The sequence below is a fragment of the Lissotriton vulgaris genome, chromosome 10 (assembly GCF_964263255.1).
Source record: "Lissotriton vulgaris chromosome 10, aLisVul1.2, whole genome shotgun sequence".
NCBI lineage: Eukaryota > Metazoa > Chordata > Amphibia > Caudata > Salamandridae > Lissotriton > Lissotriton vulgaris.
Genome location: NC_141698.1, coordinates 265376456 through 265437403, shown reverse-complemented (window position 1 = coordinate 265437403; position 60948 = coordinate 265376456). Strand labels below are relative to the sequence as shown.

General features: G+C 45.7%; 1 protein-coding gene across 2 annotated transcripts; it reads right to left on the bottom strand.

Annotated features, from left to right (window-relative positions):
• Window positions 1-221: 221 nt before the first annotated feature.
• RARRES2 (retinoic acid receptor responder 2) lies at window positions 222-58483 on the bottom strand. Of its 2 annotated transcripts, XM_086940965.1 has the most exons (5): window positions 58043-58483; window positions 27434-27538; window positions 5922-6020; window positions 3296-3418; window positions 222-454 (listed from the first exon to the last, which is right to left on the bottom strand). In XM_086940965.1, the coding sequence occupies exons 1-4, from the start codon at window positions 58226-58228 to the stop codon at window positions 3314-3316; spliced, it is 495 nt and encodes a 164-aa protein (XP_086797091.1). In that variant the 5' UTR covers window positions 58229-58483; the 3' UTR covers window positions 222-454; window positions 3296-3313. The 2 variants fall into 2 exon arrangements, with proteins under 2 accessions (XP_086797091.1, XP_086797092.1); XM_086940966.1 differs by lacking the exon at window positions 27434-27538 and having other exon boundaries at window positions 58043-58478.
• Window positions 58484-60948: the final 2465 nt, after the last annotated feature.

Here is a 60948-nt window from a genome sequence, read left to right as displayed (position 1 = left end):
ACCAGTGGAATTTAGGGCTAGAAATTGTTCAAATCCCAATCCTATGAGTGAAGCTTTGGGAATACCACCCATAAACTCAATTTTTTAGGACTATAGGTTAGCACTGCCCTCAAACGAGTCCTGTGACTCTATGCCTCAAATGCTCATTGCATCGGTCAGTCCTCCAGTAATGTTCCCCTCACACATTCTTCCGTCTGAAGGAACAGGCTCTGACTCACAAACAGGGTGATTCTTCGGGTTTATTCAAGAGAAGAAAAATGAAGAAAGCTGTGCTGAGCACTGGGCAGGAAGCTTATTTCTTAAGTTATGCATTTAACACTAGGAGAGCTTTGGAAGCAGGAAGTAAGGGTTGGACAAGGACAACATGAGACGTTCCAAGACTTTGCTGATCTTAATGGGATTTCAGCGGCCATGCTTCATGGGGCTGGTTCCCACTTTGCCAAGCTGGAATGGCCTAAAGGAAAGAAAATGCAGAAATAGTTGTTATAGTATTGACCATTTATAAAGTGTAATGGGTATATATTCCAGTACCTAGTTTACTAGCAACAGTAGGTTAAAAGGTTCAATCAGTCAGGCTTAGGTTATAATGTGTACTCTGTGGGGTTGTCACCGATCCCTGGAGCTGATGCATTAATCCACTGTGCTATCTTTTTCAGGTTGAGACCTGTGGCCTGAATGTGACACAGTGATCTGTGCAAAAGGCTGAATTGCACCCAAACTATCTCACTGGCTCAATCGACCAACAGGAACAACGAGGCAAATTCATGTTTAAATTTTACTCACACAGCGGGGATGGTACCAGATCAAAGCATAGTTTATTAAATGTAATGCGTCATGCCATTGTGTAAATTCAGAACTCACAAAGCGAATATTCATGCACTCTTTCTCACACAATAGTTTTATTTACTTTTCATTCAGTTTTTATTTCCTTTCTGATCAGACCAAAATCTTTGACAATATCAAAATGCCATTCTGCAACTCCCTCCTCTTACCTCGATCCTGTCCTGCCATCTCTGTCATCAAATCTAGTAAGTGTCCTTCTTTCTCTGAAATCTTGTTACTTCTTCCTCCTACTCTCCGTTTTGTTCGTGATATATTCTCCCCCATTGTCTAACATTCAATCTCTCAACTTCCTCCCTCTCCTACAACTCTCCTCTTCTTAAAATCTCAAAAGTCTCCTCCTATAATCTCTCTTCCTCCGCCTCCTTATTCAATGATCTCCTCACTCTCTTTTCTCTTTCAGCGTCCTTTTCCTCCTGTAACTTCTCTTTCGCCTCTATTACAGCAATGTTTTGTCCATTATGCTTTTGAACTTTATATGATCTTCTACTCACTACTGCAGCAATTCTCTTTTCGCCCAGATCTTTATTTTCACTTATTCTTTCTTCCATGCACTTCCCTTTCTCATCCTTAATCTCCTCTTTCTCTTTCAATGATCGATTCACCCTCCCTTGTAGTCCCCTCCACCTTCTCATATATTCTCTTCTCCCCTTTCAGTTGTACTTTTACCCCTTCCTCGTTATTTAGTAGGTTCTCTGGCATTCACACTGATCTTGTGTTCCTTCCTGTTATAGTCCTCTTGTCTTTTCTGACAATATCTTCTTTTTCTCTTCCTATTTTCCCCTTATTTCCCCCAGTACAATGTCCCCTCATTTCCTAAACCGTCTAATTTTTCGCCTTCATTTTTCACTTCACGTTTTCATTTTGAAATCTGTCTGTTCTTCAGCTCTGTTACCCTCCCATAGCTGCTCGAATTCCTTCCCATATAGCTCCTTCTTTTTTTGTTACCTGTCCCCTCATAATGGAATGTCGCAAATACCCATTTTCATGCGTTTCCCTTTAAATATTTTTTTCATGTGAATTCTTATCTCCCTTCACACATCCTATAACAAATACCCTACTGGGATCAACCTTCTTTTAATCAGAAATTTCAGGTCCCAGGAGACACTCAAGATGGAGCCGGTTTGCGCTGTCCTGTGGGGTCTAAGCATCTATGACCTCTCCCTTTCATCAAACCAGTATTGTCCGGTTTTAACTTTTATTTGACATCATTCGTAAAGTCCATAACTTTGCTGGACATGGGGGTTGTATGACATTACAACGCATGCCACTACCCCACTTGCCGTTACAACGCAAATCTTTACCCCGACTTGCTGTCGGGGGTGCGCTGGAAGTTGGAATAGTATAATTTACAGTTCCAACTCCAGTGTGTGCAACAGTAGGAAAGGTGTTGTAGTTAAATCCAACACCTTCTACCCCTGCAACAAGCCATTTGCGATGTAACGAAATGCGGGGTAATGACACATTTTGTAACGCATGCGTTGTAACGGTTGTTTCCCTTTGAATTCTCTTCTACATTCAGTAATGCCTACAAACTCTTATATTCTCTATTTCGTTCTTTGAGTTATCTTTGAAGTGCTATAATTTGTCTTTCTACCCATATCACTAATATGTTCCATCCTTCATATTCCTTTATCTCTTATTTATGAGGCCTTGCGTCAATTTTGCGCCACCGGTGCGTCACTTTTTGTGACGCACCAGTGGCGTAAAAAATGCGCCTTGTTGCGCCATATTTAAAAAGTGACGCATCTAGGTAGATGCGTCACTTTGTAAACCCCTGCGCCACATTATACCTGCGTCAGGTATAATGTATGCATAGGGGGCGTTCCCCCGCAAAAAGCCTCGTAACAGTGACAGTGAAATCTATGAGATTTCACTGCGTCACTTTTAGGATGATGTTGCATCAAAATCTTGCGCCTGCCTCACAGCAGGCGTAAAACTGACGCAAGCCCTTTCACATGGGGCTTTCCCCATGTGAAAGGACGCATTGCTGGAGTTGCGTCACTTTTGTGACACACTCCAACAATGCGTCACTTTTGCGCTTACAGATACGTCAGAAATACTGACGTATCTGTAAGTCCTTACGACATGATGCGTCATACACTAAATATGATGCATCATTGGTGTCGCAAGGAGTGCGCAGTGAAAAGTGACGCATCGCTGTTTTCATGCAACGATGCGTCACTTTTCATAAATGAGGCCCTTGGACTTTCAAGTTAACCCTTCAAAATGATCTCTTGAGCTGTGGGGTCCAACCCGTCCCAATTTCCGTCTGCATTTTCAGCAAAGGTTTCTTCATGGTACCTTTAACTGCCCATTGCCTAGTCGAGATCTATATGAACACTATGTTTTCTCAGCACCTTTCTTTCTGGTTTGACCTCCCTGTTGCCCCACCCCACAATGCCGCCCTTTTCCTCTGAGATCTGGCTACCGCTTCAAATGCTGTTAGCAGTACCTGTGTCCCAGAAGAGGCTCAAGCGTAGGACTTTGAGAAGCTGAAGACTCCTGGAAAACCCAGTCCACTCTCGTATTTCTGCTCTATCTGTTTGCAGGCCTTTTCTCTCAAACCTTCTCTCTCCTGTTCAATAAAAAAACAATAAAAACACATAGTCCATTATTGACAAATCGTAGGAAACTTAAAGCCTGATTTATGGTTTGGCGGACTGAGTACGGTCCGTCAAGGTAGGGGAGGACATTTCGAGACCCGTGGTCATCTCGGTTCATCGAAAGGAACGGCTGTCAAGGCAGTTCCTTACAAGTGTACAAACAGTTTGATAGATGGCCGTCATCTGTCCTGACTGCCGTTCATCAAACTTTTCAAAAGTTTTTGTTTTTCAGAAACAAACTCCCAAAGCATGAGTTTATTTGCGAGTAACAAAAAAACTTATCCCCACTCAGTTTTCCCCGAAGGGTGCGAAAGTCATTAACTTTTTTTATGTCCCACACCATCAGGTTTTCCTATGGTGACAGATGGGGGGAAAAGCACATTACACCGTCCCCCTTATAGAGTATATGTTGTGTAATGTTCCTTCTCTGATGGCACTTTGTCGGGACTTCGGAGGAAGTATTTCCATTGAGACCTGCCTGGCTCGAACTGAGGTGAGCAGACTGAGGGCTAGGTAGACAGGGTACTCCATCAACTTTTAGACCGAATACCGTGTCAACCATACTGTAAATCAAGCACATTGTATTTATATCATAAATTGAATCATACTGGCATTGGTAGAATTTAAGCCATGAAGTACAGTTAGGCACCAGAAAATTTCATTCCTATCATTAATAAAGGTCTGATTTCCTAAACTAACAAAATAGAAAGGGATCCTCATCCAATTAGATTTAGATGTTGTACACATTATTGTATCCCGGTGAACAGCAATAAGGAGGCGCACTAGGACCAGAGGTTGGAGAGCCAGCTAGAGTCCAGGAGTCAGCTACAAAACATAAAGGCGCTCATTATGATGGCGGAGAGACAGCCACCACCAGCCGTGCGGTGGTGGGCCCTCCGCCATCTGCAGCAATTTACCTCTGCCAGATTATGGTGGCGGAGCGAATCCACAGGCAAGCATGGCAGACGCAAAGACCATCCACCACGATTCTACAAGGCGGTCCTTTTCCGCCAGCCTTGCAGAACTAAACTATGGGCCAACATTGCGGCAGTGCCTAGGATATCCTGTCTTTTCGCTGCGGTCATCCCACCACGAAAAGACAGGCGGAAACAGATTTAGGGGCCGTAGCGGCCCCCCTTGTTTTGGGGGGAGATAGCTGTGCACTGAGGGGGGTACCCATGGTACCCCCTGTATTTCCCTGCACTGTGTGGCAGCACAGCATGGTGCCTGCAACGTTGTGCAGGGAAATGCACAGCATGGCATTTTGGCATTGCATATGGTGCTGCAGCCAGCAGCACCGTCCGCAACGATAGATGCCCTGAATGTGCCCGCCAGTATGGTGGGCGCATCCTAATTGCAGTGGTGGGACCGCCACATGTCTGGCCGTCCCAAACACCACTACAATGGCGGGCAAACTCAGGTCTGCCCGCCATCGTAATGAGCCCCTTAATCTCTATAGATTCAGTGTGTTATTGAAACTTGAACTGCAACTGTTGGCAAAATGTCAGACTGGAAAAGATTTGGAAATGAATATATTTTGCAGGAAATGACAAGGAATGTTTCATAGAGCAGCTTTGGGATATTTTATGCAGCAAGGTACTTCTTTCGATATATAATATCCCAATAAACTTCCTAAAATCAACCCATGTGCAAAAAAGTACTTAGGGTATGATTTCTACTTTGCGGGTATTTAATCTGTCCGTCAGGCTGGTGGAGGACACTCCACCCTGTTAGACAGAGGACATATTTAGAAATACCTTCAATGGGGATCTCTGTACCTTCAGCAGAATCGCTGTCGCAAATATTCCTCTGTAGGTACAAATGCTTGGTGGATGGGTGTCACTTTGATTCTGTTTATGCTTGTTCTGGATAATGAGATTGTTTAAATCATCTGCACTGGTCCCCAGTCCTGGGGCAAAATGTCATTCTATGGGACTTCTGCTTGGACCAGCAACAGGTGGAATGCTTGATCTACCCTTGGGTCTTTATTACGAGTGCTTTGTAATTTTGCGAACCCCTGTGCAAACATGTTTGCTTAGGGATCACAATTGCAAGATGTGCAGTTTACCACTCCCAGTAATTAACCAGTCGCCATACATTTCAGCTGGTCACCTGACAAAATGTATGGTAGGAAAACGACCTGGTACATGCCAGGATTTACAGATTTTTGCTGTGGAAAGGATCAAAAGCTGCATTTTATGCACCTTTTTAGGATAAAACTAATAGTAAGTATGAATTATTGCATCCAATGAATAAGGGACACCCCGGTGTCGAATTTTCTTTTGGAGTGCGATAATTATACAGCAGAACTCCAGGAACTTTGAGTCCTCAATGGTGACTGAAGGATGCAAACATACAAATCCTTCTCCTGGAACAGGATGCTGCCATTAACTAGCCCTTTGGTGACCAACTGCTGGTGTGTGGCAGGGTGGTATCGATGATGGTAGGGCAACAGATCAGCTCGTGCACGCATACCTTCCGCAGCTGGTGCACCGGCAAACAGTCCACAAATGGGTTGGAGACCATTTCATCGTATGTCTCAAACTTGAAGCAGGCGATGCAGTTCATTTCCCTCTGAGAAAGGAAGACAAACACAGTGAGTGGACACTGAAACTAACAACAGGAACCACAGGGGAGAGAGGGTTAGCAGCATTTTCAATATGGGTTTGAGAGACTATGAAAGATGGGGGCAATGTGGTTGAATAAAAGAGAGCCAGAGAGATAACGCAAAAGTAGGAGCAGCTTGCAGAAAAAAGAGTCACTTATGGAGATGAAAAGAAAACAATTTGGAGCAGGTTTAGAAGGAGCAAAGGAGACAAAACTGGAGGACATATAGGAGAAAACAACATATATAATTGTATATGGGTAAGTCTCACCAAAGAAGGGCTGTCAGTGACATCTCGGATCCAAATTTGATTTGTCTATGAAGCTCAGTCTCCCCCCAGGTTCTTGTAGTATTTACACAATAAAACTGTGTGTGGTACAACCTTGTCTCATCCCCTTAAAACCCAATTGGGGGCAGCCAACTGGACGCAGGTGCCCCCTGGGCAGATTGGGAAGGTGGGGCAGTCCAGAGGACTGCCATATTGAGTTTAGTTTGGACTGCATCCGTGTAGCCCAATATAACCCAAGGGCTAATTAGGGTTGTGGTCTTGGGCTCCCTGCCACGATTTTAGGTTTGGTGACCTGGTGGCTGGTAGCAGGGAGTAGTTATTTTGAATTATGATAGTTGGTTAGCATTACACGAGCAAGAGTTCCAGTTTGTAAGAGTTCAGGCAGACATTAGTGAGGCTTACCATTCAGACGCCAGGGTTCTGGAAGCAATGCTCCTCTTGAAAGAGCCTGGCCACATGGACCTCGTGGTGGCGGAGGCCACGGGGTCTGTGTGCCCAATGCGGCAGGCAGCGGCGGGGGTGGCCGCAGCGATAGCAGCGTGCTCCCCACCAATTAAATGGAGGGCTGTGGCTGCGAGTGTAGAGGCAGGGGTGTGGCCGAGCCCTTGTCCTCCGTGGGTGAGGCCACAGGTACCTTCGCGGCAGCAAGTGAGGAGAGCGCAGCCCCAGTACACGTTGTTTGCATCTAAGGGCCCCGCGAGAGAGGCGGCGCTCATGCAGAGTGGCATCAGCTATAACGCTGACCCCCTCAGAAACAAGGAGTGTGCGGTGCCAGGCCCAACGGGCTGCCTCATGTGAGGAGCTCACTAGGGCAGCATTAAATGAACGATTGGAGGAATACGAGGTGGTAGGGGGAGTGGAGGAGAATATGAATGGGACAGTGGTGTTTGGACTACCTCAGGAGGCAGACGGCACCATGGATGGGGATGCAAGAGAAGGGGAGGGTTGGGGGCTGGAATAGGAGGGTGAAGAGGATGTGGGTCCCGAGGTGTATAGGATGCAGGAGGGAGGTGTCTACGGAGAGGTAGAAGGACAAGAGTGGGAGGAGGGGGAGGTGGATGAGGTGACTGAAGAACGTGATCAGGGTTGGGACCCCAGGGCTTGGAAGGGCCTTGATATCTTTATGTCATGGGGGGAGGAGGTTAGACGTGGCAGGGATGCCCTAGCTGGACGCCTATTTAGCAAAACAGGGATCCCTGCAGTGGTACAAGGGTTCTCTGTAACTGAGGGGACAGTAGGATGGTTTCCTGGGTCAAGGTCAGCACAAATATCTAAGTGAGCCAGCAGCATTGGTTCAGGGGTCTGCGGTCATCACAGCAATGTTGGAATGGAGCAGGGAGGAGGAAGGAGATCAGCTGATGGAGGTAGTTAAGCAAGGTTCAGGTAGGCGACGAGATGGTGGGAGGGGTAGGAAGGGGATGGTGGAGAGATCGGGTATGAGGCAGGGAACCAGTACACCAGTCAAGCCATTTTTATTGCAAGGTGATGAACGGTGCACGGAGACTGACTCAGCAGAACTAGGAGCGGGTCACTGTGTCGAAGAGAGGGCTGGGCCCAGAATGGCATGACCGATATCAGTGGGGGAGCCTGTTTTGGGCAGCACAAATAGGCCCAGAATGTTCTTGCTGTACCCAGTATCTGGCTGGAACTGCACGACTTCCAGAGAGAGATTGATGGCCAGTCGGTGGGTAGCAGTGCTGGAGTGGCAAGGAAGAGTTCCGTCAGCCCCCTGGACACCGGACGCAGGGTTAAGAATGTACTGATTAAAGGGGTCACCACTGCTAAGTGTATGCACAGGACTAGGATGGCCGCAGGCAGAGGAGTTGCATAGCACTGAGGTGCTGCCTTGCAGGAGGCACGCTAAGGGAGGTAGATGAAGAGGACGGGGGAACTCCAATGCTGTGCCTAATGTGTTGCAGGGCTGTGCGGAGAGAACAGCAAGGGCCTCATGGCCTGCAGTGAGACCAGCAACAGCGCTGGAGGAATCGAGGCCCCTGGCGAGATGGACTGCATCTCTATTGGCACAGTCCTTGGAGCCAGGGTAGTCCTGGTGCATGACCGGAAAGCCTGAGATGGTTTCCATTGATGTGGACGCTGGGGAGCTGCAGGGGGGTCGCTCATAGAAGGGGGTATATGTATTGGACTTGAGGGTAGGCATCCACGAGGTGGAGGGCTCAGGGTAGGCAGAGAAGAAGGTTCAGGGGAGGAGGCTAATAATGGGGATAAGATGGAGGGCCCAGAGAACAATGACTTAAAATTTGAGAAGTTACCTTATATGGGGGTGACCTAACCTTTGGGGGTGCACATTATGCTGTCCACGAAGGAGCTCATATAGAAAGGGGAGTATGTAGAGATGCTCAAATTATTTCATTAAGAGGTGAGGTCCCAAGAAGGGTCCAAGAAGGAAGAGTATGAGCTGCCCAAAAGGCCAAACGTTCCCCTTACAATTGAAAATTGGACAGCAGCCTTCCTTATTTACGCATGCATATATTGCTAAAAGTACCCAGAGTGTTGCGTCGCTATGTTTAAATACATGGACGTCATCTGTAAGGCACAAATACTGGGGGTACAATATGCGTGGGCCCAATACAATGAAGAATTCAAGTCATGATTGGCATGGGACCCTGAGACAAAATGGGGGGAACTAGACAGTGACCTGTAGCAACACACGATGGGGCAGTGAAAGCTGGTAAAATGATATTCACTGCCACCGGATTGCTCATAGTCTACCTTCCCTTTCAAGGGCGCCCCATCTGGGAATGGGTGGGTATCGTGAGGAAGAGTCAATAGGGGGATGGAGGAAATTGCTGGGACTCCAATAAAGGGCTTTGCAATATTTCCGCCACAAGTGCTCAAATGCGGGGGCAGCACCCCCTGTTTACTGTTTTGGGACAGGGGTGGATACCACCAGACAGGAAACCACTGGCAGAAGCCCTTGCCCCAGCATCTGAGGTACGTAGGCAATGCCGAATGTAACAATTGGTGGTAGGGTCAATTGCGGAATCCACGCAAGCTACGTATGTCTTGACTTGGAATGAGTTTTTGTGCTCCGGGGCACAGCGGTGGGACAAAATGTGGTTGCGGGCGGAGGATGTCATACCGTATATCCTAGACCTGATTGAGAGAGGTCTTTCAAGAGTGACCATTGCCAAGAAATTGGCGGGGATTGCATTTATGGATGAATCAATGTGGGGCGATGCTGCATCAGCGGGTGAACTGGGGCGTAGGATGCGGGAAGGTTGGGAGCGGGAGCATGGCCCTTTGGGGCAGGCTAGGAAGCCAATAACGTGGCAGCTATTGTGCAGAGTACTAGCAGCGTTACCTGAAGTGTTCAGGGATGAAGAGAAAGAATTTATTTTTTCTATAATGATGGTTTGGATGTTTTTTGGGGCATTTCGGGTGTCAGAATTGCTGGGGAGGAAGGGATCTGGGGTGTGCTGGGAGGACGTGGTCAAGCTGGAGGGTGGGCTGGAGATATGGCTGAGTGGATCAAAAACAGATCAGCAGGGCCAGGGTAGATGGGTGATATTACAGGTAGTGGAGGCACAAGGCCCCTACCCCGTTTGGTGGGCATCACAAATGTCACGCCATTGCTGAGCGGCAATGAGGGTCGTCTTTGGGCACAGGGCAGGCGACTGTGTTACAGCATATCAGCTATTACCGCTTCTCGGGAAGTCTCTGTGGTGCTTAAGGGTGGCGGAGGCAGATTATGGTACCCACTCTTTTCGTATCGGCGTCAGAGGCAGGAAGCAGGGGTTGGCCGCAGGATGAAATCATGTGGCTGGGCCGTTGTTCTTCACAATGTTACAGGTGCTCTGTGTGGGATTGGAGGAGGATATGTGCACAGTGGAGGGTCCTATGTGAAATTTACTGCCTTTTTGTTTCTTTCAGGTTTGGTGTCCGGCCCAGCGCCGGAGGAAATGGCCACATGGGTGGTGGGACACTCGTTTGTTAAATGGACACAAGTGAAGGCACTGCAGAGTTATTTTGTCCATAATCTAGGATTTAATGAACGCCTTTATAAGATCACATTGAAGGGAAAAGGGGGCATGTGTTAGAGAAAACTGATTCTCTGTTTGAATAGTATGTTGGTGGGTGGTAGGTGCCCAGATGTATTGGTATTGCATTTAGGGGAGAACGATTTGTGTAAAGAGAAAGGGGTGGTGTTGATGCAGAGTATGAAGAGGGATTTAGCACTCATAAAAAAGTAGTGGTCAGGGTGTTTCGTCCTGTGGCAGAGTGTGTGCCCAGGAGGCTTGGAGAGGTGTGTTAAAGCCAGGGACAATAGATAGAGCATGGAGAAAGGGGAATAGCGAGATGGCTTGTTTTTGTAGGGGGATTGGTTTTGGCAGGATCTGTCATTCATATACGGATTGACACGGTTGAGTTTTTTGGGGTGATGGGGTCCATTTGTTCAGATTTGGTATGGATCTTTAACTGTTGGAGATTAGGGAAGTGTTGGCCAGACGTTAAATCTGCACTTGTAGATTTTGGGAGGAACAGGTACCAGACTAGTTGTGGGGGGGTGGGGGGAATACAAAGGTTTTGTGCAACCCCCTTTTTCTGGGTGGCGGGCGCATGTAAAGTTTGCCAGGAGTTGACAGAAGTTTGGTTGACGTTGACAGTTAGTGAACCATGTGGTAGGAAAGGGTAGGCAGGTAGGTCAAGGTTCAGTTTCGGACGTTAGACTATTTACAATTTTATACTTCAGGCATAGGATGTAGGGTTAATAGAAGTTGGAAATGTTGAAATGCAATACTTTGTAATGTTTGTAATGTGTTATTGGCAGGGTGGGGCATGTTGGGGGATTGTAGGGGTGGGGTCAGGTGGTAGTCTAACAGATGTATAGTAAGGTTTTAGTTTTGTAAGGCAGTTGCCAGGTTATTCTGTAGTGATGTGCATCTGTTTCAATAAAGCAACCTTTTTTACATATATTAAGTGGTCTGTGTTTTGGCTGCACCCCTCTCTCCCAATACCCAGCTGCCACATGTACAAGCAAACTAAGGGGTGAGAAAAGGTACATAAAGCATACAGCGGAAGCTGTGAAATGACTGGAATGGGTGCTGTGTTGTCAATGTCGTGATGTCATGGCCTTGACTAGGAGAAGGCATTCGACAGCTGTCAGAAATGCCTGTAAATGGCTTCCAAGGGCATCCAAGGGCTATTGGAGTTGATAGGAGTAAGGAGAAGTGGAAGCCAAGACAAAGGTAAGTAAGGCTTAGAAAAGAGGAAGATATATTGGTCGATATAACTCAGAGAAAAGAAAGGCATGACGGGAGAGGAAGAGAGTAGAAAAGAAGATGGAAAAGTGAAGAGTAACAAATTGCTTTGGGAAAGGAACACATTCTTGGAGTGGCTTTAGCCCAGAAGGATTATTTCCCAGTGTAGGGGCGCCACAGTTGTATGACAATGAGGCTAGACAATGCAACCACATTGGCAGACAGATGTTAATTGTATGTCAGGACATGTAGGCGACGATTAGGATTGGGCATTTCTTCTTAAATTCAAACAAGCAGCCACCTTAAAGGAATAAGAATCAACAAAGAACGTCATACCCCTGGAATCCTAAGAAAAATCATCAAGTTCAAACAACGATGTCCGTACAATCAGGAGACTCCTCATTAACTGGTATTGACCCTCGAAGGATTCCCTCGCTACTGCAGCCAGTGTCAGTTAAGTGGAGAAACATTCTCTTGTTTTTTCTCTTCAGCATATTGGTTTTGGTTTCATGAAATAAGCGAGTGTTATGCAAATGTGTAACAAAGTCTCTGCTTCGCTCTGGAATCCACGGGAACGCTTCATCGCACCCTACTTGTACTTGCTATCCATAATGATGGAGTAGAAGTGGCAGCCAATTTTCAGGAAGGAATGCGTGACATCAGTCTCTGGATGTCTCGCAACTGCCTGAAACTAAACTCTGATAAAACGGAGGTAATGACCTTTGGCAATTTAGTCCCAAGCTGGTCCCCAACCTGGTGGCCAACCTAAATGGGACCTCCCCCACTCCCTGTAACAAAGGTTAGGAATCTGGGAGTGATGTTCGATGATAGACTCTTGTTTATACATCATGCTAATACTCTGCTGTCTTCATCTTTTTTCACTCTCCAAATGATCAGAAAACTCCTTCCTTTTCTCCCACCGAGTGCAGGAAAAAATCTGATGTGCACTTTCATCTTATCTGAGATTGACTATTGTAATGGTCTTTTTTTAAATTCTCAGGAAAAAGTACTGAATAAATTGCAGCTAATTCAAAATTCAGCAGCAAGAAATCTATCTGGCACACCGAAATTTTAATCGATTTCTCCAATAATACGCCAGCTTCACTGGTTGCCAGTTAAGAATCGAAATAAATTCAAAGCTCTCTGTATAGCATACAGAGCGGTTAATAATTCAGGACCTAAGTTCCCAAGAAGGTCACTGGGGCGTTACTCCCACAGAAGACTACTGCTCTCCTCCTCAGCTTGCCTTTTAACTGTCCCTCGTACAAACAAATCATCATGGGGAGACAGATGCTTCTCAATTGCCACACCGAAACTATGGAACACCCTACACCCTCACATCAGGGCTAGCCCCTCTCTCCTCACCTTTAGGAAGTCAGTAAACAATATCTCTATCTGCTCTGTACTACTGTTTTTCAGCGCTGAGACACCTCCGGGTATTTGTGCGCTATACAAATTGCATAAATAAATAAATAAATCGCTCCTACGCAGCTGTGAGTTAATCTCCTTCGAAGCCAGAGTGCGCAGTTGTCTTCCAGCCTTCAGAGGGCGCGCCTCCACTGTCCTTGTGGGGACATTTGTCTTTGGGCTAAGGCGGAGTGGAGAGTGCATCAGTTTTGGCCATTGCTGAGCTCCTCCACCCACATTAGTCAGTTTCTTAGGTTTCACCCTGGCCAGCATGATGAGCCCAGGCTCTCAGTTCATCTTGCCCATACATGTAAAGGGCGTCTTTCTGCTCCTGTGGATTAGACCAATTAACCCCGCAGTGACTGTGCAGGGCACTTGGGCTGCCTCTCAAAAGGCCTGTGAGTAAGTGTTCGCTCTCTCTCCCCATTAATCAGTTTTCCCTCCTAGGGGAGATTGGGCCACATTATCAAGAAAGGGCGATACATTATCGCAGCTTTTATCGGCAGGAAACTGCAGCTAAATCAGCGATAATGGGCTTGATAATATGCCCTTGTGAATTCCCATAGAAGCCCAGGTTAACACCAGAACCTGGGCTTCTATGGGAATTCACAAGGGCATATCATCAAGCCCATTATCATTGCTTTAGCAGCAGTTTCCTGACGATAAATGCGGCGATAATGTATCGCCCTTTCTTGATAATATGGCCCTGTGATCTTTGAGCCCCATCCCAAATGGGAAATTCCCTCTTCCGTGGTGGGTTCCCCCCTTATACTTACCTCTACCCCTCAAAGCCTCCTGGGATACATAACTCATGGAGGGTTTTGATGACTACTATGAGGAAGAGGAGGACATGCAATATTTCCCAGTCACAGATTCTGTGGCGTGGTGGATGCCTCCATTGTCAGGGCGGTCTTGGAAGCAGTGGCCCCTCCGGAGAAGAGATTAATGGATCGGGCACAATGATGCCTGCAACCCCTCACACCAAGGGAGAAACTTTCTGGGCCCTCGCCCCCTAAAACTCCAGAGCAGGTCCCCTACCAGAAACCAGTGTAAACCCCCTACCCCGAGCAGGTGGACCTGGATGCCCTTGACAGGTTGAAGCAGGTGTTCTTGGGGACCTGGCCCTCTCCCCCACCGGGGGAGACTCCGCGGGCCTTTCCACCCCCAGGTGAACCCGGCTTGGCTACCTCTCCTCAGCCCTCTGACGAATCCTCGACGGGTCCGATGGCTACTCAGACCATGACCTGTCCTGGCGTCCTTCTCCCTCTCTGCCACTGGAGTCCGTCAAGGCAGCTGAGGCCACACGGGATGCCCAATGGACCTCTTGGAGCCCAAGGGAACTCCTACATCCCTGGTACTCAGAGTGGATCCCCTGTGAGAAGGAAGAAAAGTATGTGGCCAGTCGGCTACGTAAACTGCTGGACAAGGAGGTTTGTTCCCATGTAGGGCGGAGTGCCCCGGTCCTTCACTGGATCATAAGGTAGCGGTCACTCCAGAGATAAACGCTCAGATGGGGACTTTCTTGACCAAATATATCAAGGACCCAAAGAAGGGCATAGACCGGTTTTGGCGGGCCTGCCAAGACAAGTTTGTGGACATCATGGGCCCTTAGATGAAAATCTTTTGCATGGCGGAAGAAGCCATGGAGTCTGGGCCCTTATTCCACCCGGTGTCCTCTCAAATTGGGCGCAGAGAGCAAATATATTCCTAGGCAACGCCAACTGCGACAATTCTACCGAAAGGCGCAGGTCATTGCTCATTAATCTGGATCCCAATTTAGGAGAGCTAGCTAGTAAGAGGCAGGCCAGGAGGCTCAGGGCAGGCTTTTTGACGATCCATTCGTCAAGGAGCTTAGCAAATTTGGCACTACCTTCAACTCCTTGGACAAGGCCCAGTCGACAGTAAAGCGCATCTTCAATGCACAAGTTTTCAGTGGGGCCAGCCATGGTCGGGGGCGCTCGGCTGGCTGTTCCTCTCAGTCCGCCTGCGGCAGAGGCCAACAATCTCAGAGGGGACAGTGGCAAGACTCATCACGCTTTGGAGGGTTATACCCCACCAGGGGTCGGTCCCGGCACAGTGGACAACGCAACGGCTCCCAAGTGCTTTACTTATCCCATGCTGTTGCTTGGGAGGCAGTTAGACTCAATTTCTGGACAACTGGCGGGCTCTTGCAGCCAACGCTAGGGTGCTCCAAATTGTGCAGGGGTTTCACGTGGAGTTCTACGGCTCTCCCTTCCAGGTATCCGCGCTGCCTCTGCTTCGCTTTTCTGGCTAGGAGTTCGCCCTTATCCAGTGAGAGGTGCAAGAGCTCTTGCCAAAACAGGCTATTCGTTGCTCCTCCCCTCACCCAGGGGGATTTTTAAGCAACTGTTTGGGGGTCAGCGGCCAGTGATAAATCTCTGGGAATTCATTGATTGGCCAGTCTACCGCCACTTTAAGATGGAGGGTATACACCTGTTCCACGACCTCCTTCGTCCCAGCGACTGGAAAGTCCAGCTGGACCTCAACGGCATGCATCTTACTGTGCCTATTTTTCCATTGCACAGTCAGTTCCTCCAGTTCCAATTGTAAGGCCAGACCTTACAGTTTACCTCTCTTCCGTTTGGCATGTCGTCAGCACAGTGGTGCTTCACCAAGGTCTTTCACCCGGTAGTGGAGCAATGGAGAGCTTAGGGCATACAAAAGATTGTATACCTGGATGTGCTGTTCAGGAACCAATGTTCCTGGGCATTGTCTCATTAGTTGCAGTCCGCAGTGGAGCTCCTTCAGTCTCTGAGATTTGTAATTAATCAAGCGAAGTCCAGTCTTGTGCCTGCACGTTCGATCACTTTCCTCGGATTCGTGATCAATACTGTGGACGCCACACTGAGTCTCCCTTCCAGGAAAATGGCAAAGATCCGTCATGAGGTACGGCAGATCTTACGGAAACCTCAGACTGCCCTGCGCAGCATTGCTAGAGTGGTCGGCCTCTTGTCGGCCTCGATCCAGGCCAACATCCCAGGCCCCCTTCATTTTCAGGCCCTTCAGAGGCTCAAGGTGTCTCACCTGCAATGGGGTCTAACGTACACCCAGCAGGTACCTTTATCCAAGGAAGCAAAATACGAGCTTCATTGCTGGTTCTCACACAGTGAGAATGGACGGACCATATTTAGCTCCCAACCAGATCTTGTGAATGAATCTGATGCCAGTGGTTCAAGATGGGGAGCCCATTGTGGAGAGTTCACCACAGGTGTTAGCTGGTCCATCACAGAGCGGTCTCTTCACATCAACTGTCTTGAGTTAATGGCGGGCTCCTTCGCGGTTTGGTGTTGGACAAGGGACAGCAATCAGCCCTGTGTCCTACTGAAGATGGACAACGTGGCGGCGGTTTGTTACATAAATCATCTGGGAGGAACTTGTTACAAGGCTGTGGCGGACCTCGCCAAGAACTTCTTGGAGTATTGCCTGGAACATCAGGTCTCGATGATGGTGGAACACCCCCCGGAATCATCCAAACAGGTAGCAGATTGGCACTCACGCCACCTGCGGGACTCAAGTCTTTGGAGATTGTTTCCCCCGATGTTCCAGTATCTGCAAGCACTTTGGGGTTCTTTCACAACCGACTTGTTCACATCTCATCTCGATCACTAGCTTTCCCGGTACTTCAGCTGGAGACTGGTACTGGAAGCAGTAGCCACAAATGCCTTCCTCCAGGATTTGGCGGTGGAACAGGGTTATGCCCCCCCCCCCACCTTTGCCATGATGATGAGGCTGACAACGCAAGTGCGATGGGAGGAAGCAGACTTGGGGGTCAATTACAATGTCGTCCGGAAAGGCTCCAAACAGCATTCGATTCACCTAAATCCAATTTGGAACCTGCCTTTCGAACTGACTCAGACACGTTTCCCAACGAGCTAATATGATGGCTGGAAAGCATTCGAACTGTCCGACTCGGTTCCGAAAGGCATTGGGAGTAGCTGAGTCAGTCGGAGCCAAATCGTAGTAGTCTACGGAGCTTGTTTTCAGCTGAGTGATTAGGATGTCAGATTCGGACAGCCTTTCCGAATCGGTGGTTCTGAAATGAATTGGCTGTTGGAATCTGACTTTTGGGACCCATAGCAGGCCCCCTATTTACCCAGGGCCCGCCCTCTGAATCGGGTCCATGAAGGTGTACAAGGGACCCGCCTACCCATGCATGCACAGTGTGGCAGGCACCACGGGGTGCCTGCCACAGCGTGCAAGGTTTTCCCCAACCACCCCTTTTGTCAATGGGAGTAAGTGTTCTCGTTCGGAACACAGGCTCCCATTGAAGTCAAAGGGAGTCCGACCGAATCATATCCGGAAGCATCCAGATGCATCATAATCGCTCATTCGGACTCCCTGGGTTCGAGTTGTTCAGAAAGCATTCCGGAATCGAATAGGTCAGAATGCTTTCCGGACCAAATCGTAATTGTCCCCTTGGGGGTGATCGCCCCAGTATGGAAATCGCAAGGATGTTTTCCAGTTCTGATGGAACTTTCCTGGGCTTCTCCAATCCATCTACACCCATTGCCTCATCTCCTGAGCGATCTGGTTGGCAATCCTCACCCCCTAATGATAAGCGACTCTCTCCCGCTCATGGCGTGGAGGATTACTGGTCTTGATGGCAAGTCCTGGCATATCGAGAAGAGCTGCCGACTTCCTCTCATAAGCTTGGATAATGGTACATTTAAGCAGTACCAATCGGCTTGATCTCGCGGAATGGGTTGGTGTCTGCGACTGAGTCTGGATCCTGTGGGGGCAGACGTTGCCCACATCCTGAAATTTTTAGCCTCCCTGGTGTCCAAGGGAATTACATACCATATGGTCAATACCTTTCGGTCTGCGATCTTACCTGGCCATGCAACTGCATGAGAAATCTACCAGCTGGAGAACATCCGCTGGTCAGGAAGTTGTTACGTGGTATCCGGCTGTCTCTTCCACTGGAGCCGAGGTACTCAGTCCTGTGGAATGTCAACAAAGTCTTGAATCTGTTGTCAGAATAGCCAAGCAATAAATTCCTCTCTCGTAAGCAACTGTCTTCCAAACTGGCCATGTTAGTGTGTCTGATTTCCTGCAGACGGAGTTCGGGTGTTAGGGCCCTGGATATTTTGGGGTGCTCTTTCACTCTGGATGAAATCACCTTCCATGTGACTCAGCGCACCTAATGCCAGTCTCAAGTGATTTCTTACCCGGCCTTTCCGGAGATACTCAAACTATGTGTAGTGAGGTGTATCAAGACCTATGAAGCCATGACAGCTGAGTTGCGACCTCATGGGAGAGGAAATTGATTACTGCTTTGAGGAGGTCCTTTAAGGCATTCTCATCCCCAACCATAGTGCAATGGGTCCAATGGGTGATGATAGAAAAGGGCATCAATATGTACATTTTTGGAGCGCACACAACGAGGGACGTAATGGCATCAAAATCCTTTGTGTTAGGAGCTCGCTTGGAGGATATCTTGAATGCAGTAGACTGATCGTCAGTATCAACCTTTAAAAGGTTTTATTTTAAACCAGTCTCCTCCATTGTGGCTCTAGTGGTGGATAAGCTTTGAACTAGCCTAATCCTCACCTCTGTGTCCTGACATAGAATAAAAAATGTCCTACCTTTGGTAAGGGAAAGTTTCAATTCTATTAAGGATACAGATGTGAGGATTAGCCCTCCCATAGATGAGTCATGATCCAGCCGGGTTATTGGATCTACGTCTAAGTGTAAGTAAAGATTTTTCCCGGTTTCTGATCTGTGATGAAGTTGAAGTGCTATGTTGGCTTGCGGTTGACAGACGGCAAGTTTCCAGTGCTTCATTGCTCCTTTTCTGTTCATAGGTGTAGAGACCTCAAAACAGGAATGATAATCTTCCACTGTCGGCTTGGTCGCATGAAGAAAGAGGCAATCCGACGAGGGTCAATACCAGTTAATGAGGAGGGAGTCTCCAGATTGGAAAGACATTGTTTTTTTACCTTGATGGTTTTTTCTTAGGCTTCATGGGATATGAAGTCCTTTGTTGACTGTTATTTATTTACAATGGCTGCTGTTTGAATTAAAGAAGAAAGAAATACCTAATCCTAATTCTCGCCTCCGTGTCCTAAATAGAATTAAAACTTTCCATTACGAAAGGTAGTAAAACGTAATTCTCTATTGCAGGTGTGGCAGCTATGGAGTGAGAAGCAAAAGGGGAGCAAGAGAGAATGATGCGAGAGAAGGAAGAGGAATTCCCAGAGAAGCCGAACACAGACTTGGGAGCAGAGAAGCAAAAGAGCCCATCCCCAGTGAAGTTCAGAAGTGGAAAACATTTGCAAGTTTTTTCGAAGAGAGAGGCTGGAAGAAAAACCCATAATGGATCTTGATTATTTTTTTTGTGGTATACCTCTGTTTGTCTTCTTACTCATGGATTAGTACCGGTCTAGATTTTTTCAGCTATTTGATACTTGGGGGCTTTTGTCATGTTGGAGTGCAGGGAGAATAGAGGTTGTAATGTTTCCACTTTGGAGTTCCCAATGGTTATTGTGGTTGTGTTTTTAGACATAGCCATGTTTTAACATCACAAATTTAGTTTTGATTTGGCAAGGACACAATTTGTCCAGAAGACTAACAAATGGGGGTGAAAAGGTTAGAGTGGGTCCACAGTTATGACACATTGCAAGCTGACGACCCTGCAGGCTGCCATAGACCTTGGTCAGGTTCAGTAATGGAAAAATTACATTTTTCATTGCTAGAGGACCATGGCATCTAGATTGCTTCCTCCCATAGCGTTTACCATCAGGTACCAAATCAAGCAACTCTCTGAGATCTCCAGGCTACCCAGATGGTCTCTACTAATAGGGGCTTCTGCAAAGCACTACTGGTGCTTAGTTGTTGATCATCTGGGGAGCATGGGCCCCTAGGCTATCAGAGGAGGTTCGCTCAAGAAGAAAAGGACCCAGGGAATCAAGGATCAGGTTAGCTAGGAGTCAGATTTGTGCAACACACTTCAGTGGAATGAACACGTAGGGAAAGCAAAAAAATGTAAATGGCAAGTGAGACAAAGAAAAGCTAGTGGTGAGGGCAGAGATTGAGTCGGGACACTCCTTCAGTAGCCGTGCGCTTTATAAATCCCGCCACTGTCACTAGAGTGAGTGTTTTGCGGGCACAATGAATCCAGAATTTGTCATCAAATACAGCATGGAGGGTGAGTGCAAAATAACAAACAACAAAGAAATAGCTATAAAAAGAAAAGGATAGCAAAAGCAAAAAAACAAATGACTGCAGCTGAGGACACAAATGGGGACAAATCTGGTGCCGTATTTCAATTTTCTTTTTAAGCATCAGTTGAGCCTGCAATGTTTTGGCTCCGATAACAGGTCGTCGGGATACCGAGGAGCATCCAAGAATGTATTGCAATAGAAGGTGCTGAAGCTGCATTATAATCTGCAATGTGGATTGTAATATGGGCAGCTCAGAACACCTTCCTTTAAGATCCCTAGACCAGCAGCAGAAACCTTGCTGTGTGAAAACTTCATGAAGATTGGACAATGGTATTCCAAGAACTATGTATCCTTAGCATCCAGCCAATCATATTAAAGGATGGTGACTGGGCAGCCCAGGTTTTGCTTTATCAGCTGCTTCCACAAATGATGATCTGGAGAGGTGCTGTGTAAAAAATCATCCTCAGATACAGGCTTGGAGTTGCTGGGTAAAGGACAGCAACTGGGGCAAGTTTCCATTGGCAGGGCCTTAACAGTAAAATAACGTATACATTAGCAATAACGCCCAAGGTGTGGGTTATTATTCCGCCCAAGGTATGGGATATTAGCACAGCCACAAGAATTATACCACAATGGAGGAGAAACTTATGTCAGTTGTATAAATTATAGAGCAAGTAAAGGAAATTGAGTGGCATCATGCAGCACATTCTTTGGCAAAAGCATTTTGCTATGTAGTAATTTTAAGACATGCTATTCCATATTGGGGTTTGTCAATGGTTATGTTGTATCTTACATTATTATAGTTTTCTTATCTCTGTAGTCATTTTCTCTACCATGCTTAAGTTACAGTCCGTTCTGGTGAAATATAATTCAGAACCTCGGCTATGGTCGAACTGGCCAGTGGGAGGCGAAGAGGTACCCAAATGAAGACCCCCCTGCAGATTGTGAAGAGGCCCACTTCACTTCCCACATTTCTTGTTGAAATCTGAAAATTATGCAGCAGTTGGTAGATTATGTGGCAAATGTGATAATTCTGTAAGTATGTGGAATAACTCGTCGCTACAGATTCAATTAACTACTGTGGCTTGGTCATTGAAAACACCCACAACGTAACTTTCAAATTGTATTTTACTATCACAAATGGCTACACTTCAAATTTAGATATTAGGGTTGCATTAAATGTGTTTGAAAGTTAGGTTGACTTCAGTTATTAGATAATGTAAATGTTACACTACTTCTCCTAACGATCCAATTATTGGAATAAAGAAAAGCTTAAATAAACACAGCTGCTGTAAAGGGTCTTTAATAACATTTGGGGTGCTAGCGGTAAGGTTCTGTGTGTGCATGATGTTTGTGTTCCGTTTGTGCCGCCGGGAAGGCAGAGGCATGGACTGCTTTGTGAAGGTTCTGAAAGTGGTCAAGTAGGTCCTATCATATGTAAACAATTCCCTTGCAAATATTATATAGTGCCAGGTGGCATCATGTATTCCTAGATGAAGGGCCCAACAAATACCCACCTTACTTCCCGGACGGCTCATTAATTCTGATATCTTCACCCAATGTCTGGAATATGTGCCCCCTTTATGCCCTTTTATTTCTCCTCACCACCGCTTTCCCAGTAACACCCTTCTCATATCCCCCCACCTTCCTCCGCCTCACTTTCCCAACATGGCCACCACTTGAGTTAAAGCTGGAATTAATTGCCACAAAATCAATTATCCTCCCAACCAGACTAAAGCTGCAATAAAACGACTGAAGTATAACACTATTGAACGTTTCCCGGATTCCCTCTTTGTTGATCAATTTTACAATGGTCGCTTTGGGAGACTCAAAAACGATTTAATTTTCTTCACTCACGACACCCCCTCTTGGTCCACCAGCTTATACAATTCCCTTAAAGTCACCTCCTCCTCCTCTATCCCTCATGGGAAACAACTGAAAATGTCCCCCTCTGCGTGTTTCAAAGGCTACCTCACTATCTCACTCTATAACAACGGTACTGTCCTGATCCAAGGCAAAGACACCTGTCTCTCGCTCTTTGACCACCTCTTCCCCTCACTACTCCCCTCCTCTGCGACCAGGTTTTCCCCTGACTCTCCTTCTAGCTCCACCCATTACTCCCTTTCTCCTCCCCTGACCCCCGTACACTCCAATTGGCTGCACTCTCGAGAAGCACAGGTCGGCCCTCTTCCCTCCCCCTCCCCTGTGACCTCCTCTCCTATTCCCCCCCCCCCCCACAGTATGCCCCCCGCATCACTTCAGCCTTACCTCTAGCTAATACGCTCCTCGTCCAATCTGCACCATCCCGCTACTCCAATCTCTTCTCCTCCCCCATATTCCTTCCTGTCACTCCCCTTTTTATTCCACCTCTCCTCCAACCTTCTCTCCCAGTTAACTTTCCTTCCCCCATCTTTTCTACCCCCTGCTCCCCTCGTTATTCACCCCGATTTCTCCACAAACCCACTGCATCTCTCTCCTCCCTCCCACTCCTCCAGCAATGCTGTGCTACTCCCTTTCCCCTCTTGGTAACCCTTTCCATTTCCCTCCCTCTGGCCCAGCAGAACCACTTCCTTTCCTCAACTTCCCTTTCTCTTAACCCCCCTCACTCTACCAGATGCCCGTTCCCTCACAGCCACCTCGCCTAGCTGACAGGACCTCTGTGGAGAAGTGTGGCTCAGGGGTTAGAGGCGGCAGACCCGGAAACTGAAATCGGCCCTGGACCAGGGTTCAATTCCCCGCCTCGGCGGGTCTTGGGCTCAAAAATTCCACGGACTCGATAATTCTCGCTCCGGTGCCTTCTCGACTCACGGGTTCACACTCTGCGACTCTGGGCAATAGCTTGCTTAATCTCCACAACGGCCCCTCGCGGCGGGATGCCTGGCTTTCACCTTGTGGATACCCTGCCGGGGTTATCTCACAGGGGAATACCAGGACGGGTTCCCTAAGCAAGCGCCGGGAAACCCTTTGTGGGTAGCTGTGCGCTATATAAGCTCAAATACACATACACACATACACACACACATACATACAACCACCTCGCCTCTTTTCCTCTCAAACCTCCTACATTCCCATGACTCCACACTGTCCTGCCCTCTCCTTCCACCTTACCGCCTTGTTCCGCACCCATCTCCCCCTAAATATGTCCTTAATTCCTTTTCTTCTTGCAATGCCAACAAAGACAACTATCCCTTCACCTCTGATTCACCAACTCCCGCTCTCAACCTCCACCTTTCCCCACTTTTGAACCCTATACTCCAACTCACCTCTTGTCCCCCCACCTCTCCCTGCCTTCCATCACCAATTCCACCTCCTCCTGTTTCCATCGAGCCACCCAACCATCCGTACTCTGCCTTACTCTCTCTGGAAAATAAGCTAGGCTCTCTTATCACCTCCATCTCCCAGCTTGTAGCTGCCATTTCACTTTTAAGCTCCAAGATTTCCACCTTTCCATGCACCTCTACTCCTTCCCAACTTCCCACGAGATGCACCTCGCCCACTCACCCCAATACAGCCAAGCTCAATCTGTCGTCCGCAAACTTCGTTAACTCACACAAGCCCTTGAACGCCACCCTTCTTCAACTTGCATCCTCTAGTAACCCTACTATCTACACTATTCCGACAATCTCCTCTGTCAGAACTAGGCATCCACCTAAACCCTCCCGAGCACCCCCACATAAGTACAATATCCCGATCACCCTTCAGAGCCCAAGTGCCCCCGCCACCAAAACAGTCTTGACAGACATGCGCTGTCTGCTCCACAACTGCAGATCTGCAGTAAAACACAAAATTGAAATCTCCAATACCATCACCTTTCACAATATTGACATGATCTTCATCACAGAGACCTGGTTCAACGATACCTCTCACTCTATGTTTGATCTCCTATTACCCACAGGCTGTTCTATATTTAGGAATGACAAAACTGACAACATTGGGGGAGGTGTTGCAGTCATCTTTAGAAACTCCCTTCAACTTAAGGCTTCTCCTATCAGCTCCTTCCACACCTTTGAATGCCTTTCTCTTGAGCTTCAATTGCACCACCGCTCACCCCTCAGATTCCATATCATTTACCGCCCGCCTGGTAGTGGCCCTTCGTTTATGGAGGAACTCACTGATTTCATCAGCGACCAATACTCGCAAAGTGACAATCAGACCTTCGTGGGTGACTTCAATCTCCACTGGGGTGTACCGCATGACTCTTCTGCGAACTCGCTGGCCACCTTCCTCTCTTCAAACGATCTTATCCAGCACTGCACAGAATCAACACACTCTAAGGGTTCAATCCTGGATCTTGTTATTTCTAAAGCAGGCATGCTCTCTATCACTACCCCTATTCATGTAGACTGGTCCGACCACCTCCTCATCCCATTCTCTCTTCACCTATCACACTCTATAACTCTTGGCCAACCTAAGAGGGCTACCTCCTGGTTCCGTGATGCTAAAAATATTGATGCCGGTCCCCTCTGTGAGTCAGCTTTGTTATCACTTCCAAGGCTAGACCCGAACCTAGATGTTGACGAACTCATCTCCCAATGCCTCACAGTCCTTGCAGCCGAAATCAATAACGTTGCTCCACTCAAAAGCAAAAAGATATGGCCCACTCCCTCAGCACCTTGGTTCAACAAATCCCTCCATGAAGAAAGGAAGCAGCTAAGATTCCTGGAGAAAGATTGGAGGCAAGTGCCCTCCACCGATAATTTGGCCACGCTTCATTCAGCAAGATCCAAGTACCACAAGCGCATCTTCCTTGGGAAAGCATCGCACTTCAAAACCCTTCTTGACTCAGCCAAAAATAGACCCAAAAAGCTATTCGATCTCATCAAGATTCCTAACTGCTCTCCCACAACCTCCAAGTTGGAGGATTCTACAAAGAAAGCAGCGGTTTTCGCTATATTCTTCTATGAAAAAGTGAAATCACTTGTGGATCAGGTCGCTCATCCTACCCCTCCAGAGGAGCGCAAATCCTCAGCCATTTGGCAGAACTTTGACCCCATATCTAAAGATGCCCTCCTCAAGGGCATCCGCAAAACAAAGCCCTCAAACCATTCTCTGGACCCCATCCCCAGTGCCATTGCCATTGACTTCTATACCCATTCCCTTTCCCATTGGACCACTCTGGTCAACCTCTCCCACGGTCAAGGCTTCCTTCCTGTCTCCTTCAAAACTGGGCAGGTCACCCCTCTGCTTAAAAAACCCACTGCTGATGCGAATGACCTCAACAACTTCCACCCCATCACTAATCTACCCTTTCTTGCGAAGATCACAGAAAGATGTGTAGCGAAACAACTCTCTCGTCATATCAAGGACAATGATCTTCTTGACAATTGTAAGTCCGGCTTCATCCAAAACTGCAGCACTGAAACAGCCCTACTTCAAGTGGTTGATGATGCGCTGAGGATACTTGATTCGGGGGGTTCTGTCTTCTAATTCTCCTAGACCTTTCTGCAGCCTTTGACACTGTCAATCACAACACCCTCCTCAACGCTCTTCAACAGAGAATGGGCATGGAGGGCCCAGTGCTTAAATGGTTTGCCTCCTTCCTCTCAGATAGATCCCAAATGATAAAAATAGCGAACAGTCTTTCATCTCCTGTGGCGGTAGGTCAAGGTGTTCCCCAAGGCTCTATACTTGCACCCACATTGTTCAATCTCTATTTAGAACCACTGGGAAATCTCCTAAGTAAATTCGGGATCCACTATCATCTCTATGCAGACGACACTCAAATCTACTTCAAGGTTGCCTCCACTCACGATCTCTCCATCCTAAGCTCTACTCTTGACTACATTCATAACTGGATGTCAACTCATCAACTGATTCTGAATCCCTCCAAAACTGAATTCCTCCTCCTCTCCTCCTCATTCTCTGCTCCCCGGTTCAATCATGGATGGATCAGATGAATCTACTTAACAATAAACCCATCATTGTCGACAGAGCAAAATCCCTTGGCGTCATACTCGACAAAAAACTCAATCTAATCTCCCACATCAATTCCATTGCAAAGTCTGCTCGATACCAACTGCGCCCTTTTTGGGGAATTTGTCGCTTCTTCCCGGAGCAGGACCTTAAAACCCTGGTGCAATCGCTGGTCCTCTCCAGACTGGACTACTGCAATTCTCTTCCTACTGGCCTCCCCAAATCCCACTTGTCCCCCTTAGATCTGTTCTCCATTCAGCAGCTTGTTTCATTTATGGGGCCAATAGAAGCGACCACATCACACCACCCTCTGCTAGCTTCCCATCGAGGCTAGAGCTATCTACAAGACTGCCTGTATCACCCACAAAGCCTTGCACTCCTCCTTTCCTTGCTACCTGGCGAATAAACTGAAACTCTCTGGAGGCTCTAGACCATCACGTAATGCTGAAAATCTACTGCTCGAACCTCCCACTTTCAAGAAGGAAAGATCGATGTCCCAATCCATTTCAGGCAACGTTGTGAGAATCGGGAACTCACTTCCGCCTCAGATCCGGACCACCACCTCCTCTCAGGTCTTCAAAACGGACCTCAAAGTTCTCCTCCTCCAAAGACACCTCCAAAAGTAATTCACGCCCTCTCTATTATCTGAAGGAAGACCTCCTATTACTAAAAACTCTATTCTCCATGACTATGGAAGTGCCTTCCCAGTGTGTTCTTGTGGTTGGAGTGTATGCCATTTATTGCAGTATTATCCTTGTACTTGTGTTTGGTACTTTTGTAACATGCACACGCCACTTTTCTCTTGTAATACACTGTTTGCTACCTCTCACATTTTGTTTGCTTTTGATACTTGCTCTAGTGCCACCATTGCCTACGTAACGTTTGTTCTTGTGCCTGAGTGTCTCGCATATATTTTGCAGTATATTACCTCTAATTGTACTATGTTTTCTCTGGTAAACTGCACACTTGTCACTCTTTCCTCCTGTTTGCTACCTTATTTATTTTGTTTGCTCACAATTGTCACTTTTACCTCATGTAACTTATCGTCTGCTTTTGTAATTTGTTCACTTGTAATTTTCTGTTCCTATTGTGAAGCGCTCTGACGCCTTCGGGTAAAGTCCGCGCTATATAAAAACGCATAAATAAATAAAATAAATAAATTATGTCAAACAATGATCTCGAGACTGGAGGTGTCTCTGGTTGGTTGTTGAGAAGAGTGGGGAGGTGTTCAGGCGCGCGCAAGAGACAGGTGGCGGGAAGGGAAAGGGCTAAGGGGGTGACAGATTGTTGTGATGACAGCCAAAGCTAGTCCGCGACATATCACAGCGGCACCAGTAGAGGGCGCAGAACACAAACAGAAGGATACACACCCCATTTCGGAGCAGTTTGCAGTCCGCTCTCTCTCGATTGCTTTTGCTGCAAGCGGTTTGCTTGATATTTAATTGGAGACGAACGAATGTTCCAGCGGAAAATTCCTGAAAAGTAAAGAATTAAGATGAGCTTTTATTAATGTTATATTGTCGATTATACCAACAGAAATCCAATCAGGTGAATCCACTCACAGACTTGTCCCATCATCACTGGCCACTAAAGTGAAAACATGCCCCAATTTAAAATAGTGCTGTTGAGGACCAGATACCTCCCTGTTCTTTTGTAGTTGACGTCAATGCTATAATGATTGGTTGTAAAGCGTTGCAGTATTTGTAGTACAAATACGAGTTGTGTAGTACAAATACCAATTGTGTTGTACCAAAACGAGTTGTGTAGTACCAATACAAGTTAAAGCCGTACCCAAGCAATTGTATAGCTTGGAGATTATGGCGTATGTAGCATTTTTCTTGCTTTTTTATTCTAAAAATAGTGTATATGTGTTTCAGCCGTTAGCTTTGTTCGCTTTGGCTTTTTCACGGTTGTAAAAATAGTTGCATATAGGAAAAATTCAATGTACGTGTTCATTAATGCATGCATAAGAGCAACAAACATGCAACACACTTCAAGAGAAAACGTGTAGTGTTTGGGGTGTACAGGGGTGTAGGGCATGTTTGGGTTAGCGGAAAGTAGAAAACTCACACAGCAGATCTTGTGGGAAGTATTTAATATAAATAATAAGAGGCAAGGTCTCCCTCATAGGTAGATATCTGTACAAGCCCTTTATAGCTTTTTTTTTTTTTAAATGTTTTTATTCAGTTCTTGACAGTTCATTCATAACAATCATTACAGAAAATCCAAAAAACAGAATGATAAGCTGAAGAACAAATAAAATAAAAAAAACAATTACAACAATATAGCATCCTCTCAAGAAAGAATAAAGCCTGAAAGAAGAAATTTCATATCAAAAACATACATAGAGATTTAATCAAAATACGTCCCCCATATTTTTTCAAATTTACGGAGTCCCCCAATCCTTTGTGCATATTTAAGTTCACTTTTCCTTACTCTCCTCATTTTCTCATACCATTCATCCAAAGAGGGTACTACATCTGTTTTCCAATACTTAAGAATCAGTGATCTGGCCACCGCTACAATAATATATACCAGTTTTGCTAGTGACTCAACCAGATTAAGTTCTGGATCAATACCAAATATAATCAGTCTTTCATAATTAATAATCGTACATTGCATATGAAGTGAAAGCAAAGAAAAAATGCTCTCCCAGAAGGCCCCAATTCGGGGGCATAAGGCTACTATATGAGACCAATTAGCCAAATCTGGTCGAGAACATCTAAAACAGATGGGAGATGAATTACTAAACATTCTGGCAATGACTGCAGGTGTATAATATAGCAGCCATTTACTAAAAAACAGCATTCGTCTCCAGTTAGCGCCTCTCAATACCGAGAAATTAAACTTATTTAATGTTTTCCACATATTGACTGTTAAGTAGAGACTTTCATGTTTCTGCCATTTTTTAGTTGCTTTAGTACTCAGATCCTCCTCTCTACTCTGTGCTAGGACTCTTCTCCATTTTCCTGGTTTCATAAATAGTGAAGACCAAAAGAGATCATTGGATAAATCTGAGGCTTGACTGATCTGTACTAAATCAATTTGAACAAAAACTTTATATAGTAGATTATAAGAACCCATAAGAAGAAAATTTCCCCCAGTTAGAGAAAGCATCTCGGTAGGAGTTAGCCAAGCTTCATTTTCCACGAAATTCAGTAGTGATGTAAACCCCAGTCTGACCCAGTTTTGTATAATTTCTGGCCCCATTTTAATACCAAAACCTAAAATAGCATCACTAAATGGAGTTTTTAAACTAAAGAGAGGAAGTGAGTATCTCTTCAACATGGCATCTCGTTTTTTAAAAAAACAATTTAAAACCTTGTATCGGACTAGTTTAGGAGATTTAGGTATGGGTAATGGAGAAGAGATTTTGGCTTCTTTGCATATTGTTTCAAAAAAGAAATTTATAAACAGTACTTGACTTGACATTGGATGTTTGAATCTTGAGAGATACTGTGCAAAATAAGCAAAGTAGTAATCTCTAAGATTTGGGAGACCGAGACCTCCTTGTTCTTTTTCTTCGTATAGAGTATTTATGGCAATTCGAGGTGCCTTTTTAGCCCAGACAAAAGCTGAGAACATCGATTCGATTTTCGAAAAGAAAAAGCCCGGTAATGAACATGGGATAGTGGAAAACAAAAAATTAAATAGGGGGAGAACCGACATCTTAATTAATGCCACCCGGCCTAGAATGGACAAAGGTAGGGTATTCCATCGTGAAAACAGATCGCGAACTTTTTTTATTAAGGGTTCAAAATTCAAAAAGTACAATTCACTTACAGATGGCATAAAATAGACACCCAAATATCTTTTGGGTCTATTATTAATACAGTTTTGAAAATCCGGGTGTAGTTCGGGGGTTATACTACCACAGATTAAGATCTCGGTTTTCCTCCTATTGATTCGATACCCTCCAAGTGCTTCAAATTCAGCAAAAACAGAAAGAGCCTGTGCTTGCGAATGCATCTCCGGTTTAAGAAGAAGCATTATGTCATCTGCATATAATTTGATTTTATCCATAGAGGCCATAGGTGGAAGGATATCTATAGAATTCCGGATTGCCGCCGCCAGTGGTTCTATGAAGAAGGCAAAGAGAACAGGGGACAATGGACATCCCTGCCTTGTCCCTCTTTGCACTGAAATTGAACCCACCATGGATTTGTTAATAAGCACATGGGCTTTTGCACCGTGATACAGATTTTTGACTAAGGTTATAATTTGTGAGGGGATTCCAAAAAATTGTAAAATAAGAAAAAGTGTATCCCAGACCACCAAATCAAAAGCCTTTTCTGCATCTAAAAGAAAAACTAAAGCCGGCACCTTACATGTTTCAAAATAATCTAAGGCCTCAACCAAATAGTGAGTATTAGTGATGAGTTGTCGACCTGAGATAAAACCATTTTGGTCTGAATGAATCAGTTGCGAAGAAATATGATTAAAACGTAATGAGAGTAATTTAGTAATGATTTTATAGTCCGAATTTAACAAAGTAATGGGTCTATATGAGTTAGGATCATTTGCTTCCTTCCCTTTTTTCAAAAAACTAACCACAGTCCCATCATAGAATGATGGTGGGATTGAGCCACCTTCCAACATGGAATTGGATAATAAAAGTAATAGTTTAGATAGGGAGGTGAAAAATATAACAAAGAATTCTGCAGGGAAACCGTCTGGTCCACATGCCTTACCATGTGGCAGAGATTTAACTACAGCTTTTAGTTCATCCTCCGAAAATGAAGATGCCATTGCTGCTTGGTCCATCTGAGAGAGAGTGGGAAGATTATGCTTGTCTAAAAAATTGTTTAATCTGTTTTGATCCGTAATATGGTACGAAGTATAAATTTTCTCGTAGTGAGACAACATAATCTGTCCTATCTCTGCTGCATCTGAGGTATCAGTATCATTAATTGGAGATTTAAGAGAATGAATTAGATTAGCTGCCGCTTGTTCTTTGACCTGCCATGCCAGAAATTTACCCGTAAAATTGCTGTGTTCGTATGTTTTTTGGACTTGCCTACAGAAATTTTCCTCACTTCTCTCAAAATAATGTGAGCTCAGTTCACGTTTTGCAGCATTTAATTCATTGTTTAGCCTGGCAGATGGATTATGATACATTTGTTCTACCACATCCTGGATATTCTTCTGTAGTAAATTCTTTGTATCCCTAAAAGCAGCTGATTCCCGCGCATCCCTTCCAATAGCAATCCCCCGGATAAACGCCTTAAGTGAGTCCCATACCACATGAATAGGAGCAGTTCCCATATTTCGTTCAATAAAGTCATTAATTTTTCAATAGGGTCACCCATGTTACATCAGCCAGGTATGATTTATTAAACACCCAGCGTTTTACCGCATTTGTGCTCTCCTCAAACATCAATTCTAATGCTAACAATGCATGGTCGGAGAAGCCGTTATGTAGAATTCTTTGATAGCTATCCTTAAATTTTGAGGAGGTCAGGAAAAAATCGATACGTTAAAATGACCTATGTCTTCCCGACCAACAAGTATACTCTCTTTTATGGGGATTTATAGATCGCCACGGATCAACAAGATCTAAAGTCCTTACGTTATTCGAAATGGACTTAAATGCTTTAGGTTTCAATTGTTTTTTACCACCCGTGCTAGAATCTAAGTTCAGGTCCATAAGTATATTAAAGTCCCCCCCAATCACAATATCTCCTCCAACCAACAAAAGAGACTGAAACATTTCCTCATAGATTTCCGACTTATCGTTAATTGGAGCATAAAAGCTTACAAATGTGATAGGGGAAGGCATATTCTTGAATTTACATGTTGCCCAACACCATCGACCCCGGCTCCCTGCCTTGGATTGCAAAATCTCTAACTCCATATTCTTATTAATGAATAGTGCGACTCCCCTTTGTGACTCAGAAAAAAAGGAGAACCCCCGATACGAGGCCCACCCTTTAAACATAGAAAAATGGGCAACTTTTGAAAGAGGGATGTGTGTTTCTTGAAAGAGAATAACTGCAGGATTTTCAGTTAAGACCCATTTCTCTATTGCCCGCATTTTTTTTTTATTACTGAGACCGTTCACGTTGAACGAAACAATTTTTATACCATTTTTAACCATTCTAATAGTGTTTACTAAAGTTTTCTAAAAAGATTACTCCTTCTTTGCATATCATACCCTTTTTTTTTAAACAAAGTACACTCGGTTCTGAGTCCATCAAAAAAACTACTTGTATCTTCAGCAAGCAGACCAAAAAGTGAACATAAAAAAAAAAAAAAAAAATTGTGCCAAGAACTGTATTTTTTTACTATTTTCACCCCCCTCCCTCTTCCTCCATCTGTGGCACCCTCCTCGCTCTACCTCCCTCCTCCCACGCACGCCACAGGAACCTCTCCCTTCCATTTGAGGTGTCGTGTTGATACACCTCTTCAACCTTCCTGCCCTGTCCTGCCCCCACCCCAACATAGTGTATGAAATACATCATCCAGTGGAGAGAAAAAACGATTGAAAAGAAAATCCGAATATCTCATGCAAGTATTCTATCTTCTGTCCGAATTTAGCCATTTTGAATTCCATGTAATAGCTCCTGTGCTGCCTCTACATCTGATAGCATATAGAATTTACCTTTAAAGAGCACTCTAAGTTTTGACTGCTGAGCTATCATTGCTTGTGCCCCATGGGCTTTGAAAAGATGAAGAATTTTAACGAATTCTTTCCTTCGTCTTGCTGCTGCTGCAGACATATCTGAGAAAATCCGGCATTTCACTGTGGCATTCACCGGAAACTGTCTCTGTCGAATTGCTCTGGATAGAATTTGCTCCTTAACCCTAACATCGGCAAAGTTAATGAGGATAGTCCGAGGTAGCGTGGAGTTCGAGGGGAGGTGTGCAGGAACTCGGTGGGCTCTGGTGATCGTTAAATCTCCTTTGTGTTCTGGAATCACCCCCTTTTGGAGAAATGTAGAAACCCATTGAAGCATATCTGACCCCTCAATTCCTTCGGGGACCCCCACTATGCGTAGGTTGGATCTCCTATTGTAATTCTCCAAATCATCCAGCTTATTCTCCAGAGCCCTAGAAGTTTTGGATACGTCTACAGTTTCTTTCTTTACTGCAACCATTTGATCCTCAAGAGAGGAAATCCTTTCCTCCGCTTCAGTTAGACGAGCTGGAAAAGTGGACACTAGCTCTTCAATTTTATCCATTTTATCCAACCTCTGATGGATTGCAGACAGCTCCACGTTTTGTGATCTCTTGATCTCTCTTAGTTCATCCAATATTAAGTTTAGCATGTCTTTTACGGACATCTTCATCTCTCCTTCTGTTTCCGTATCCATCTCTAGTACAGGGGCCGTGGAGCCTGCCACCTCTGCAACTAGATTTCTATCAGATACAGATGAAGATTGGGATACTGTACTCATTAAATCCTCTTTTCCTAAAGCACCAGAGTTCAGTGAATCAACAGTTGAAGTGAATACTACTGAACCAAGTTGTGCAGACGAAGCTGAAATTATAGAGGAGCTAACTGCCAGACTTGAATCCCTTGTACAAACTGTATGATTCTGGGTTATTGCCACATTTGCAACAGTTTCCGAGGTCATATTGTTGGGCACAAGCGAAGGAGTTTTTTTAACAAACAGGGGAAATTGTTTGGGCGGAGGGGGTGGTTGTGCGAGAGGCTGAGGAGAAGCAAGAGTATCGGATTTATCACCATTCTGGAAATCGGCAACTTTGTCCCCCATACTCAGATGCAATAGATCTTCTGTTAATACATCCTCTGTCTCTGAGCAGTCCGATGAATGCACTGAATCCACCGCCTTTATAATGCCTCCATCTGTTAATTTAGCCAAAGCCTCAGCCTCTTTTGCCTGCTGTCGGCGTTGCTTTGCTTTGCGCGCATTTAAAATCTTCCCCATACCAGCAGTAGCTCAGTAGCTCGATTCTTCACGGGTTAAAGATATTGCAGAGATTGCAGAGACTTACAAAAAAACCCTTTGACTTCTGTTTCCCTTCAAGCAACAGTATAAATGTTTTTAAGTAGACTTACAAGCTCTTGTGCACACAGCTTGTGTACACCTATATCCACCTGGTTAATCCTACTCCTCTGCTTTTCTGTTCCTTTTAATTTTCTACAAACTTTCGATATTCAGTGTTCTTTTCCAAACGATAGCTCCTTTAAGTATTTTTAGGAAAGTCCAGCCACTGCCACTGCTGACTGCTGACACAAAACAAAACAAAGTGTGCCTTCTCTGCTCCTTTCGTATTTCACAATCTTTAACAGTCTTAGACAATCTTCGTATGTATTCCCCTCAAAAATGCTAAGAGTTTTCAGTAGGAGCCACCATTCACTTCCTCAAAGAGGCGGCATAATGATCTCAGCCTAATTCAGCCCTGCTCCGCAACTCGAGTCAGGGCATTTGTAAGAAAAAAAAGGAAAAAACCATCATCAAATCGCAATTACTTTACCAAAGCGAAAGTGTTTAAACGAGAGCAGCCAGCTTCTAGTTGCTGACACAGTGCACAGCGTGTCTCCTCTGCTCCTACCGCGTTTTTCACAGATGCAGCTGTAAGCTCCTCTCAGAATGCTTGAAGCCGGTTTAGTAAACAGAAAAAATGTTCACTGTAGAACCGCCATTCTCTACCTCAGTGAAAGCAGCGTGGCTCCTTCAGCATGACTCCCTTGCAAGAGCATCAAGAAAAAGCCTCCTTCGAAATTGCCGCTTTCTCTCCACTACGGGAAGCAAACGCCAGCGCCTTCCAGCATCGTGTACCTCGTATGGGGGGAGGGGCAGCAACACGGCAGTCAGGTGCTACGTGGAGGCGTGGAAGGCGTGGAACTCCACTGTAGCGTCCCAAAAACGAGTATGTTGATGTAGCAAGTGCTCCTAGATACTTGTTACTCCACTCCGAAATTGTGATTTTTCCAAACCGAGCCTCAGAAAAAGTTTAAGTCACTGCAGCGCTGTAAAGCGTTTATACAGAAATAACAAACAGCTCCCAATAAAGATTAATTGCCGTGCTCAGTGCGTGACTAATAACAAGTTCAACATTTGTTGTCAAAGATGCCACTGACTATCGCGTTTGCTTCCAAAAATCTACAATGAAAAGGAATGCCCCGCAGGCCCACTGATGCAAGTAGATGTCGGCGCCTTCGAGCGCTTCTGAAACTTCCAGTGTCTTAATTTAGAAAAAATGTCACTCTCCGATGAAAACACGGCATACACCCGGCATGCACTTTCCACCAAACTGCTTTCTTTTGGGAGAATATACCTTGGGAGAAGCGCTTCCTTCCTTCGTGGTTTTCACTACATCCGAAACTCCTGCATCAAACAGCGCCCCAGCGCTCACAGCGTGTCACAAACACAGCGTATATCCTCGCTGCACCGCAATCAGATCAAACGCCGCAGGCACCGCAGAAACGCCATGAATCCACCTCCAGCGCCATCACCCTCGAGGAGCAGAGGGAGGGGGAGGAGCAAGGAACAGGAAGCCCAGGTGCTACGTGGAGGCGTGGAACTCCACCGTAGCGTTCATGCAGTCAGCCCTTTATAGCTTTGTCATAGCGGGAAGAACAAGGTGTAACTATACCTTGCTGTCAATATAAAAATTCTTGTAAACTTTTGTTAAAAAAATAAATAAATGAAATATAAATAAAAGTATGCAGCTTTACCTGCACATGGAAAGAGAAACGCATTCATTGAAACTGGGGCAAGGAAGCAGACACGGACTCAAGGATTGTGATGGATAATAACTTCCGCAAAAGTGGGATCCTGGGAAAGGGAGCGACCGACATCAAAAGTGGAGGACACTGACATCAATGCAGTGAGGCATTATTCATTGAAACAGACACACACTAACAGCCTTACTGTGGAACTACGCACTTTGCAGCTCCAGACTCAACCGCCAGCAACCTCTGGCCAAACACCAGTTAAAACACAGCTGTTGCGCTGCATTAAAACAGCATAATGTAAACCGCATCATGTAAACCATACTTTACATCGTCACACTGCACAGTGCAACCTCTTCATGACACAGCTCTCCCTTCCACAACAGTGGCACCAGCCCCAGCACCAACCACCTCATAGCATTATACATACCGCCAACCAACACACAACATTACATCACCCTATTTCCTAAGGTGGGCAGTCAAAATATCGAATTTTAAATATCGACCTACATTATTATCGAGTTTTTAATATCGTAGGGACAGAATATCGAAGTCAAGAATATCATTGACCAGAATATTGACCCCAAGGTAAGTAATATCGGTATTTTTAAATATCGAAGTATGTAATACCGTAAGTGAAAATATCGTTGTTAATATACTCGTTTTTTTTATTTTTATGTATTTTAGTAAGTATTTTATATGTATGTTAAACATTTTTTTAATATATTTTTATACATTTAAATAAATGTTTAGAAATTAGTATTTTTGTTGAAGTAAATAAAAATTAATTAATTAATGTTTTTATTCATTGGTATTGATTAATTAATTGTTAATTATTAATTGGTAATTAGTTGTTATTAATTAGTTAATTATATTAATTCGAATTAATGTTTTATTCATTTATATTTATTGTTAATTTATTAATTAATAATTAATTGGTGATTAATTTTTAATAAGTGATTAATTGATAATTAAATTAATTGTTATTTTGTATGTGTATTGAGTTGTGGGAATATAGGGGAATAGAGTGGGAAATAATTAAATTAAATTAAATTAATTAATGAGATTGTTTTTAATTATTGGTATTTGTTATTAATTAATTGCTAATTAATTATTTAATAATGAACTTTATTAATTAGTTAATTATATTAATTATAACGAATTTATTAATACTTATTTATTGTTATTGTTAATTATTGTATCGTAAATTAATTATTAATTGGTGATTAATTACTCATTGGTAATTATTATTTATTAATTAGTTAATTTATAATATTAATTTATTAATTGAATAATTGATAGTTAAAATAATTGTGTTTTTTGTATCTGTAGTGTGTTGTTTGTTAAAGGGGGAATAGTGTGGGATGTAAATTAATGTTATTTAAGTGAATATTAATTTTAATTTATTGGTATTTATTCATATTTTTTTGTAAATTAATTATTAATTGTGAGAAAGTGAGTTCCTGTTGCAGTACCCCCCCACACTTTTTGCCTTATACCTCATGCACTTTTCCTAGGTGTGCCTTGGGCCCCTGCCAATCAGGTACCCAGGTCCTGTGTTCCTTCCCTAAAAACTATACTAAAGCCTAAACCAAATTGGCATCTCTGGCCACATATCAGCCCCTAGTAAATGGTACCCTAGGTACCCAAGGCATTGTGACCAGAGAAGACCCCTAAGGGCTGCAGCACTTATTGTGCCACCCTTAGGGGCCCTGTACCTTGACACCCACACACTGCCTTTGCAGGCTAAGTGTCTAGGTGCAGAACTAAACAAAGAGTCGATATGGCACACATCCCTGTGTGCCATGCCCACAACCCCACTGCCCTTGCATAAATCAGCCACCCCTCTAGCTGGGTGCCCTATGCCAGTGGTGTGGGCATAGGTGCATGAGCCCTGTGCCCCTACAGTACCCAGGGCCATTCCTGGGCACTGTAAGTACAGTGATGCCATTGAGAGTATATGGTGCTGTGAGGTTGTCATTACGAACTCCACAGCATCATAATGGCTACACTGAACACTGATAAGTTTGATATCAAACTTCTCAGCACACTAAACCAACACTGATGCCAGTGTGGGATTTAATGTAAAATGCACTACAGCGGGCATCTTAGAGATGCCCCCTGAAACCTAACCTACAATCCACGTCTGGGCTGAGTGGCTGCAGAGGCTGCCACACAGCAGACATGTTGCTGGACCCCTGAGTGGAGAGCCTCCCGCTCTCCTGGGTCACCTCCCCCAGGATGGGCAGGGGGAAGCTTCAAAGGCATACCGCCTCTGTGAGCTTCTCCAGACCATTTGCTGTACCCAGCAACTGGCCCCCACCAGTCACGACCTCCACTCTGGTGGGAAGACTGGTGGGAAAAACGACGTCAGGAAGGGGGGTGTGCCAGCCTGTGCCAAACCCACCCCTCAGGTGGGGGAGACAAGGTGAAGCACGACCCCGGGCTCCAGCCATCTTGAAGATGAGGAGCCCTGCCCAATCACAGCTAGGCTCCTGCCCCCCCTCCTACAGGAGAGGAGCAGGCTAGGGGTGTACCCACCCCAGGACAGGGACCTATTGGTCCCTGTCCTTGCTCTACCTGTAACGCCCCTAAATTCAGTATTTAGGGGCTGCCTGTACCTTCCTTCCACAGATCCAGATACCGAAACAAGAAAGAAGAACAAGAAGCAAGAAGGCCTGCCGTGCAGCTGCTAAAAAGAGGAAGACACCAACTGATTTGGCCCCAGCCCTACCGGCCTGTCGGCCCTCGAAACTGCTCCTGCTAAACCCCGGCGTCTCCAGTGGCCAGCAACCTCAAAAACCCCAGAGGACCTGGCTGCCTTGTGACTCTGACTACCTGGGTCTCCCACGAGCAGCGGTACTGCTCAAAGCAAGTAACAAGCCATGGCATCAGCCCGGAACCGCGAACCCTGCACACTCTGCACCCGCCAAGCCTGACCTGTGCTGGGGTGAATCAAGACCATGAGGACGTCCCCCCGGCGATTCTGACCTGGAATCCAGTGCCCAAGGACCTTCCTGGATGACCCCGATGACGCCTGCAGCCTCAGGACAAAGGACCCCTCCGACCGCGACCAGCAGGGGGTAAGATTTCCCGACCTCAAAAGACACCCCTGCACCCGGCACCCCACGGCCCCCTGTGCACAACTCCTGGGTGCCTACCTTTCCTCCAAGATCCCAACTTACCCCCCAAAGTGTTGGTTGCTCCAGAAGATCCACAGTTCCCAAGCCTGCAGCCTTTGTTCCCTTTTCAAGATCCTCATTGGATAACATTGAGTGCCCTACGTCTCAAAGCACCCTGCACCCAGCCGCCCGAGTGCCCCTGGCTGTGCAACCTCTACCCTATCCTACTTCCCGATTTGCCCTGAGCAAGTGACCAGGAGCCCAGCTCCCACAGCCGCGTGGCCTGATAGCCAGCAGCCACCAACCGGATGCCCCCTTTCCCTCATTGGATATCATTGGGCCTAACTACCTCTGCACCCGGCCGCCCCTGTACTGCTGGGGACTGAACCAACTGTACTTACCTGACCCTGGGGGACCCCTGAGTCTATGCCCAGAACCTTAACTTCATCAGTCGAGTACTCACCTGAAAACCGATGACTCACTTTCCTGCCACAGGATAACATTGACTGGTTAGACTCAAAAAATCTTCTAAGTGTGAAGTTTTGAAACTTTAAAATATTCATCTAAAATCAGCCGAATAACAAATTTTGAATTACTGACCTGTGATCAGGAGAGAAGCCAGTACTATATCTGTAGCCCAGTACTGAACCACAAAAGTAATCACAACCGTGTTTGCTAGTTATAAAAATGTCTGCCATAGGAAACTATTGACTGTTTTTCTGTGAAAATTCTTCCAAGTGTGAAGTTTTGAAATGTTAGAATATTCATCTAAAATCAGCCGAATATCGAAATCTGAAGTACTCACCTGGAATCAGGAGAGAAGCCAGTGCTGTACCTTTTAGCCAAGTACTGAACTGCAAAAGTAATCACAACCGTGGTTACTAGTAATCTAAATTCCGTCCATAGGAAACCATTGACTGTTTTTCTGTGAAATTTCTTGTCTACTTATGAAAATTACAAATATTCCTTAAAAATCGTACCTACTACTGAAACGTAATTGTTTACCTGTTTTAAGTAGAGACCCCAGTGCTAGACTTAGGAGCCCAGTCCTGGATTACCAAAGTAACGAGAACGTACTTTAACTGCAACTTGATTTTCCTCCCATTGGATAACATTGCCAGATTTTCATTGAAAAGTTTCTAAGTGTGAACTTTTGAAATAGTTTTATATTTCCTAAAAATCATAGCAATAGCCAAATCGTTTTTGCTAAACTGTTTCCAGCTTAGACCCCAAGACTGACTCTATGATCTAGTCCCGGGACTACAAAAGTAATCAATAAAGTACCTAGCTGTATTTATGTAGAAAACCCATTGAGCTCAATGTCAAATTGTGTTTAGAATTGTGTTGCCTACTGCAACCATTGTACCTATTGTGTTTACAAAGTTTATTGTTTCGTTGCAAAGTAATTATATGTGAGTACTCATATCGAGAAAAGAATATTTTTATACCTGTTGGTTCTAAAAATAAAACAACTATATATTTTGATATAAAAACAATTGGCCTAGAGTTCAGTCCTTGAGTGTGTGAAACCTTTTGCTGACTGAGTGTGTACAAGAAGTGCTTTACACTGTCCTCTGGTATTGCCTTACTTCTCGACCAAGCTACCACTTTAGAGAGTAAGGTCACACCTGACTTTAACCTCTGTTATACCTTTGGGGTTTGTGGACTCTATACACACTGTTCCTTATTCTGGTCCAGTATATATAGAGCCACGTTCTCACATTAATATGTTATTTTTTTTATAAAACATTATGTAATTGATAAGTATGTTAATTTAACCCCTACGCTATCCTGTGCTTTCCCTACTGTTGCACTCACTGGAGTGGGAATAGTCATTTTGACCTCTTATCTATCCAACGCTTTCCCTACTGTTGCAATATGTGGAGTAAGTATATATATTAATTTATATGTAGATGTTTAATTAATTTTAAAATTGTATGTATTAGTTATTATTTTTTAAATATGTTTTATTGTTTATATCTATAATTTTGTAAATTATATGTATTTTTTACTTCTTTTTACATTATTATTAAAACGATATTTTTAACATCAATATTTTTGACAACAATATTTTTTGGGGATATTTTTGTACTCACCTTTATGTAGATAGGACTTAGATATTTTTGACGTCGATATTTCTGAGTCGATATTTTTGCAGGTCGATTTTCTGTCTTTCAATATTTTGTCATACAATCATTTCCTAATGTCACCACGTCACCCTATTCAAAAACATCATTGAAGTCCATGCTATACTACACATTACACATCTCATATAAATTGAGTTGACAACACAACTTGCATAATTCCTACACAGTCTATACCAACTAAATTAAAGCACAAACTTAAACTCTAATCAAACCATACCACACCTCGCCACAACACGCCATGACACAAAACACCACACCAGCCATCACTGAATATTCACTATATGGCTCGATCCTACCAAATCCCTCTCCACAGAATGTGCTTGATCATGTCACAAAACTCCTCTTTACACTCCAGTTCCAAAATATTTAAATCAGTACCTGGCCAGACCATATCAAACATGCCACACTATTGCCCACTATCTAAAACCTACCTCACCCCAGAAGACGATGGACACTTAAACAGTGTACAATATCATAACAAATTACCAAAGCCCAACCCAAAATCACATCACACCCTAGCGCATACCACACTTTTCTTCCACTCTCACCCCAGCTTGCCACTCCTTTCTGCACCCCCTCAAGATGCATAAGGTTTACCGGTAAGCACTCCTTTGCGCCCACTTAGGCTGGACCTGGGGCCGGAAATATCTCAGATAAATTGGCACTGTACCCCATACTTTATTGGAGGAGGATCTGGATCACCCAGGAGCTAGCTGTTTATCGACAGGGGTTAGAGGAAATCTTGTCCCAAGTGGTCTCTAGCAGAATTCCATCGCTAAAGCAGGTAAAGGGTACATAAATAGCCATTGGCCTTAAGAGTTTGTGGAATACCCCAGTCCAGGCAGTGACTAGTGACTAGTTCCTAATTACATATTAAAACTGCATACTGGCAATATAGAGATAATATAGAGATAATCGCATGCCTAGCCAGTAAAGCCATGGAACTCTAACAAATCTCACAGCTAAGAATTCCTTTAAGCTAGAGGACTATTCTGGATGAAATAGAACCCCCTCTAGTCAGGTCTCTTTACTTGCAGTTCCGGTATGGAACTTTACCTGTTCAAGCCTTAACTGAAAAGTGAGAGTGTGTACCATGGGCAAAGGAGTTGCATTGTCCGGCCTGTGGGGATCGAAAAAAGAATCCATTGAGCACATTATCTTCTTCTGCCCAATCTACATGTCGCAAAGGAGGTGTTGGATTATTCCTCTCAGTCAGAAATTGGGAGTTAGGGAACATAAGGAAGCACTCAGGATTCCCAGATACGACACGTGTAGCTGTCAATCTTTGCTCTCTCTCGTTTTCTGATAAGCGTGTGAAGAATAAGGTACAAGTCAAGTATTCCTCATAAGAAACTTGTATTGTGGCAAACAGTAACAGGGTAGCTGTACAATCGTTGGTGAATAGGAAGTCTAATACTTGTTGTATACCAGGATCAGTTTTTTAGTTGTATATTCTTTTAACCTTTTAGCAGGTGATTAACCTGTTTTATTACCCAGAAATCCACACTCGCCTAGCTTCAGGATAGCTGGATTTGCAATTATGTCAACAATTAATTTAAGCCCAGGGAGGTACCAGGCACCCCCATACAAATTGCATTAAATCCTTACGCTGTAGGAGCCTGCTTCATAGCAAGGAGTCATAGGTTGCTTTACTGGTTATATTATTATATGGAAGTTTGCAGATTTATACTGTAAATGCCAAATGTTTTGTGTATGTTTTATGTTATGTGCTTTTATGGCTTACAGCTGAAATAAAGTTTAAAGTAAGTAAATAAAGTTGAAAGTAAGTAAGCATCAGATCACATCACACCATATCTCAGCAGATCATAACTTTCACACCATTCACAACATGCATAAAACACCATGAATCTAATCTGAGCCTTTTCACTACACTGTATAATGATATACAGCACAGTACCTCCAAAGTATGGCAGGGCACTGTTCTGCTGCAGCCACAAAACAATACCAGTAATTTTAATAGAATGTCATGAAAATCGAACCCATAATGTGGAGTACTAATAATGGATACACAAAATCAATTCATTCTTTTTACCACACACCACATTATGCCACTTTTTACAGCACAGTATCACAACACCAGTCCACACCCTTGTGCAACGTATTACACCATATTACACCTTACCAAAACTCATCATCCCACACACAACATCATATGTATCAACATACCCTTTCTGGCAAACAGCACACAACACTGGATATCACAGTGGAACTCACACTACATACCATTGCATTACATCACCATATCACACACTTTACAAAAGATACTCCACCATACTACATTAGATGGTTCCTCCAATTAACATTACTCCTTACGACAACAGATAGGACCACGTCACTCACTACCACATCACTGTAGCTCACCCCACAACACCACACTCTACACATGCCAACAGATCATCAACAACCAACTTTATTTTGGCTCAAAGAACTATAAAAGGGATGAACAGTAAAAATCATACAGATATTACATGAAAAATAGTGGGTCAAATACACAGTTCATTTCAATACAAATGAATTAAAATAACTTAAGATCATGCTACGTCTATTAACAGAAGAAAAAGCACTATAGAGTACCTCCATGCTAAAACAATTACAAGAGAGACAAAAACCTCTAAGAAAGTCTTAAAATGTGCTAGGAAAGTGTCCGCTATGCCATCCAGAAAGCCCTAAAAACAGATTGAAGGCAACTTAAAGGTTGTCTATCTTAAATAGGCTTAAAGTGCACAGTGCGTTAAAAAACAAAATGAGACTTTTAAAACATTAGTAAAACGCCCTTAACGTGAATTTATTTTCCATCAGTCTTTGATCTAATGTGCAAAATTGAGCTTTAGCAGTACTTAATTTGAGCTGGTGGTTTTCGGTGCTCAGCCCCGGCACTTAATCAACAACACCAGCACTTTTCATGAGCACCAATTAAGGACACATTCATTTATGGTAGGCACAGGGAGATTAAGTGGTTTGCCCAGACTCACAGGATGATGAGCCGACACCGAGCTTGAACCTGGTTCTCCTGCTCCGAAGTTGGCCGTTGTGGCCATTATGCCACATCCTCTCCCCACTTTCATGGTTATTAGTTGGTTCTGTTTTAGGTGGCGCTAACAGGAGAAATGGGCTGGTGCAAGCTGCCTCCTGATGAGATCCCCAGCCCTTATTTTTTTTTTTACAAATTAATCACTGAGCGTAAGTACTTGGCGACCGAATATACAATGCGACACCTGTTATCTGACTTGCAGATTTTCAGGGCTTTGTGCCGATTTTCAGGCCTAAAGAGTTTGCAAATGGGAGCATTCTAACGAGCAAGCTGTTTTGTATAAGCACAATAAAATAGCAGTAAATGTTCTTCGTTTTCAACAGCTAAACAGCCCATTGGACATAAGTTGGTAGAAACATCTTTTTTTATGTTTTGTTCCATGAGCAAGTGAAGGATGCAAATGGCAAAATCCCTAGCCTAAATTTAATAAAAGGTGTTCTTTAAAATGGGGCACTTGCATAGTCCATATATTCTTCTAATTGTGAAGGACATGTATGAGTCTGTGAGACTGACTGTGGATACAGTTGAGATTCTGGTGCAAAAGACAGCATTCTAATTGCAAAGTTTGACATTTTCTCAGACGCTTTCAGGTATTAAAGTAGAATCGAGTGTATTATTCGGTCAGTCCTAGCCTATCCAGCCAGGTCTTTACATGCGATACCCGGGGATCGTATGTGCCAGATGGTTAGCCCTTATGTCCCAGAGGCAATCTTTGTACGAGGCCAGCTCCTCAGTTGTACAGAGCCTGATCCAATGTAAGGTGGGGTTTTTAAGCCATGTCTGACATTTCTCTGAGATTAAAGCCAAACGTTAACGAGAGAAATGGGGCACTTTTCGGAAGCCTCAGCAAAGATTGAATACAATTATTTTCTCTTCTATCTAGTGAATCAAGGCCACAGTAGCCCCACAAATCAGCCCCGTATAGAGCTGACCCACACACTTGGGCCTTATATATCTTTAATGCCGATGAAAGAGAGTATGAAGTGGCCCTATTGGCAAACCTTACAATGGATCCAGCTCTATGTTTGAGAGTCAGTAAGCTTTTTCAAATCTGGGCGGTCCAACTATGGGATTTATTGAGTCCCACCCCCTAGGCAGTCAAAATCGGTGACCCTATCTAAACTGGAGTATGTAAAAGGGGTTTACCCAAACATAGTCACTGGGACCTGGGTTCAATAAGTACTAAGAGGGAGGGGTCCCAGCTAGAATGTGACGTGATATGCAAAATTTCGAGCAATGAATTACACAAACAATAAATGGGTCCAGATTGTTTTAATCACAACGGGATCAAGTATACTGAATATATATACGAGCAAATCAATAATACAATTGGTTGTACAGTGCCCCAGGGAGAATAAGGGTAGGGAAGGAGGTAGTGATAGGTGCTTTGGTGAGGATAAGGTGATAGACAAAGGTACGTGACAGTAAAATCATGTGGTCATGGATACTGTATTATCAAGTTTTTACAGTGTAGTGGACCAAAGGTTCATCACATTTGAATCAAGGAATCATACTCCACAGATAACAATGAATGAAACAAATGTTGGAGTGAAGTTGAAGACGCAGTAGGTGGTTGTAGACGTTCCGACCCTCTGATGCAGGGATCAGTTGTGCCCTTGCTGTGGGGTCTTCATCAGGACAGATAAGGGGGCCGGACAACCGTAAAAACGTAGTCAGATGGACTCAGTATAAGGCCACCATCTACTTGAATCCATTCAGGAGGTTCGTGCCATGTGGTAAAATCCAATAATACCACGGGATGCAATTGGCGATGAGTGCGGTATAAGAATGTCCCCGGTAACAGTAGGAGACGCCCACGGGACCCGCAATGAATAAAGTCCGGACGACCTGTAAAAATGAATTAACGAATAATGATTCAGGGGGACTGGGGAGGGCGACCAAGTTAGAATGCACCAAGTGCATTCATTGTTGTCTGTGGAGTATGATTCCTTGATTCAAATGTGATGAACCTTTGGTCCACTACACTGTAAAAACTTGATAATACAGTATCCATGACCACATAATTTTACTGTCACGTACCTTTGTCTATCACCTTATCCTCACCAAAGCACCTATCATTACCTCCTTCCCTACCCTTATTCTCCCTGGGGCACTGTACAACCAATTGTATTATTGATTTGCTCGTATATATATTCAGTATACTTGATCCCGTTGTGATTAAAACAATGTGGACCCATTTATTGTTTGTGTAATTCATTGCTCGAAATTTTGCATATCACGTCACATTCTAGCTGGGACCCCTATCTAAACTGGCACCATCTAGAACCACATTCCGCGTGACTTTTTTCCACCGGCTAATTACCGTGGGCCTCATTATGAGGCCTTGTGTCAGTTTTGCGCTTCCGATGCGTCACTTTTTGTGACGCATCGGCGGCGTAAAACATGCCTCCTGTTGCGCACTATTTACAAAGTGACACATCTAAGCAGATGCGTCACTTTGTAAACCCCTGCGCTACATTATACCTGCATCAGGTATAATGTATGCAGGGGGGCGTGCCCCGCAAAAGCCTCGTAGAAGTGACGCAGTGAAATCTATGAGATTTCACTGCGTCACTTCTAGGACGCCGTTGCGTCAAAATCTTGCGCCTGCCTCACAGCAGGCGTAAGACTGATGCAGGCCATTTCACATGAGGCTTGCCCCATGTGAAAGGACGCATTGCTGGAGTTGCGTCACTTTTGTGACACACTCCCGCAATGCGTCACTTTTGCGCTTACAGATACGTCAGAAATACTGACGTATCTGTAACTCCTTGCGACATGATGCGTCATACATTAAATATGACCCCTGAGGTATGTCGCAAAGAGTGCACACTGAGAAGTGACGCATCGCTGCGTTAACGCAGCGATGCGTCATTTCTCATAAATGAGGCCCCATATATTTAGTTTTGCTGTTGTGCATTTCTAGGCCATCGTCCTTGCAGAATAAACTAAACCTCCCCAAATGGGTGCTTAGACACTGCAAGGTTTTAGAGAGAAGAAGAGTGTTCTCTGCAAAGAGCAGACCCGGCACTTTGGACTCAGCCATTTTAGAGGAGTTGTTCTCACAGTCCAAAAGATAGGTGATGCATCCATTAATAAATAATAAAAGTAGTGTGGGTGCCAGGACACATCCCTGGCGGACATCTTATCTGATGGGAATATCTCCAGTTGTTACACCACCCGGATCCCACCTGACTCTAGCAAAATTGTCTATATATAATTGCTGGATTAAACACAATATACCAGCGGGAACCCCAGCTTTCCCAGGGATCCTCACAGTTTACCCCTGGGAACAAGGTCGAAAGCAGCTTGTAAGTTAACAAATGTGTCAAATAACAAACATCAATCAATAGCGATTGTTTTTCACTTTATGGTCAAGAACCGAAGGACCTGATCAACCGGACTTGTGTTGGCTTTAAAACCTGCTCGAAAGTGCAGCAACAAATTGTTAGACCGTGTCCATTCCCATAATTCTCTCTAAAGTTGTTTACTGTAAATCTTTTGAATATTATTGATTAGACTTATAGGGCGATAATTACCTGGAGATTGCCTGTCTCTCTTTTTAAAAATAGGAATCATTTTTGCCCCAGATGAGAGGTTCAGCGCCAAACATATCAGAGGGAATACTGTCAAGATCAGGAGCTTTCCCTCTTTCTGTGTGTAAAGCACATTCAGGGCATCTTCTAATGTAAAGTCCACTGGCTCACTTCCTGTTCCCAAGGTGCTAAGAAAGGTCCCAGGGCCGTGGGTGCTCTCCTCAGGTGTTGGCTCTGCATAGGGAGCTGTAAATTGCTTGACCCACTCCCCTGTGGGGATATGACATTCAGGGCGGGAATAATCCCTGTCTCCACTATGGGTCACCAGATGCTAAAACAATCGAATGTCCTTTCCTCTCTCTGCTTCCAGCAGGCACTCCCAAATTTTGGCTTCACACTGGGTCTTCTTGCTTGTCTTAATTACCATGGCATAATTCCGTCTGGAACTAATGATATCAGCCTTATAATACTTTTTAGGGCTTACACCAAGTCAATTTTTGCCACTCTGCAGTGATGGTCAAACCCTTCATGCATTTTGGGAACATTATTATGGGTTTTAACCTCTTTCTCAAAGAATGTTTTCAAATTTGAAAACAAATCTTTGTGAACGGCCAAGTTTTGAGGAGGTGTACGTCCTGGTCTTTAAATATTGTTAGTGCTGCACTGAATATTCTATAAATCTCTTTCTGGATATTCTCAGATTCATAGATGTCCAACCATTTCCTAATCCACCTGTTATTATTCAGGACTGCCGCATTAGATGTTTCTGTCACCAGGCAGGTCGCTCCCCTCACTGCCACGCAGCCATCCCTGTGTGACCTCAGCCCCTGCAGCTGCTGCTCATAACTGCTTGTTCCCGCTAAATACTGCCTGCCTGTAGTGCTTTCTAAGTACTGTGCCTCTTCTGTTTTTTCTTTTCTCTTACTCCCTTGTGCCCATTCTCTCTTGTGCCCCTTTTTTTCCGGTGCCCCCCATGCTTCTTGTAACCCCTGCCCCACTCCGCGTTCCCACGGTTGCGTCCCCTGCAGCCCGCCCCTTTGCATCCCCATTCGCCATTCAGCTCCTGCCTCCCAGCTGCTCCTCCCTCCTCATCCTCTCATATGGAGGCCGCGCAGCAGGCTCGTCGCTGGCGCGCCTAAGGCAAGCCCGTCTGCGCCTGGACCGCGCCCAGCGCCAGGACCCCTGGCCCCCACACTCATCACGATGTCGGCCTCCACTATGACTCAACACCGGAAGATCACACACCTGCTACCGGGCTGCCCCAAAGCGCACCCAAGGACCCTGATCAGTTGACTGGGGGTTAGTGTTTGATTTGCTCAAACGCGCCGTCCATCATCCCCTTTTGTATCGCTGTATCCTGTTTAACACCCGCTCCGCTCGCAAACACGCAGTTGAACTCTGGGACCTACTCGACATCAACATCCCAGACGTCGCCTTCCTGATGGAGACCTGGCAGCCCCCCTCCTCGGTACCTGACATCGCCATAGCCATCTCGGAAGGCTACAAGATCACCCGCAAGGACCGCACCAATGGAATAGGAGGAGGAATTGCCATCGTCCACAGGAACACTCTCAAAATCTCAACACACGCCGACGACACCCTCATCACCGCCGAACACCTACACTTCCAGATCCACACCGACCCCAACAGCACCCTCAGAGGGACCCTCATCTACAGACCCCTCGGACCACGACCGCAGTTCAGCAACTCCATCGCCAACTTCATCAGCATACATGCCCTCGCCTCCACGGACTACATCCTCCTTGGGGACCTAAACTTCCACCTCGAGAACCACAACGACGCCAACTCCTCCACCCTGATCGACAACCTTGACAACCTCGGACTTAGACAACTCGTCACACCACCAACTCACTCCGCCGGCCACACGCTTGACCCCATCTTCTCAGCGAGCACTCACGTCTTCTTCGACCGCTCCACAGAACTCCACTGGACCGACCACCGATGCAGCCACTTCACCTTCCAGAAACCCACCACATGCAGCAGATGCCCCGCCGCAGCTGGGGCAAGATCACCAAGGACCAGCTAACCGCCACCCTCGCCCAGATCCCACCCACGGACCCGACCAACCCCAACCGACCCAAAACCGCAGCCCGCAGCCTTAGACAATGGACCAACGACTGCGCCAACACCCTCGCCCCACTCAAGAAGCCCCCTAACACCCACACCAGCAAGAGATCCAGCTGGTTCACTGAAGAACTCCAGGCCTCCAAGCGAACCTGACGAAAACTAGAAAAAAACTGGACCCGCAAAAGAACACCAGAAAGCTACTCAGCCCACAGGAACGCCACCCGCCAACACCACCAGCTCATCAGATCCACCAAAAGGACCGCCTTTAGAGACCACATAGACAACAACGCACACAACAGCAAAGAGCTCTTCAGCATCGTGAAGGAAATCTCCAACCCCAGCTCCAACACCAACGACATCCCACCATCACAAGACCTGTGCCACTCACTGTCCACCTCTTCCATTGCAAGATCACAGACATCCCCAACAGCTTCAATGTCATCAGCACCCTGGCAACCACCGACACCCCCGCTCCCACGACCACCACCCGCACCAACCGTCTGCTCGCCTGGACCAACATCGACGACGATGACACCATCAAGATCATGAACACCGTCCACTCTGGATCCCCCGAAGACCCCTGCCCACACCACATCTTCAATAAAGCTAGCAGCATCATCGCACCCCACCTCTGGAAAACCATCAACACCTTCTTCAAGACATCGACCTTACCTGGAGAGCTGGAAGCACGCAGAGATCAATGCCTTACTAAAGAAACCCAAGGCAGACCCCAAGGACCTCAAGAACTTCCGGCCCATCTCCCTGCTCCTGTTCCCAGTGAAGGTCATCGAAAAGGCTGTCAACAAACAACTGACCAACTTCCTCGAAGAGAACAGCATCCTGGATCCGTCCCAGTCCGGGTTCCGCAGCAACCACGGCACCGAAACTGCCCTCATCGCCGCCACCCTCGACATCAGGATCCTACTCGACAACGGAGAAACCGCGGCCCTCATTCTCCTGGACCTGCCAGCTACATTCGACACAGTCTGCCACCGCACACTAAGAGCACGCCTCCACGACGCCGGAATCCAAGAGAAGGCCCTGGTCTGGACCACCTCCTTCCTCTCCGGAAGAACCCAGAGTGTCCTCCTCCCCCCTTCTGCTCCGAAGCCACCAAGATCATCTGCGGCGTACTCCAAAGCTCATCTCTCAGCCCAACGCTGTTCAACGTCTACATGGCACCACTCACCCACGTCGCCCGACAACACGATCTCAACATTATCTCCAACACCAAAGACACCCAGCTTATCCTCTCGCTCACCAAGGACAGCCACACTACCAAAACCAACCTCCATGAAGGAATGAAGGCCATCACCGACTGGATGAGGAACAGCCGTCTGAAGCTGAAGTCAGACAAGACGGAGATCCTCATCCTCGGTTCCACCCCCTCAGCCTGGGACGACTCCTGGTGGTCGAAGGCACTAGGAGCACCCCCTACTCCCACTGACCACGCACAAAACCTAGGGATCATCCTCAACTCCACACTCTCCATGACAAAGCAGGTCAACGCCGTCTCCTCCTCCTACTTCAACACCCTTTGCATGCTTCGCAGGATCTTCAAGTGGATCCCCACTGAAATTAGAAGGACAGTCACCCAGGCCCTCGTGAGCAGCAGACTGGACTACTGCAACGCACTCTACGCAGGGGTCCCAGCCAAACTCCTGAAATGACCAGAACGCCTCTGCACTCCTGATCCTCGACATCCCCTGCCGCAGCCACATCATACATCACCTGAAAGACCTGCACTGGCTCCCCATCAACAAGAGGATAACCTTCAAGCTCCTCACCCACGCACACAAAGCACTCCACAACACCGGACCAGCATATCTCACAAGCCGACTCGGCCTCTACACCCCTGCCCGCCAGCTCCGGTCCGCAGACCACGCCCTTGCCACTGTCCCCCGCTTCCGAAGAGTGGCTGCCGGCCGCAGATCATTTTCCCACCTTGCCTCCAAGACGTAGAACACCCTCCCCATCCACCAACGGCAGACTGAAGTCCTCCTAACTTTCAGGAGACTCCTCAAGACCTGGCTCTTCGAACAGTAGCAGCCCCCCCCCCCCCCTAGCGCCTTGAGACCCTCATGGGTATGTAGTGCGCTTTACAAATGCTATGATTGATTGATTGATTGATTGATTGATTATCAAAGGCAGGACACGTCCCTAATTTGGGACCCCTTCAATTTAAGTGACAGAGGAAAATAGTCACTGTCCTGGCATTCAAAAACGTCTATATCGGCCATCTCGTGCCAAACCATGACATCTAGCAATATATAATCGATGTTACTTTTATAATCCCCTCTCTTAAAGGTGGATTTGGCTCTAAAGTCTGAAAAAGAGCGGCCATTACACAGTCTTAAGCCATCAACAACTATGCCTGTGACCTGCAGGGCAGCTGCACTCATTCTGACATTTTTGTTAAGGTTAGAATGTGGAGGTATTCCCTAACATTCGTCCTCTACCCTAGTCTGCTGTGGCATGGGTGGATAAGGCTCAAATGTGGTATTAAGATCACCTGCGATAACCACGTTACGTCCTATATCGTGAACTTCTAAAAGTGTGACCAAAGATTTCAGGATTTGGGAGGGTTAATTAAAAGAAGATGACCTGTTATAGATGTTGACCAAAAAATATGGGGTCCCTGACTTTGGGATCAATTTATGGGCAAGAAGACCTATGGAATCGATCTTGATAACCATGATTAAGCAATCGAGGGTTGTTTTAATCCATACAGTAAGTCCTCCCAATGGCCTACCTGCTGTTGAAGCTATAGCTTCGATGTTGTATGTAATAAAACCCTGCTTATAGACCTTATTTACTGCCCAAGACTCTTGGAAAAAACAAATGTTACATTTTTCAATGAATCCTCCCCAGTCTACATCTGCCAATTTAGCTTTGAATCCAGCTATATTCCAACTTACTAGCTGTATGTTAGTTAGCACATTTTGTGGGGTGGTATTGTGCTAGGATGAAGAAGCAACATATCATAGGGGGTTTTTGGAGTCATATTGTAGACCCTAGGAACAGTAGGATTACAAATGATCCCCTTTCTTTCAGGGTATATAATTTCCTCATGAACTCTAATAATGGACAGCACCTCAAAATAAAAAACTGCGGGGGGTTTGCCAGCCACCTGAAGAGCGTGAGAGGTATGCAGTCAATCCACCTCAGCCAGACCACTGTCGACAGAATGAACTGGCAGAGCTCTCACCTTTGGGCCCACGTGGCAGCTTCTGCTGAGGCTTTCGGGGCTTTCCTTCCCGTATCCTTGCCATCATCTGGCGGCCTCAGTTTGAAACTGATATTGGAGCTAGGGTGACCAACCGCCCGTAAATTTCACGGACCGTCCGTAAATTGGACCGCACCTCTTTTGTCCGTGAGGATCCCTTTTACGGACGCCTTCTGTCCGTAATTTTGGGCCTTTCAGGGAACAGAGCTGTTCCCCTGTGAAAGGCCTCAGCTCCCTGATGGGGCCGCCTCACACTCCTCTGAGCACAGGAGCTGCCCCACCCCGCCCATTGTCATTCTGTGTGGGGCTGATTGCCACATACAGAATAACAATGGGTCAGTCTGGGCTGGCACCGCATGTGGTGGCCTCCTCCCGCCTCGGTCTAGGGCAGGGCTTTCTGTTACCTGGAAGTGCAAAAACGCCCATGCTGCTGCTAGGTGAGAATCCAGTTAATTGAAGGTAGGCAGTGAAAGAAGTTCAAAGGAAAGGATTATAGTTCTTTCAGAGTCTCATCATTTAGAACTGACACATTTTCAATATTATATTCAAGGAAGTCATGGTTGATGCGTTTTTATTTTATGCAACTAACAACCATTGACAAAGCCAATAGTTCTGGCTTGTTGTAAGTGCATTACTTGTTCTAGGTGTAACGTAACTTCTTGTAATATATATCTGGATGCAATGACAGAAGCAACAAAAATTCCAATTGGGCGGCACATTATACTAAGCACAGATTTTTAGCTTAGGTGTTTTAATCCACGCCCTTAATTACATCAAACACCCTTTTGGAGAGACCCCCCTAGTTTTTTCATCCCACTTAAAGCTCTGGAAACAACACCATGTCACAGTCGCCCCACGTCCAGGCACTGTGCATCATGCATGACTTATGCCTTCCACTTTTTCAGATTGCCTATGTGCAGGGGCATAGTGAACCCTGTTCCACCCCATCCCTTACTTTAGGAACTACAGTGAGGGTGGACTTCGCGATGGGTCTCTTATGTCTGCAACTCTGCAGACAAAGGCTCAGCTCACAATTAATGTGAAAAGGTGAGTGAGTAAGTAAGTGAAGGGATGGGTGGATGGATGGCTGGATGAATGAGTGAAATGATTGACGGATGGATGAGTGAAAGGGTGGATGATGGGCGAGTGAATGGATGGATGAGTGAAATGATGGATGGATGGATTGATGAATGGATAAGTGAAAGGGTGGATTGATGTCTTGATAAGTGAAAGGGTGAATGGATGGACTGATGAGTGAAAGTGTGGATGTAAGGCTGGATAAGTGAGTGAAAGGACGGGTAGATGGACAAAATGATGGATAGATGAGTGAAGGAGTAAAGAGGTGGATGGATGAGAGAAATGATGGATGGATGAGTGAAAGGATGGATGAGTGATAGGTTCAATGGATGGATTCATGAGTGGATGAGTAAATGGATGGGTAGGTGGATGGAAGGATGGATCGCTAAGTGAAGTTCAATGGATGGATTCATGAGTGGATGAGTAAATGGATGGGTAGGTGGATGGAAGGATGGATCGCTAAGTGAAAAAGGAATGGGGAGAGAAAGGGAGGATGAGTGAATGTATGAATGAACAGGTGGAAGGATGAGTGACTGGATGACGAATGAGTAAGTGAAAGGATGGCTGCATAGGTAAATGACTGGATGGATGAGTGTACGAATGGCTAGGGTGAAAGGGTAGATGGATGCATAATGGATTGATGGATGAGTAAGAGGGTGATGGAGGGATGGATGAGTGAAAGGATAGATGTAAAGATACGTGATGGATAGGTTTATAAATGGTTGAATATGGACATGGCTGGGCACACAGATGGAAGGACAGAATGAATGGTGAAAGACTGAATGATGGATGAAAGTATGATTAGACATTGTAAGCCCCATTATCTTAAGCAACACTTCCTATACATTGACTTTCACAGTTTTATGAGTGATTGTCTCTATATAATATGTGTGTATTGCAACTTACTCCGACACTCTGCCCTACATACTTGGTATGAGTAGCACTATAAAAGAAACTAAATACATATGAGAGAGGGTCTGTGTGAAGATGAGGGGCGCCATTGGAGGGTGGTAGCAAGGCCAGACTGGCTGGACCGTGCATTGGGCGTTTTCTCTGGGTGCAGGAACGGTGGGGTGGGGGGCGGCGGTTTTGTTACCACAAAAAGACCTGCACATTTGCTTAAAGCTGCACACATACTGAAAAAACATGAAGTGCACAATTGTCTCAACCTAATGTTAACTTATTTTCACTTGTACTTAAGTGGTTGTCTATTTACTTAGTTATATATACTATTGCGCAACCTCCTTTGGTGTGTCTGTAAAACTCACCTTTTGTCCTGAATTTTGACCTTCTGTCCTGAATTTTTGTCCTGAATTTTGACCCTTTGTCCTGAATTTTTACACTCACTGTCCTGACTTTGCACCCATGCCAGTTGGTCACCCTAATTGGAGAGTACAGAAGGGGAGGTGCATTGGCCTAAGGAAATCAAGCCCTCAACCAATTCTGGAGCTACAAGTTTCATCTCAATAAAATCCCTTTGCCTTCCTACAAAGAAAAACACAACAAATATAAAATAAATCAAACTGAAAGATGCCCCCATGCATGCTTGAACATGCGCACTCATGAGCAGACATCTTGAAATGGTCAAAAACATAAATGGTTGCTGCCTGCCAAGAGTGTGGCTAGTAGCCAAAGATGAGCAAGGTGATGTTGAGCAAGGGGGTGACAAAATGTTCTCTTGTGTGCAGGGCAAAGCCAGGTCTGACGTCAGCAGTGCAAGGTACATTAACCATTCAAGACACTGTGAGACCAAAATCCGCTTGGCCTGGGCAAACACACTAACAGGGAATAAAAACATTGAATCAGGAGCAGGGAAGTGAAATAGACAACAAAGCCACTCACACAAAGCCCACTCTAAATATAGGTGATGTATTGGAGACAATCAGTCTTGCCAAAACACAGTCAGAGCTGTCTTTAGCAAGAACTAGCAAACACCTGATCCAAAGCCCTCTATATATATATTTGTTGGAAAAGAAAAGGTTTCCAACAAACACCTAGAATCGAGACCTTGAAAGAGTACATATCAGCCCTTTACACAAGAGAACAGAAGCAGGCTGTCAGAAATTCCTAAACCCCTCTGATCCAATGTCAAGGACAAATCACCCCAGAAAGGAAGTGGTTAGCCTCAATCAAACTGCTCTACAAATACTGCAGCATACATCCAGACCAACCACACGAAAGAGGACATGTTCTGTGCCTCAGAGAGCGGTGGTCACCCCTCAAAGCAAAGAAGACAGATAACACCACCGTTCATTCGGATTAATAAAGGGAACCTGTGATGTAAACGCATCCGCGTAACCCAAAGATCACGCAGTGTTTCTATTTCACATAACCCTATACATACATACATACACAGATATAAATTAGAGTTGCTCTACTTTCCTGCCTGAAACGGGCACCCCATATTCAGCTTACTTAGCACAGCAATTACTCAGTGTGTGTTTTTACTGGGTCTCCCTAGGCCTGTGTGTTTTAACCTGTCAGCTATACGCAAATTCTGTGTACTTGATTAGGTAGTTTAATTTTTTTTACATTGGTGGGGTTTGTACATAGGACATACTTTTCCCCGCTCCAAAAAATCGATTTAATGGCGCCCTTTGTGCTGTAAAAATCTTCTAACACAATAATGCTACATAACCCAGAAACAAGATACATAAAAAATTACAGCGACTAACAGATTCTGGTTACAAACAGTATCTCATTACCTTTGGAGACACTACTTCATTTATTATTAAAAACAGGCACAACCTGTATTTATGGGGACGCATTGCTCCAGCTCAGGGGAGCGTCAACACATATTCCAAAATATTACACAACTATTAGAGGTTATACAAAGCTGACCGACTACATTCAAGACGTAAAACAGTCAGTTTAGAGGGGATGCTAGAAGCAGTGCTTAGTTTTCCAGGGGCCCAAGAATTTTCTTAGGAGCCCATCCTCGCACTGCTGCACGCTGACTAAGGGTGCCTAATCTTATTCCACCTCGTGCTTCTTTCTTCCACCACCCTACCCCTACACTGTCACTGTTTTCATATTTTTATCTTCCTCCTACTTTCTCCCTTTTCTGTCTCTATCTCTTGCTGTGAGTCAAAGGTGAATGATGAAATATACGAGAAGGTTCCCAAGAATGAGTGCCAGTTTCCGCCACCTGCAGCCCCAGCACAAATTAAGCACTGGACAATACGGCCATGCAAGTCCTTCACATATTGGAAATGTATGTCCCACCTTACAAGGGAGACCTACGTTTTATAGCCTTGGATCAGGGCAAGAGCCAGACTGTTTCATAAAGGCCTGTGTCTCAGAAAGGCTGGGACAGAGTACTTCACACACCAGGTTAGCTTATCTCACATACAACGACCACTCTGGCTCTGATAAACCATTGCTGAATAATTTCAGGAGCCGTGGACAGAATCGTTACACAGACTTCTTGCTGTCCTGTACATCCTTCTCCGTAGACATTCTCGCCTTCTCATATCCAACACCACAGTAAATAGACCTGTATATTTATTTCTTACATAATCTTGAACGATATGTATTATAGTAGGTAATATTGAAATATGTGTGTGTGTATATGTATGCCCCATGCCACTGGTACATCCTTCAATCAATCAGGTAATTGTGAAGCGCGCTACTCGCCCGTGAGGGCTTCAAGGCGCTGGGGGGGGGGGGGGGATGGTGCAGCTCCGGGTCAGCCGAAGAGCCAGGTCTTGAGGCTCTTCCTGAAGGTGTGCAGGGTGGGGGAGCGTCTGACTTGCAGTTGTCAGCCCATACTTGTGTGCCTGTGGCAAGAGCTCAGAACGTAGAAGCCTTCTTCAGGACTGATTTAATTTCTGGACTGAGCAATATTGCAATCTGATCATATCTATATGAAAGCAGAGAGCAGGGAGCCAAGAAGAATCTGCTGTGCTGCATCTGCATGAAATTGGAAGAGCAGATGGGGCAATGTTTTTCATGTGGCATCAACAATTATGTACATTTGTTAATAAAATGAGACCTAACGTCTCTCCGCCACTCTATTCCATAGCCCAAACATTTCCCCCCAACGACGCGCATTAAATGCCCCAGTATTTAATCCGTGAACCTCTTACCGCCTCTGTCGCCTCCTGCAACGAGAGAACCTTGAATCCCTTGATGACCTCCTTGGATTCGTGGAACTGCTCCAGCGTGATGTCAAGGGCTCGCTGCTGCAGCTCTGAGAGCCCCTCCAGCCGCACCTGACCAGAGGTGGTGGCCATGATGGCGCTCAGCCAGAGGATCACCAGTGACCTCCCCATTGGCTTATCTTCTCAGTGTGAGATGTTGGATTCTCTTCCTGGTGCTGCCCTGAAAAGAGACTTTGAAAAGAAGAAGGTTCTTCTCCAGCCTAAACAGAAGGCTTTGGTATTGGCTGGCTCTTTGAGTCTTTTACCAGCAGAGTATGGTCAAGTCTTGGAAGGACCGCTGTGACACCACCGTACAAAGTGACCCAGACGCTGGCAGGTTCTGAGGACAGACCCTTCCTTCTGTCCATTTCAAGCACGGGCTTGACTCGGACTCCAGCCTGATATTGATTGTGGTGAACCATTAACTTATCCGGTCGCTTCCTCGGTAACTATCTGTGACAGGCCCTCGTGTAACCTTGACGAATGTCCCACTTGATTTTTCGAGGACGTGACTGAAAATGTGTTGTGCTCTGTAAAATGAAGGAGGGAACAAGGTAAATATTGTGTGGTTTAGCAACAACTTAAACACCTCGCTATCCTCAGCAATATACTCCCAGGTTTTAGAGGAGTCTTCATTTAACTTGAAAACATTTACACATTTCCCCTCTTATGTCTTGAACTCGAGGAATCTAATTGTGGGAATTTGCATAACTACGGTACTTTGAATCTGGGATGTAATATCTTTATGGGGCTACTGGTGCCTGCGGGGTGTGTGTGTATGTGTGTATATATATATATATATATATATATATATATATATATATATATATATATATATATATATATATATATATATATATATATATATATATATATTTCTTTTTTCTTTTTTTTTATAGATAACATAAATAAATACTGTTTACCACAATTTCCCTCCCAGGTTTCTGAGGTTACAAGCTATTGATTGTCCTTCATTTTGCAATGGGCGTTCGCATTTATTATCCACATATTTGAGAGGCACATAATTAAAAGTTAACCCTAGCACTGTTCTTCCTACGCATGTTGTTAACAGCAACGAAGGGCCCCTTCTTGCTCTGCATACAACCCCTCAGCAGTAAATAGGGGAGTTTTGTGGTCCTGAGGGCATGGCTGTGGGCCAACTACATGTCACAGGGGCCAGCGGGTGCACTGCCTCACTTCTGCTTTCATCGTGGCGAAACTTCAGTTCCGGGTAACACGGGGCGGAAATGTCAAGAGTTCATAGGTAGGAGGTATTCGACAGGAAACGGAGTTTGTATGTTTAAAAATTGCTTGAATTTCGAGGTCACTTTTAGAATATCACTGACTTAAGCTACTGACATCACTCTGGACTTACTCTTTGAATTGTTAATGGTGGGAGATGGGCGTTTCTCAATAAAGTGCGGCAGTGGTGCTGCGTGAGGTGTCGGAGATTACAGGGACCGTGGCACTCCGGGCTAGCCTCTAAAACACTGGCGGAGCTGAGGTCAGGCCTGTCAGTGAGCAGAGCTGAGGCCAGGTCAGGCAGTCAGCAGAGCTGGGACCAGGCCTGTCAGTGAGCAGAGCTGAGGCCAGGTCAGGCAGTCAGCAGAGCTGAGGCCAGGTCAGACAGTCAGCAGAGCTGGGACCAGGCCTGCCAGTGAGCAGAGCTGAGGCCAGGCCTGTCAGTGAGCAGAGCTGAGGCCAGGTCAGGCAGTCAGTGAGCAGAGCTGAAGCCAGGCCTGTGAGTGAGCTGAGGCCAGGCCAGTCAGTGAGCAGGCCTGAGGCCAGGTCAGGCAGTCAGTGAGCAGAGCTGAGGCCAGGCCTGCCAGTGAGCAGAGCTGAGGCCAGGTCAGACAGTCAGCAGAGCTGAGGCCAGGACAGACAGTCAGCAGAGCTGGGACCAGGCCTGCCAGTGAGCAGAGCTGAGGCCAGGTCAGACAGTCAGCAGAGCTGGGACCAGGCCTGCCAGTGAGCAGAGCTGAGGCCAGGTCAGACAGTCAGCAGAGCTGAGGCCAGGTCAGGCAGTCAGCAGAGCTGAGACCAGGCCTGCCAGTGAGCAGAGCTGAGGCCAGGTCAGACAGTCAGCAGAGCTGAGGCCAGGTCAGGCAGTCAGTGAGCAGAGCTGAGGCCAGGTCAGGCAGTCAGCAGATCTGGGACCAGACCTGTCAGTGAGCAGAGCTGAGGCCAGGTCAGACAGTCAGCAGAGCTGGGGCCAGGCAGTCAGCAGAGCTGGGACCAGGCCTGCCAGTGAGCAGAGCTGAGGCCAGGCCAGTCAGTGAGCAGAGCTGAGGCCAGGTCAGGCAGTCAGTGAGCAGAGCTGAGGCCAGGCCTGCCAGTGAGCAGAGCTGAGGCCAGGTCAGACAGTCAGCAGAGCTGGGACCAGGCCTCCCAGTGAGCAGAGCTGAGGCCAGGTCAGACAGTCAGCAGAGCTGGGACCAGGCCTGCCAGTGAGCAGAGCTGAGGCCAGGTCAGACAGTCAGCAGAGCTGAGGCCAGGTCAGGCAGTCAGCAGAGCTGGGACCAGGCTTGCCAGTGAGCTGAGACCAGGCCAGTCAGTGAGCAGAGCTGAGGCCAGGTCAGACAGTCAGCAGAGCTGGGACCGGGCCTGCCAGTGAGCAGAGCTGAGGCCAGGTCAGACAGTCAGCAGAGCTGAGGCCAGGTCAGGCAGTCAGTGAGCAGAGCTGAGGCCAGGCCTGTGAGTGAGCTGAGGCCAGGTCAGACAGTCAGTGAGCAGAGCTGAGGCCAGGCCTGTGAGTGAGCTGAGACCAGGCCAGTCAGTGAGCAGAGCTGAGGCCAGGTCAGACAGTCAGCAGAGCTGGGACCGGGCCTGCCAGTGAGCAGAGCTGAGGCCAG

What these genes read in the sequence shown, in the direction of transcription:
- RARRES2 (XM_086940965.1), bottom strand. Translation starts at nt 58,228, where the DNA reads ATGGGGAGGTCACTGGTGATCCTCTGGCTGAGCGCCATCATGGCCACC. An exon ending in TGCAGGAGGCGACAGAGGCG is followed by an intron (nt 27,539 to 58,042) that starts GTAAGAGGTTCA and finishes TTTACTTTTCAG; the next exon opens with GAATTTTCCGCTGGAACATT. An exon ending in GCAAACTGCTCCGAAATGGG is followed by an intron (nt 6,021 to 27,433) that starts GTGTGTATCCTT and finishes TTCCTTTCTCAG; the next exon opens with AGGGAAATGAACTGCATCGC.